The sequence below is a fragment of the Plectropomus leopardus genome, chromosome 18, assembly GCF_026936395.1.
Source record: "Plectropomus leopardus strain MGB_pleo_1.0 chromosome 18, ASM2693639v1, whole genome shotgun sequence".
NCBI lineage: Eukaryota > Metazoa > Chordata > Actinopteri > Perciformes > Serranidae > Plectropomus > Plectropomus leopardus.
This window is the reverse complement of record NC_142193.1, coordinates 1203745-1275833: the sequence shown is the minus strand read 5'-3', so window position 1 is coordinate 1275833 and position 72089 is coordinate 1203745. Positions and strand designations below refer to the sequence as shown.

General features: G+C 42.5%; 3 protein-coding genes across 4 annotated transcripts in view; all 3 read left to right on the top strand.

The window, feature by feature from the left end:
• Window positions 1-8604, top strand: part of scaf1 (SR-related CTD-associated factor 1) — a 12919-nt gene extending 4315 nt beyond the window's left edge. Inside the window, exons 2-6 of the mRNA XM_042504904.2 lie at window positions 1-1158; window positions 3443-3525; window positions 4706-5017; window positions 7460-7588; window positions 7784-8604. The exon at window positions 1-1158 is cut by the window's left edge and continues 2362 nt beyond it. Of these exons, the coding sequence (XP_042360838.2) occupies window positions 1-1158; window positions 3443-3525; window positions 4706-5017; window positions 7460-7588; window positions 7784-7942 (1841 nt within the window). The 3' untranslated portion in view covers window positions 7943-8604. The remainder of the gene's footprint in view (window positions 1159-3442; window positions 3526-4705; window positions 5018-7459; window positions 7589-7783) is intronic.
• A 4612-nt stretch (window positions 8605-13216) lies between these two features.
• On the top strand, window positions 13217-28124 carry snrnp70 (small nuclear ribonucleoprotein 70 (U1)). Its single transcript, XM_042504244.2, has 10 exons — window positions 13217-13423; window positions 13794-13947; window positions 14052-14114; window positions 16706-16760; window positions 16861-16925; window positions 17032-17094; window positions 18290-18371; window positions 23696-23797; window positions 26593-26692; window positions 26782-28124. The coding sequence occupies exons 2-10, from the start codon at window positions 13801-13803 to the stop codon at window positions 27518-27520; spliced, it is 1416 nt and encodes a 471-aa protein (XP_042360178.1). The 5' UTR covers window positions 13217-13423; window positions 13794-13800; the 3' UTR covers window positions 27521-28124.
• Window positions 28125-31074: 2950 nt separating this feature from the next.
• Window positions 31075-45360, top strand: lin7b (lin-7 homolog B (C. elegans)). Of its 2 annotated transcripts, none has more exons than XM_088069578.1 (6): window positions 31075-31392; window positions 34052-34170; window positions 35410-35481; window positions 36706-36915; window positions 37998-38173; window positions 44727-45360. In XM_088069578.1, exons 1-5 carry the CDS (start codon window positions 31317-31319, stop codon window positions 38163-38165), a joined length of 645 nt encoding a protein of 214 aa, XP_087925704.1. In that variant the 5' UTR covers window positions 31075-31316; the 3' UTR covers window positions 38166-38173; window positions 44727-45360. The 2 variants fall into 2 exon arrangements, with proteins under 2 accessions (XP_087925704.1, XP_042361075.1); XM_042505141.2 differs by having other exon boundaries at window positions 31079-31392; window positions 37998-38161.
• The last annotated feature ends 26729 nt before the right edge of the window (window positions 45361-72089 follow it).

Here is a 72089-nt window from a genome sequence, read left to right as displayed (position 1 = left end):
GGAAGGATTTGGGTCGCTCTGGTAAATCTAAGAAAGAGAGCGGCAGCAATCAGAAAGGCAAACTTCAGTCCAAAGTGTCTGTGCTGGTGCGTGAGGGCGTGAGCAGCACCACAGGGGCCTCTGTCGGCTCTGGAAAGCTGGGCATGGACCTCCTGGGGTCAGGAGGCACAGGGGGGGTTGCTGGAGGCTCCGTGGTGGGTGGCTCAATCGCAGTAGTCTTCTGCAGGGACAATGAGAGCAGGTCTCCGTTCCTCAAACCTTGCTCTGAGCCGCTGTCACTGGGCAGCCGCAGTAAAGATCTGGCCTCTATGGGAAAGCGAAGCAGCTTGGCTGCACCCCCATCCTCCTTAACCAGCCCTGCAGGACTGAAATCTAAGAAAACCAAACCAAGCTCTATCACATCCACCTCCTCCTCTGCCTCCTCCCCCTCATCAACTCTGGCAACCAAGCGTCGCCGTCGCCTGGCCAAGAAGACGAGAGAAAAGAGTGGAACTGGTGGGTTGACAGCTGGAGACAACAGCCAATCAAAAGCCCCGTCTGAGGGCTGGGGCGGAGCTTTACCAGAAGTTCAGTCAGCAATTGGAGACAGCAGCAAGTCAGTCAGTCCACATACAAGCCAAGCTGGCCCTGCGCCCTGCTCCTCCTCCTCTTCCTCCTCTTCTTCCTCCTCTACCAGTGTACTCCCGCCTTCTTCCTCACCGCCCCACACGCCTCCACCCTCCGTGGCTCCTCTGCGGGACACCAGGGAGTCCTCACCAGACTCTCAGACTGTGGACAGCAGCTGTAAGACTCCAGACCCTTCATTTCTAGCTGAGGACTGTCCAACTCAGACCAGCCCCACACTCCCAGCATCCAGTCCATCCAGCCTGTCCACCCCCCAGGGAGCTGGCCTCAGCATTGCCTTGTCTACACCCTCTGCCAAGCCCCCTACTCCAGATGATGCACCCAAATCCCTGGCCTCCCCTCCCTGCTCGTCCTCTTCAGCAGGCTGCGGTCTCACCTCCCTGTCTCTGCCCCTATCCTCATCAGACCCTTCCTCCTCCTCTGTGTCCTCCTCGTCTGCTAGTAAGCCTCCTCCTCCTCCCCCTCCAGCAGCGCCTGCCCTCCCCTGGAGTCTGCAGACCGGAGTGGACTGCACGACTGGAGGAGTTCTAGCATGTGAGTCCCCTCCACAGATGCACACAAATCTGCTAAGTTATTATGAAACAGTCACACCCTGAATGGGCAACCAGGATCAGATTTTTAAGTAGGGTTGTATGAGGTGCTTATCAATAGTCAATGTATTACATGCACTAAATATTTCTCTGCACACCCCCGTTTGGAGAAGCAGGCTGGAGTCTGACATTGAAGCTAAGCGATGTACTGCTGTGGAGAGGGCAACGACAAAATGTATTTTAGCCACCTAAAAAAGTTTGTGTACACTATATTGGGAGTATTTTCATTGCTTAACCTAATGCCTGAGACATCAACCTGACTGTGATTTCCAGTGGTAAAATAAAGCTTCTCCTCTCTTTATTCTCTTTTAAGCCAGACTCCACTGAGAAAAACTGAGCTGCTTGTCTGCGACTGCTTTGAACAGTTAGTTTGTTATCGTGTGACTTTAATATTTACAACGGTTTGTTCAGATTCACTGAACGTCACACAATAAATTAAATTATTGAGATTAAATTAACACATTGATTGAAGCAGCTGTTGTTCCTGTGTTCAGTGAGCTAAAAGTGATGTTTTTCTCAGTGGACTCTGGTGGCTTTAAGGAGAGCAAAGATGGGGAACTGAGGACATTAATGACTTCCCGATGCAACAGGCTGTCTGACAGAGAGATAAAGCAGTAAAAAAAAACTTAGTACAGTGAACACTTAAACTGACGTTTTTTTTAGGTGGGTTTTCATGTTGTTGCTGACCCTTGCTCAGCAGTGCATTGGTCAGCTTCCATGTTGGGCTCCAGCCTGCTTCTTTAAACAGGGGGTGTCCTGACTGACATCTACTGAATGTAATACACTGACTATGGATAAGTACCCTATACAATCCCATTTCACAAAACCTGAGATACTTTACCTGCAAAATGACCTTTAAAAATAGTCAATGACTCTTGCCATGTTACATTGAATTCTTATGCAAATCGATTGATTTATTGATTGACTGGGGACCTGTTTCACAACAGCCAAACTGTAAAACATCTGTTTACATACTCTTACACAACTCATGTGGTGTAATCCAAGTCTCATTTATCCAGCTGTATGTTCAGTGCTCCCCAGACACATGCATTTTCATTTAAAAAAACCTTAATATTGCAGTCAAAAGAGCATAGATAAGTCTCACTTTTCCTCTCAGCTCCCCAAGCTGCGTGCCATATATTTTCAATATACTGGAGAGAAGGCAGACATCTCTACGGCTGATGGTTCCAACACACACCAAAATCATGCTAAAACTATCTAGACCAATAAATAGAACTGCAGGTGAGAGGAAAAATATGAATTTTTAATTTCTGGCGTGAATTGTCCCTTAAAGTTGTTCTTAAACAAACTGCTCTATACTAAAGGAATAAGACCCAGAGCAACATGTTTAAAGAAGTATCTCACGGCTGGAAAGATGGCCTCTGAATAAAACTAGCCTCAGCACTAGAAAGATGCAAACACTTTTGAAATTGGCTGCTGGCTAGCAAGAAACAGTCTTGTATTTCAAGCTAAAAAATGTTTCTGAAAACATCTGAGGTGAGAAATATTCAACTCAGTAACAGAGTCTTGGTTTGTATTTGGTCAGTGCTGCTTGGTTTTTTTATCTCAGATGTCGGGCATCCATTTTCACTGTGCAGGAGGCAGTATGGCGCCCACTCCCTGTTCACAAACTCTCGCTATAACAACTAAACAGGGTGTTAACAAGTGTTACAGAAAACATTTTAGGTGAAAAATAGGAAGTGTGTAAACAGAATCTTGATTTATTTCCAATCTACACTGCCTAGTTTTACAGTTTGATCAGATTTCGGTCAGAGTTTTCAGTGAGAGGGGCGGGTAACCCTCTTGGTCCACTTCTATAACTCCGTTCCACTTCTATAAGTCCTCAGTGGGGACATGGGTGATGAGTAATAGGAAAATGTGGAAGTACAGCCTGTAGAAGGAGCAACAGCCCCGAGAGCAAGCGAAACTCAGCCCCCGAGTTTCACTGTGGAGGGGGGGGATACCTGGGCGCTAGTTCAATGGAGGAACGTTAGCCACAGGTTATTTACACATACTACCCACATTGTTTTGATGCCGACTTTACCAGTAATTGTGACAGAATTTTGGCAAAACAGTTAACATGACTGTTATCAACTCATTTCTAAACTGACTCATCGAATATGTCAGATATGACATGATGCATTGTCATGTGTATCAGTGAATGTATAACCCTATAGATGCAGATGCCTTTTTCCTGACATAATGGTTTTGTTGTTTCTTCCTCTCAGTGACTGCTCTGCTCTTCAAAATGGAGGAGGCCAACATCGCAAGCAGAACAAAAGCACAAGAATTCATTCAAGCAACCAGCCAGGTGAGGGAGTGAAGCTGTCTGTCTCTGTCTGCAGCAGGTACACAGTGAACTCCAGCCACCTGCCAAAAGCTGCTAAATGACACACATGGTGAACAGTGGATGCTGGAACATCCACAAGCTATGTGGCTGTGGACAGAAAAGTTAATATTTTACCTTGAGTCTTAAGCCATTATTTACTTCAGTCTTCTTCTTTTTCTGTAATTTAGCAGAAGCTCTAGAGCAGTATGAAAACAATATGTCTGTAATTTGTCTGTTTTCTATGGGTGAAAAAACAGCAAAGGCAAGTTTCAGAAACACTGGCTTTACTTTGATGCTGGGGTGTAATGGTGCATGCAGTGGTGCCACATTATGTTTGAGATTATCCGCAACTCACCCAAACAAGTAATCTTTCAGAGTAATTGCTGTGCTGTGCAGCTAATGGTATTTTCAAAATCCAAGTTCCATTTTTTGTTTACATTGTTTACTTTACTTTTGTCACTTTTTGTTTAACAACACTCAGTACGTCTTTGGGAACTGAGGAAACTACTAATCAAAGAGCTGAAAGTGAAATTCTTTTTTTCTTTACATACGACTGCAGTTGCACAAAACTCCGGGGTCAGTCTGTTGTGGTCTTTTGAGCTTTATAATGCTCTATATATTTTCAGAGCCTCACGATTTTTCACGTCTGAGTTCAGGGAGATTGAAGGGGGAAGGCCACTTTGTGAATTGGGGGTAAATGTGTCTCGCACATAGACTGGATATAAAGATGGACAACATGCCCCACTTACCCCTGCTATGCTGAAATGATTTGCGAGGTTTGGGTGATGCCATCTACCAAGGGTGATGTCATTGAAAGATGTCATTGAAAGTCTGCTTATATCCGCAGTGGGGGAGTTACCGCTAAAAACAAAACAAACAAAACAGGGTGATGAGAACCACCTTCAGTGACAGAAACCATCTTTGGGAAAAATACGTTTGGTGTTGACTTTGAGTTTTTAGTTTGACCTATGTCCCATTCACTGACATGGAGGGTGGGCTTTATGACCTACACTGCAGACAGAGACCAGGGGGCAATCAAGACTGAAAAGGTACATTTTGTGGGAGCTGTCATGTTGTCCATCTTTATATACAGTCTGCGGTCTCGATGTGGAGTGGAATCTGGTTTGACTGTGCCATTATTTTGTCTCATGCTTTCATGCAGATCCTCTCACAGGCCAATCAGAGCCAGTCCCAGCAGCTGGCCCCTCCCTCGTCAGCCTCCTCCTCCTCCTCCACTCAGATCCCACCCCCTCCCTCTCTCCCTCCGCCTCCTGGTCTGAGTCCGGCCCAGTTCATCCTCCACAGCTCCCTTCCATTGGTTGGCTGCACCAAAACTCCGCCCTCTCTCCTGCACCCCTCCATAGGTGGTGGATGTGCACAGACCCCGCCCTCTATCATGCCTGTGGGGCTGTCTGGAGTTACTGGGAGCTCTGGTGACACTGGCTGGGACAATGAGAGCAAAGACCCTGATAAGGTAAAGATGAGTTTGCTCTCCTTAATTATATCCCACTCTGTCCACATGGCTGCTTATCAGCGTCTTTCCAACAGGAATAACATGAACATAAATGTAAGGCACAATAACATTCAGTAAAGAAGCTGTAACTCTGTTTTCATTGTTCAGTGTTTGACTAACTTTATGTTTGGATCAGGGATGACTTGATCATGTATTGTTTTGTTTGCGATATCGTTTGACGGTTGTCTATGCCACATCAGCTGATACACACACATTACTGATGGTATTTTGCAGTTTTTATAGCAGCTGGTATAACAGTATTATATGTCAGCTAAACTGCTTTATAGTGAATTGGGATCCCAACCAGTTGGCAACATAACAACAGCTCTAAATACTGCGTGACTTAAAAGTATGAAATTAGTAAAGAAACACAAAAAGTCAATCTTGTTGTTTTTTTATCCTGTTGGCTTGTATTTCCTGAATCTGTTCAATCAGTAGAACAAAGAAGTCAGGAGCAATGCAGCCAGCAGCCTTACCTACCATCTAGAGGGACAACTGAAACTCTCTCCGCATCCTATTGCACTGTGTGCAGGTGCTCAGTAGCTCTTTTACTTAGAGATGGTGCTATAAAGCAGCTTTAAGTCCCTTCTTTACACTGACTTTACATTTTTATACTGGACCAAAGGACAGCATCATCATGTCGCTCCAGTGTGAGATTACTGAAAGCATGCTGGCATCACAGAAGCAAAAGAGGTTTTACATTTTAACACAACAGCGTCGGGCCCTGTTATATGGCAGCTGATCTCATCCTCTGCTTGGAGGGTAAGGAGCCCCTGGATCTCATGAATTTCCCAGTTTGCAGACATTTATGGCCACCTTCCTTCTTTGAGTTAACTGCCAATTGCTGATTCTTTAATCTGCTGCAATGGTTCGCACACATAACACAGCTGTCCTTTCACATAGCCACCATTTATAGGTTTTCCTGCCTCCGTTGCTAACTTAAAGGTGAGGCAACTCTGTCCACTCATTCAGTGATCATACTTTTAATATAGAAGGACGTGGTGCCATAACGGTGCAATATTCCCACCTTGTGTGGATATGCAGCATGTGCAGGCAGGGGCACGCTGCAGACTGCAGGTTTGGGTGCTCAGTTGTAGAGATGTATCGACAAAACTGAGTTCATAAAGAGTAGCTAGAATTTTACTTAACATACAAGGTGAGTAGTTCTCTCTGTTACCTCCCACCCTCCCTGATTGGTGACTAGAAAGCATTAATCCTGATATATGTACCTGATCAACGGAGCAAATGGAACAAACTCCTCCCTGTTACTTAGTGTTGTTAAGGTTTTGCTCTCCTACCGTTTTTGCCTCCACACCAGGACAGTCATGGCCAGAGGCATAATGTTTTCGGGATGTCTGTCCATGTGTCCATCAGCCGTCCCATTCTTTTAAAGGGTTCTAAATGTTTTCATTCAAGTGAATGCAACCTTGCATAAATGTGTGCAGGGTAGCTGTGCGGTTTTAAAAGTCTTAGATAGCTTTGAATTTAGTATTCTCAAAGATAGGCCTTAAAAGAGTAAGAAAGAAAGGCATGAAGAAAATCAATTTATTTCTCAAAATGTTGAACTACTTAATTAAATTAAGTAAGTTAATTAAGTAAATAAGTTACTGTATATGTTATTTAATGTTAATGGATTTCACATAAAATCACAATCATATCAGGTTCTGTTTAGGCCAACTTAATAATGGGCAGACGCTCAACTTCAGATGTGACATAATAGACTGTAAGTAAAGACACACATAATAGGGCTCCAAAAACTGTATTCTCTTTTATCTTACAACTAGAGTGGATCGCTGCACTTTCTGATCCTAATGCACTTTGTGCTGTCTGTTACTTTTATTGAGTCAGTTTCAGTTCAAATAGGAGCTTTTGTGATCAAAAGGCCCTATGTGGCCCTACACTAAATGCAACAAATACAAAGCTTTTCTTTTGATTTTATAAGAATACAGTCACATAATACATAAAGTCATTATTATTTCTGTCGTTAATATTTCTGTTATGTTTTTATTGACTTAATTAGGTTCAAAGAGGGGTTTTTGTTGTGACCAAAAGGCATTATGGGAGGCCATTGAAAAGGGCTGGGACTCTAATTGCAACAAATTAATGTCTGTCTTCATTTAACGCTCTTAGAGCACAGACACGTCTCACAAAGCTATATATGTTGTACATGAATCAGTTGTATTAAGAATTTGTTTAAATAAATTCAAGTATTTGGTAAATAATTATTTCTAGAGCTAAAAGTCAACACTGATTTTTTGCATTATATCCTATAGACATTTGCCAGTATGAACTTGAACTTTGCTATAATTTCACTCTAGTTTTAAAAAGTCTTAACTTTGAGAACCCTGCGGGTACCATGTGTGGGAAACCCTGGTTAACATGTCTTCCACCTGAATGTCCCAGTACCTGAAGAAGCTGCACACCCAGGAGCGGGCAGTGGAGGAGGTGAAGCTCGCCATCAAACCTTACTATCAACGCAAAGACATCAACAAGGACGAATACAAGGACATCCTCAGGAAAGCAGTGCATAAGGTCAGTCTCAGCACACACGCAGCAAAGCAAAACACTAATCAGTGTGTTTGCGTCAGTGCACATCTTAGTCATAAAGTGTAGTTCACCATAGGATTAATACATGCTTTTTGAGAAATAAAAATGAGTCATGCTGGCTGATTACAGCTGTGTTTGGATTGAAACTGGTTGTTTAATCACTCTGTGTCAATGTCTCAGATCTGTCACAGCCGCACTGGGGAAATCAACCCTGTCAAAGTCAGCAACCTGGTTAAGCTGTACGTCCAGCGCTACAAATACTTCCGGAAACATGGACGCAAAATGGACGAGGAAGAGAGGGATGAAAGGGAGCCAGGAGCGCTGCATTCCTCTGCCTGATGGAAGACTTTTTGAAATCTTCCCCCTCCCGCCTTGACGTGGAAGATCTGAGCAGTCCACCAATTGTCTCCGTCTGATATTTTTATTGTTTTATGGCCCACCTTGTCGATGCTTTTATGTGATCTTTTGGAAGCTTCTCCTCTTATCTCTATGAACTCACTGTAAATATGTCTTACATAGAAAATGTATCATGTATACAACGTTCAGGAAGTGGATACTATCCTGCACACCTATGTGATCTTATACAGTCCAGTCACCAACCCTGCAATAAATCCTGCCTTTGTGAAGCTTATAGTTTTTAAATTTTGTTGACTGTGTCCTTACGAAGCTTCACAATGGTGGCATGAATTGCAGGGCCATTTTTCAGTAGAATTGATTTAGGTGTTCATGCTGCTTTGTTCATCCCATCATGATGTGTATTTGAATCCAAGGCGAGGGGAGATGTAATGCCCAGTGACACCAACATGTGTTGTATAATAGTGTGAGGATGTCCCCCCTCCCCTTGTCTCTGCAGATAGTATGATGGTACAAATACATGGACACCTGTCAGTTCTTGGATTCAGCTGTCTGTTTTGTGTGCATGTGTTAGTTTGAGAAAGTTGCTAAATCTCTTTATAATATTAATTGACCAACAAATTATAAATGTTGCTTGAAAATCAGAATGCAATAGAATGACCTTATTCATTTAGTCATTTTTCTCTATTAGCATCACAGGTCCTCTAGAACTTAATTCAGTTCAATTTGCCTCAGGGTTTTATAGCATATGACATCCATCTGTAAGAAAAAGAAACTTAAAAGCAAATAAGGAAATAGCCTGGAAAAGGTGCTTAAAAAAATAATATTTACGTAACTTTAGATATTTAATCATGATCATTATGGATAAAATTTCTCCCAACCTTTTTTCTTTTTCCCTAGACATTTTCCCTAGCTTAAATACTTTTCTAAATCTTACTTTCTTGCAATTTGCGAAGTTACTCATTGCCTTTTTTTCCCATGTTTTTGAAAGAAATTGCACCAATTAAATGCTGTAATACATGTGACAGGCGTCTGAAAGCAGCACATAAAAAGTGATATTGCTCCAGGTCTCAAAGGGTTAATGAGGGAAAATGGTAGGAACCTCCAGAAGAGCAACCAAGGAGGGATCCCGCTTCGGGACGGACAGACGTGCGATAGATGTTGTGTTTACAGAACAGATCATCATGATAAAAAAACACTAACCCATATGAGAAAATGATAGGGGGGGGGTGAGGGAGAGAGAAAGGGAAAGATGCACAGTAATAACAATAGTAACAGTAAAGACTGTAACAATATTAATAGAGTGAAGTAGTTTATACGTTACTTGTGGTATATGTATATTAATAGGATGGTATATGACAATAATAATCATAGTAGGAGTAGCATGACTAATAATATAAGCAGTAATAGTAAGAGGCATTAGGCAGCACCAAGGCATCATTGAACCACTGCCTGTGATTCAGGCACAGCAATAATGGGAACAATAGCATTTCATATAGTGATGAAAAATGTAAAATGTAAAATTAAAGATGTAAAGATGTAAAATTACTAAATGCACTCTATGATAGCATGTGATGTTACATGCAAATATTAGAGGTATTGACAAGAGTCCCATGCATATATTTATAGTGGCTCATAATAATGGCAGCAGAATGTCAAATCAAGCAGGATCACGGCATCTGCGAAACCAAGACCCACGACACAGGCGCAGCTTCAGACAGGACCACAGCAACAGCACACCAAGACCATGATCAAGACGGAGGTACAGCATCAGTGCAGCCACAGCACGAGCACGGTCAAAGGCAGGGTCACAGCATCAGCACAGTTGTCACCACAATCCAGGCGCAGCCAAGATCCTGTAAACTACAAAACAATGGAGCACGAATGCTCCGGAGAGGTAACCCAGTTAGTGTAATGCAGTAAAAAGACGAGCGTTTGCAGATGGAGGGAGCAAGAGAAAGAAAAAGGAGCTCAGTGTATCATAGAAAGTCCCCCTGCAGACTAAACCTATGTCAGCCTAAGTAGGGGCTGGTCCAGGCAACCTGAGCCAGCCCTAATTATAGGCTTTATCAAAGAGGAAGGTCTTAAGTCTACCTTTAAAAGTGGAGATACTGTCTGACCGAAACTGGAAGATGGTTCCATAAAATAGGAGCATGGTAGCTGAGGGCTCTGGCTCCCATCCTACACTTAGCACTTTGAAAATCACAAGTAATCCTACGTTTTCAGAGTGCAGTGCTCTTGAGGGTTGGTAAGGAACTATGAGCTGCGACAGATAGGATGGAGCCTGACCATATACAAGATATACAAGGACAATAAACACATCAATAGCAGGATTTAGGATCAACTTCAATTTCATTTCTTCTTTAACCTAGTTAAAAAAAACCCTAGTTAGATTAAGACAATAAATCTACCTTGTACCTTGTACCTTGTGTATACACTATAGAGAAAATACTAGTAATACTAAAATTAAAAAATTTAAAAAAGTAATTTATACTACATAATGCCTTCAAGTTATTGTAGACACTTATCATGGAGTAAAACATAATATATAATACAGTACAGCAGTTTGTTTGTTGTTTTTTTTTAAAAATGATAATGTCTGAATACATCAATATGATTCCAACACATTAGCAAAGATGAATCAGAGGGCAAAGATGAATAATAATTTACAGGACACAACATAAATGATAGACGACTGATTACCCATGAATGCTAATCATATAACAATAAATCCCTGTGTGGCGCTTTAACATAATAGCAAGGTGAATGAGTAAGCTAACATTGTCTTACTATTGGCACATATTAGCCTATTAGCTGTGTCATTATTCCAAGTGTACAGACATTCTTATGAGCCACAATTCATTATTTTGTAACTTTTCGAGACTGACACATTGTCCATCTCAGAAACCAGCTGTGACAGTTCAGACAGTGAGGTTAGCACCCCTCACCATGCTACAGCTGCTGCTGACTCAGCAGCTACAGGAGAAGACCTGAAAATATTCAGAGAATTAACTCAAGTACGACTCAGTTTTATACAATATACTATATGTAGTAGGAGTTCCCTGATCCATCTGAAAGCTGACAGGTCCCCGGCCTGAAAAACATTAAAGACCCTTTGTATAGAATGTAGAATAGCCCATGATATAAACTGATATATAAATACGAGAGAATAACAAATATTATTTTGTATAATGTGTGTGCGTGTGTGTGTGTGTGTGTGTGTGTGTGTGTGTGTGTGTGTGTGTGTGTTTGTACATGTCTCTTTGTGATTTCAGGAGGGGCCAGCTACAAAGTCCGCTAGCCTCACCATCCATGATGCATGCCTCCACCCCAGTACACTACAATAGAACCAGTTTGTTTTAATTCATTTTTTTAACCTTTATTCAACCAGAAAAAGCACTTAAGATTAAAACTCTTGTTTTCAAGTTACAGACAGACAGCATAGCACAAAACTACAGAATCAAAATATAAAAACAAACAATAAAAAACACCAAAAGAACACAAAATCAACTTATCCCAAGGAAGGACTAAAAGGTATGTTAATGTATACTGTTTTTAACCCATAAAAACATGACAAATTAAAAGAACACCCAAGTTACTGACAGTGGCATGTAGAAGATGACATACAAACCCCTGCAACAGAGCTTTAAATCAGCCTCAAGGCCTCAATGAGAGCAGCTTTAAGTCTTCCTGCAGAAGATTCCACATGTATGGAGCTGCAGATATGAAGGCTCTTTTGCCAAACTCAGTACGAACCCTAGTTTAGTGAACAGAATAGCCATTTTCAATTTTTCACGTAATGTAGACACATAAACATGCCGGGAGGAGGCCGGTGCACTGGCTGTTACAGACCAGTAAAAGATGTGCAGCAGCCTGACAGACACACTGAAGAATCTGAATCTGCTCAGGAGGAGCAGTGTGCTCTGTTCCTTCCTGCAAGGGGTGAGTGTTGTGCACAGGTGTTGACTTGAGTCACATGACTTGGACTTGAGTCACAAATTTGAGGACTTTAGAGCTGACTTGACAAAATCCAAATCCAAATCCAAAAAGAGTTACAACAATGGAGTTACAGGTCTTTTTGGACACCGGTGACATGTGACGACACTTAGACTTGAGCCTTTTGGCTTGAAAATACTTGATACCTCTCCTTCTAAGTCCAAAGATAAAAGGAATGCTATTCTGAAATTGTGCCACAAATCAATTCATTTGCCTTCATCTGTTGAATCATCTCATTACTGCTGTTCATTCTCCGTAAAACAAGGCTGAGTCCCCCACATCCACTTCACTCATGAGGAACTAACTTTACACTGAGCACCAGTTGTTAAACACAAATACTGATGGTCATTTAGTTAGTCTACAAAAACTACATGGTGGTAAACAAACAAAATAAAAAATATAGCTGTGAACTGTGCTGCTCTATTGCAGATGGAGACGATGGGTGATTTTGAGTCCGTTCAGACCTGCCACTCTGGCTCTGCTTCCTCTCTCTTTCTTTCTTTTCTATTACTGCTCTCTGACATTCATATTTAAGTCGTAATTGCTGATCAGTGACTCTAGGATCCTCACTGAGTGCTTATCCTTTTTACTGGGTCCATTGTACTGCACTATGCTAATCCCGTAGCATTCCTGCTCCCTTGTTTCCTAGCTTTCCTGGATCCTGGCCACAACCCTGGCTGTGCCTGGTCATTTTGATATCTGTGCTGGTGCTGTGACTTGACATTTGAATGTTCCTTAAAACTTGAACTTTCCTGTTAAATAAAATGTAGTTGGCATAAATATTAGGACAATAACAAAAAAGAAGTGATTTTACCTGCCCATAACACCTTTTTGAAAATGAAAGAAAATTAATTGACTTTTTTAAAAAAATATATATGATTACGTTTTTTTTTCTGTGATATAATTTTAAATATGTTATTAGAATAATTACAAAAATCATTTTCTGGACGTGTTTTCTTTTACCATTATTATTATTATTATCCTCAGTCGCTCTTCCTGAGGTTTCTTACCCCCCCACCCACACACACACACACACACACACACACACACACACACACACACACACACACACATTTTTTTTTAATTCTAATTTTTAATTCTCACAATTTGTGGGACATTTCTGTGTGTTATGTCCACCCCTCTGGCTCTTACATTAGATAGATAGATATCTAATGGATACACGGATGGATATATCCGTGTATTAGAGGAAGTGATGGATGTATACATGCTGGGCCGCTTTACGTCAGGTGTAGTAGATTTCCGGCAGCCCGCCATTTTATTTCTTCTGAACACAAGCAAGTCGCACGCATTCAGCTACTCAGTCGCCACACGGCCTGGACGGCTCGAGCGGACGCTATAAGTTATTATTTCTCCAGTTTGGAAAGAGTGAGTCGGTCCGGGAGGCCCGCATATATCGAACGCTCCCTCCTCTGGTTCATGGTGTGACTGTAAGACTTCGGAGGAGACAAGGTGAGAGAGCTGCTCCAGGCTCCCTGTTAGCATTGTTAGCATGATAGCTAATGCAAAGCGCTCCACTAAAGTCTCAGCGCTTCACAGTAGAGATGATAGATGCAGTGACAACTATTATCGCATTCTGTCTATAATGTTCACACTGTTTGTATATACGTGAAACAATATTGTTTGGCCACGTAAAGAAACGCAAAAAAGGGACACACGATAGTAGAGAAGTGGTCTTATTGAAGACAACAGTCGGTCCATCATGCTAACTGTCCCAGCTTCCGTTCTCGGTGTTGGCCTGCTGTTTAACGGTGCTGGTGTATTTTTGCAACGCGGCAGATATGTGTTATTGTAATGAATGTACTCGTTGTTGGTAATTTAGGGGAAAGATGACGCAGTTTTTACCTCCGAATCTGCTGGCTCTGTTTGCACCGCGGGACCCCATACCGTTCCTGCCCCAGTTGGAGAAGCTGCCTCACGAGAAACATCACAACCAGCCCTACAGCGGCATCGCACCCTTCATCAGGCACTTCGAGGTGATTATTTCATCCTCTTTATCACCCGTTTGCACTAATTTACACACACTTCCTGCCTCAGCACCACATTTCCCACATTTCTTAATCTTTCCTAATGTGATCAGGATCCTAGAGATGCCCCTCCACCAACCAGAGCAGAGACCCGGGAGGAGCGGCTGGAGAGGAAGGTGAGGTGAAATCAAGGGCCTTGACATGACTTTAACCCCATTTGTGAAGATGCTAGCTCTGGCTTGGAATGTTGCAAGTCATTGGCAGGCTGTAGGTCAAAAACAGAACACAGCACAAGTCACATTATATATAAAACAAATCACAGACTGTTGTATTCTGTGTGTTGTAACACAGTCGAGTTCATTGCAGTTTCACTGACGGTGAAAGCATAGACTGTTGGGTTGATCATGGTCGGCAAATGCTTGGATGATTTTAATTCTGTGGGAAACACTGAATGCTATAATAATAGCAGTGTTTCCTCTAGGATTTTTTTCAGCAGCGGGGGCAGGCTCTCTGGGGAGCCGTGGCGGCGTAAACAAATGACGCTTTTTAAAGGCTGAATATAAAAATAAAAAATAATAACAAAAATTCAACAATAAAATGATAAAAACAATAAATAATAATTTCTCGATGGGGCTGTAATCAGTGGCAAAGTTTGCACCCAGGCTCAGAACAATGGATTTTTCTTGGTTTTTTGTAGAACAGCTCTAAGGCTCTGTTGTACGGAAATTCCCCAAGAGGTGGCCCGTTGATGCTCAGCAGCATACATGCTGCAAGGTGATCCCCCTGCAGCCTGTTTCTCAAGTCAGTCTTCACCTACAAATAGAAACAATTATTTATTTATTTTTTTTTTTTTCAACCCATTTAGGGTCCCAGCCTGATAGCCTGTGTTTCCCTTTATGTTTTTCTCCTCTCCTCTCATCTCTCTCTCCTGCACCATCACTTTGCTCTCCTGCTCCTTCACTCAGCACTCCCCCTCCTGTACTCTGCTCTCCTTCACTTTGTTGCACTGCTCCTCCCTGTCTGTTACTTGTCTTATATGATTACATAAAACATTAACGTCAGATAATTTACACTCACGTCACATTTGATTACAAGTGTGAACATAATTTTTTACCTAACCATCATAATTTGAGTCAGTAAAAAGGCTAATGATACCTGACTAGCGCCATCCTCATCAGGTGTCTTTCTCTTCTTTGAAAAATATTTGAACAAGCTCATCTGAAAATGCAGTCAGCAGTTACATCATGGCGTGTATATCGCTTAATGCTATCAATTAGTTTACTCACGTTAGCGACACTGAGTTGAGTTGGCACCGGGCCCAATTAACTTAAGCTACGTAACCTTAGCTGGCCATCAATATTTTACGAATGTTTATTTAACTAATAAAATCTATTATAAGTTTTCTTAAGCTAATAAGTCTACCTTTTCTCCGGTAAGTTGCACGCTATTTTCAAGCCGACACTCCTCTGACTCTCCGACCTGATGCCTGGATGCCAGTAGCTAATTAACGTCGGCACCAGTTAGTTCTGTTGGGGGGTGGGAGGGGGCGGTGGTATCTACCCCAAAGAGTAGATACGGAGCAAGATAGTTGTCTGCCTCAGCACTCGCGACACCCAACGCAGTGCAGGACTGTGCTGTGATGCGGCGGTGGTGTATTTGCAATTAAAAAAAAAAAACAACCAAAAAAAAACGACATTTGAAGGAGCAGCGGGTAGGATTTAGGAGTGGCGGCCGCCACTCCTAAATGAGTGTAGAGGAAACACTGAATAGTCCGAATCTGAAACTGCATCACAACTACTTCTGCAATTTTTCCCTTGCCCCTTTAATTTCATTGCAGAAAACACCAAAAAGTAGCTTGTCCTCCATTGCAATTTTTTTGATTTTTTTTAGAAAAGCTGCAGGGAAATTGGGTATTTCAGATTGTAACAAACACAAAATCAGCCTGCAAAGTCCAGAAGGGACTCAAGGACCACAGACAGGCAACTACATAAAGTCGCACATTTTTCAGTTAATTTACTTTCTCTTCTGACCAACTAAGAAAGTTGGCAGCACCAGCGCTACTTGTACAAGTGGAAAAGTTGTTGTGGAGCCCTAACCCTTCTGTGGGTGCTCCGTCAGGGGACAATAGTTCTAACAGACCTGTGAGATGAGTGACTCCATTGGAGCGGCTGTGGCTTAGAGGTAGAGCGGGTCTCCCTCTGATCACAAGGTCAGCAGTTCTATCCCTGGCTCCTCCAGTCAACATGTTGAAGTATCCTTGGGCAAGATACTAAACCCCAAATTGCTTATGATGCTGTGTCATTGGAGCATGTGTGTATGCATATGAATGGTTACTGAGTAGCATGTGGCACCTTGTACGGTAGCCTCGGCCACTAATCTGTGGATGTAGTGAATGTATGTGTGAATGGGTGACCGTGACAGTGTAGTATGAAAGCGCTTTGAGTGGTCAAAAAGACTAGAAAAGCGCTGCACAAATGCTAACATTTACCATTTTTAGCCTTTACAACTTGACGTGAATGGGTGCATGTCTGATGTCAGGTTCTAGAGAGGTATACCTAATAGTCCCAAGTGAGCTTTTGTGAAATAATGACCTCCGTGCATACTCTCTATTTTGCTATTAGTAAAAGGGGCTGCAGTTTACCAGCAGGACATGTAGCTGCACACAGACTGGGACAGTGTTTCTCAGCCAGCACTAGCATTTACAGACCATCCTCACTGAGTGCTAGGTGAAGACTGACCATTTCCTGCTAATGCTTTGCTTTTGCAGAGGCGAGAGAAGATCGAGAGGAGGCAAGCAGTGGTGGAGACAGAACTCAAGCTTTGTAAGTTTTCACAGTGACACACTGCACATCAAAAACTCTTTTTACCGTTTATGGTTTCCTGACTTCAACTGATCTTGCTTTTATGTTCACATTTTGTCAGGGGACCCCCATAATGACCCCAATGCTCAAGGGGATGCCTTCAAGACATTGTTTGTTGCACGAGTGGTATGAAAAAAAATCACATTAATTTGTTTCAAGTGTTTTTTTTTTTATCTGAATATAAAACAAATAGTATTTTCTGATGACTAATGGTGTTCTGTCTTTGTTGCAGAACTATGATACTACAGAGTCTAAGCTTCGCCGTGAGTTTGAGGTCTATGGCCCCATCAAACGGGTAAGTTAAGCTGCGGTTTCTTATTTGTCTAGACCAGTTCACAGGCTTACAGTTAGTGTACAAACTACCCTTTAATTACTTTCTCTTTGGTTCCATCTTCTAAAGTCCTAGTGGTTAAGATCATAGTACAGGTACTGTATCCCTGCCTGCCTGCTAAGGATGGGCTGGTGTAAACATTCTCAAACTGGTTTGATGTGAAGCCAAACACCAGACTGGACCAGTTTACAGATTTTTTACCAGGTGTTCCACTTGACTTATCTGCTCCCGTGTGGAACATAATGATGGCATATTCCAACAGCCAACAAGCATCAGACTTTCGTGTTGCATCAAGAAACAGAGAGGCTCTCACGCCACACTTAATCCTTTAAATATCCCTTAATATGTCATGTAAACAAAACTCACAGCTACTAGCTGTCCGTTCGATATCAGACTGGAAATGTAACCACATAGAAGATGGGAGGGTAGCCTTTTTGCTATCTTCCTATGTTTGTAATATTACTTTTTAAACAGGAAAATACACAGACATATATGGACATTTACTGGAAATTACATTCAATATAGCTAACAGCAAGTAGCCCAGCCTGTTATTAGCAATGGTCAGTAAAATAAGACGATATTGTGCAGATAGCCTGAAGAAGGCCCTGTGTTGGCTGAAACATATTGGCTTGATCTTATTCTTTTCATCACAAACTAGCCTTTATAACAAAGCTTTTTATCAGAAGAAGAAAGCCCCCATTTTTTTCAAATATTGTACAGATAACTCCTCATTTCAACTTAATGAATCAGCCATTCCTCGCCCCTTGCGATGCTCTCAAAAGTTCCTAGTTCTGCGTCTGTCATACACAAAAGTCAGCAAATTACACTCCAAACAATGAAGCAAATGGTCATGGATTGCCACACTGTAAACATTTTTTTTAAAAAAAGAGAGAAATATGCTTAGTCATTGGAAAAGTGAAATGCATGTACAGTGTAGAATAACTGACCAGTAGTTAATGGCACATTTAAGAAGCTTATATTTATTTTTTTGTTGAATGTATCAGATGGTTTGATTCCACAGCGTTTTTTTGGCTGTGGATTGCATGACACTGATTTATGTATACACACAGCTGATGTGGCCTGTTAATGTATTATGGTATGGCAGGTCTGTGTGTTTATGTGTTGAATGCCTCAATGTCTCCTTGCATGCTTGTTCCAGATTTACATAGTCTACAACAAGAGGACAGGGAAGCCTCGGGGCTATGCCTTCATTGAGTATGAACATGAACGGGACATGCACTGTGAGTACTAATACAGAACACTAAGCCTTAAATTATTCTATAAATGATCACATATTCATGAAGATTGATCTCTGTGACATGCAGGGTGGATCTTCAGTTGAAACCCTCTCCTTTATTCTGATTGGATATTTTTGTAGCGATACTGGGGCAGGAACATTCTCTAACACTTTAGGGGAGCAATTATTACCTAATGTGAAAAGTGATGTAATTCCATCAAAAGAATTAGAGTATTCCTAAAATATGTCTGTTCTACAGCATGTTGAAATCTGAATGTGGTGTTTGTGTGATGTGTGTCTGTGTTTGCTGCGTGTCATCAGTTGACATAGAGGAATAGTCCGGTTGAGGAGGGGAACCATTTCATTCAGTGGGGCGTCTGGGGACAAAGTGTGAGGGACAAGAAGTAGAAGTGTGTGTTTGACCTGTGATCCTGAACATTCTGCCTGTCAAAGGGCACGTTGTCTTTGAACTGTTAGGCATGTAGCTCTGTGGAAGAGCAGCTCTCCTGGTCGGACTGTAATGGTAAGCACAAGGTCACCACGCATTCAATGGGTTTTTTGTTTTTTTGCTAGAAATGTGTCGAGGACCATGGAACCCCATCTTTTGTATGACTTAGTTATTGAGCTTGTTTGTGTTTATTGGTGGTCTTCAACCCTGGTCATGCTGAGATTAGTTCAATTCACCACACTAGTGAGAGATTTTAAGCTGGTGGTGATGCCACAGTGAATAATGGAGTACTGTCTCATTTGACAAGGGAATGGTGCCATCTAACACAGTGACACCATTCTGGGATATTAGTGTGATCGGCTCTTCAAGACCAGAGTTGCTGAATCACAGCCAATATGTAGTGACAGTAGGGGGTGAACTGAGGGGGGATGTGGGGCTAAACAGTATATTAACTGTGTGTTGTTCTCATTGCCACTGCAGCCGCCAATCTGTGATGGCTATTGGCCAGAGCTGGCTGGCAGATGATGATGGTTATGATACATCTACACCCTACTACCACAGCTCAGTGTATGGTTGGTATAATGGGTTTGTATGATGGGTAAGATTTCTTTCCACCCTCCATCTCCTACATAGGGAAGAGGAGCTACGTTCAATGGGTAAAGCATGTTCATTTGCAAGCCCTGAAGAGCTTTCAGTGCAATTAATATTTCTTGGATCTTAGGCTTTGACCATTGAACGCACCCCTGACTACTAGCCTATTGAATATTTCCCGATGATTCTGCCCTTTATGTCAAAGCCACCTCAGGTTTCTAAGGGCTCATGTATGGCAATATCAGTCACTTAGCTGTATGGAGGGGCACAAGGTCATTGAGCAAGCGAGAGAAATCCAGTTGCGTTGTCCCTCAGCCGTCAGTCTTGACACCTTTTGTGGCAGCTTTTAAGAGTCCTTGTGATGCCATTTTCAGTCTGTCTGGTTGCATTTTAGTCATGTGTAAATATAGATCAGCAGGAAAAAAAAAAAAAAATATATATATATATATATATCATATTGCATAATTATTTTCAATACGACTTATAACGAAAAATGATGACAAGTTTCATTTGTCTGTAAATTAAGAAACAAATGGGCTGGTTTATTGGGCTACATTCACACCGGATCTGGCATTGCGACAATTAGCCACAGCGGTTGTACAGCAGCGTGGGGGTGTCACCCAAATGTCCTTTTAGTAGTGGAGTGGAGGGTGAAGAGGAAGCCAGTCTCCCCATCTCAGCAACTGATTCTGAATATGTCTGCTTAAAAAATCTTTAGAGTTCCTGTTGGTTTTCATTCCTGTCTGCATTGTTCCCGTGGATGGAGGGCATCTTTCTGGTCTGTTTGCTTGTTAAGTGATTGGCCACTGCAGCGTGACATCAGGTTACGTTTCTCATTGAACTGAATCTGTTTCAAATTGTCACTCCAAGCCACTTTTAATGCCCCCGGTGGCCCCACTGCCACAGCCTAGATGCACTATGCACATTCAGAGAATAAAGGGGATGGACACTTACTCTCCAATGCTGGATTTGGTGTAAATATAGCCCTAGTATTCTCTAACTGTATGCAGCCTGTAGTCTGTGTAGATAGGCAGCCTGTTGCTGTGCACGGTATTTTACGGAAGTTATTAATAACTTTCAGAAATGTGCAAAAGTCCACCTTCCACCTTCTCTTGCCCTTTCTTTCTCTGTGTCTCTCACATAGCAAAAAGCTTTATCATCAGTGCTGCTGCGCTCATGCTTTCTATTATTTTGCTGTTAATCAGGAAATTCTGTTGAAAGAAATATTCAAATCTCTGTGGTCATAATGCCTAGAAAAAAGTATTTCCTTCTGCAAAAATGTAGCCCTAACACAATGTACTAACAGCAAGCAAGTGCCTTTCCGCCCACAATGAATCCTTTAAATGTGCACTTTTTCAAACATTATATGAAGAAACCACGTTACCTGTCAGCTGTGCATTCAGGAACAATCCAAGCAGGATATTAGCTGAGCACTCGAGATCATACTTAAGATTCATCTACCTAAAAGATATGTAAGCACTTGCTATCGTCCTATGTTTGTAAAATACACATTTTATATTGCGGTATTGACTAGAAAAGGCAAAAAGTAAGTTGCTACTTGCAATGGTCATTACCAAAAATCTCAGGTCATTACCAGATTTCAGCTCTGGGTTGAGGGTCGGTTTAGGTCATTGATTAATGCATATGTTTATTGGTTGGACGGGGTGGGTTGGTTCTTATAATGGGAAATGTTATTCTGAGTAAAACTTTGTTAAGCTGGCACCTTGTAGAGCCTAATTCTCGTTTCACAGTTCACAATCACATTTAATGAAAAATGTTAAAATCTCAGGTGAGAGGTCCAAACTTAACAGGTCTGAGCTGGCTTTAATAAAAATGGCAGATGAGGGGAATTTTCTTTAATGCTGCTAAATGGGTTATTCATACATTATATATTCACTACATAATTAAAGGTAGATGTTAGTTATTGTAGCCTTACAGAATAATTAATATTAATAACAATAGTAAGGTCATGATTTTTAAAGAACGTTCCTACAGTTTCAGTGTATGACATGCAAGTTCATAAGTTTAGAAAGTGGACAACTGATATTTCAAGCTTCTTTAGATCAAAGATGTCAGCGTGTCAGTGAATTGAATTGAACATGAATTTATCAAATTATTAGTTTAAAAAAAATTATTAGTTGGTTGGAGTTGTGATTAGACAACTTATATAAGGAAGGAGGTCCCCTTTTTGTTTTTGTTTCTTCCTTCATTTTTCCCCAGTTTGTCAGTTTTGGTTGGACTGGTGGGGGTTTGGTAAGGCCCTATCATTTGGACGGGATGTTGTCATCCTAAGTGAACACAGGGAATGGAGGGGTTGTGGTAAGGCCCCTGATAGAGTTGTTGTGAAGGTACGTGTATTCTGGTGCTGGGGGACTTTGGTAAGGCCCAAAGACTGGTGCAGACGCTGACATAAGGCCCATGAGTGAGGGAGTTTGGTAAGGCCCCCAGAATGTGTATTTGAGGATTTGGTAAGGCCCTCAGAGTGTATGCTGAAACTGATGGGTTTTGGTAAGGCCCTCCTCTTGGATGTAAGAGTTTTGCCCTCAGGGATCATCACTACATCAGACCAGTGTAGCAGCCAGGATGAGCCACCTGGATGTCGCCAAGTCCACTCCCATTATACAAGAAGGATCAAAAGACTGTTGTGTGGTGGGATGAGGTGTGGGAAAAAGTCTGAATGTACATGAAGGTGGAAATATGCCACGTGCTGGACACCCCTGGTTGATGAAAGCTCCTTACTTTTGGCTGTTTCCAAAAGTACACAGCTTGTGATGGTTTCAGCAGGTTGAAGCAGCTCCAACAGAATATTCTACTGCCATACCATTATTTCTTTGAAAATCCTGTACTGTTATAATGCAAGATAAATTGGATCTACCTGACAAGTATAATACTGTTGTGGACACAGTCACAATTTTAAAACATTAACGGTCAAAATCCAGTGTCTGCACTTTGTACACATTTTAAAGATTTCAGTTATTCAGAACCTAGAATGGAAACATTAAAGAGCATGCTTCACTGCCATGACAGAACTTTGTGATTTTCATAGATGTTACATTTCAGCTGTCAGAAAATCAATTCTCACAGGTTAATTTTCTACATGCAGTGCTGATAACAGCAGGCCTTTTCATTGTAGATAACTACAATGTCAGCTGTCCTAGCATATTGGGTTATATATAGCTAATAAAAATTATACATGTTCAATAACTAGGTGATTTAATATGGTGATCAGTGGTTGGGGTATTTTAGTTATTCACAGTCAAACCTGTGTGAGAGACTCAGCATTTATTAAAGTATGACAGTCCCTCCATGATTTCGTAAGCCGTTTTTTGCGATTTTTGTAGCCTGAAATACTGATTTCGATGGTGATGCATGTTGCAAAGTTTTATGTGTTTTTATGCTCCCATACAGTAGCCGTGGTCTCAGGCAGTACATTTTCAGGTTGTGGTCCGTCCTTTTCTCTTGAACCTGATATGCCAAGAAGGCCTTGAGGGAAATTTGGCACAGAATGTCCACTTGGACTCAAGCATCAACAACAGCTGATCAACAGCAATCAGCTGTTTTTGATCTATTGAAGCAGTGCTGAAGGACTGTCTTTGTGTTCAACTCTCTTCCTGCTCTTTTGGCCCTTCAGATAATCTAAATCTCACACAGAGACGGAAACTACTGTGTTAAACCTGTCACTGTGTGTGTGACTCTGCTCACACTCCTGCAGCAGTAGTCTCATGATAAACAGAGTGGCAAAGTGAGGCAAGACGGGGATTAAAACTGCTGCACGCAACTCGTCAAATCAAATGGGATTTACCAGTTTTAAATCGTCAGAAGTTGCAGCGATTGGGGAAAAAAATTGCAAAGTTGCGCAAACTTCACATGGATTGTCTGAATTCATGTAATCACTGCAATGGCAACATCCTGGAGGGACTGATATGATGGATAACTGGCCTGTTCAGTTCAGTAACTTTATATAGGCGGAAGTTAAATCCTCATGATTATTCGTAAGACAATCTGGGCGACTTGAAATTGCTCCAGTATACTGCTATTTAATGTAGACCAAAAATGAAAGCTGGGTATTTAAGTGATGCAGTTAAAAGTGTAACATACTGTATCAATCGCTCATCGGGTGGAAGGAAGTCTGCTCCCATAATCCTTCGGCTTTTACCCAGAGAGCAGCCATCTCGGCCTCACCTGCTCCTGGTCAGTATAATAATGCACTGTTTGTTTCCTTGGCCACATTGATGCAGCTGTACCCCTAGCTCACCTCTGTCTTCCCTCTCCCCATTCGTCTTCTCCAGCCGCCTACAAGCATGCAGATGGGAAGAAGATTGACGGTAGAAGGGTGCTGGTGGACGTGGAACGAGGACGCACTGTTAAAGGATGGCATCCTCGCAGGCTAGGTAAGCTTCAAAGCTCCGTGCTAAGCAAGCTTTCATTTCAGCACAAAGACTGACAGACCCTCAACCAAAACAATAAACTGAACTCAGCCAAAACAAGAGAACAGGTGAAACAACCAGAGCTGTGTACTCACACAGTTATGAACAGAGCTTGAACCATGTGTCTGTGCTTCCTGCTTTGTCGTATCTGATGAGATTCATGGTTCCCCGAGGTTGACTTTTTTGGCGTGGTGGATTGGCCATCAGGGTATTAGCTGGGTAAAAAAATCAATTCATCAATGCATTGCAATATGTTTTTTGCCAATTCAATATCGATTCATAAAATCCTGAAATTGATTATTTCCATTGTAATGACGCCATGCTCCTGTGGGGGCAGTGTGAGTGCCGCCAGATTGACGTTGTTCAGAGGCCCCACTTGACCCCCAAACAGCTTCTGTTGTTTATTCATTAAAAAGGCAACAGTGGCTTGAGATAACCAGGTGTAAAAAAAATCAGCGCCGACAACATTAAAAACTGGCGTTTGGATACACGAAGTCGATAGTAGTTAAGTGGTGTGTGAGCCTCGTGAGTCAGTGTTAAAACACTGCAACAATACAACGAACTTATGTGACCATTTGAGCCGACACCACGCAGATGTTTTGCAACCTGTTGCTAACGCTAAAGCTGTGGATCACACACAGATGCAGGTTGATAAAATCCTGCATAAATGTTTACTTGGTAAGTTTGGCTCAGGCAAAATTGTGCACTTTTCTGTACTTTAAATTTATTTTAGTTTTAATTTTGTTTGATAAATAATAATGTAGTGGTAAAATAAGTTTTGGTGTCAGTTTGTTCTAAATCAGTACAGATATTGCACGCTTTATTTAACACATATCAGAAGGTATTCAAATGAATTATCCGGGTATTTCTGACAACACATATAACTAAATCGATATTGATGCAACTGAATCGATGTTGAATCAAATCGAAGTCCAATCTAATTGTGACCCACATAATTGAAATTTAATGGAATTGTGAGGGTCTCGACGATACCCAGCCCTAGTATTATATATTCTCATCGCTGCACCTGTGTTGTGGGTCCTGGTTGCGCCGATGCCATGATTGTGTTTGATGCGACCTTCTACTGCCATTATTGTGAGTCACGCCTCCACTATCAATATACGCATGGGACTCTTATCAACACCCACAAAATTTGCACGACATCACATGCTATCAAAGAGTGCGTTTAGTAATTTTACACTTAGGATTATTGGAATATGACATGCGTTTGTTTCCATTATTGCTGTGCATCTCTCCCCCTCTCTCCCTCTCTCTCCTTCTCTCCTCCCCTCTCTCTTACTCTTTCCTTTTTGTCATTATTGTAATTCAAATGTTATTTATGACATCTATTGCACATCTGTCTGTCCTGAAAGCGGGATCCTTCATCATCCTCTCCCACTCTTTCTGATATTTCTTCCATTTTTTCCCCCCCGTCACAGGGGTTCTTTTTCGGGAGAGGGGAGAGGGGTGTCGTACACTGTAAAGCCCCCTGAGGCAAACCGTGTTTTGTGATAATGAGCTCTATAAATAAAATTGACTTTACTTATTATTATAGATTAAATTCACTCCAATAATACATGGCTTAACAAGAAAAATGTTTACACATTTTTATTTACTTGACCTGATGTTACCCATATGGGTCTTATAGAGCCAGGAGGAGTATTTGCTCTCTGGCAGCCATGGTGAATCAAAGCCTGTCCCTGTGCCTGTCAAGAGCTGCTAATGAAAAGAAAAAAAACAGCTTTAACTTGATTTTGAGACATTTGGGGTGGTCGATGTCTGTTCATCGTTGGGTTTTTGGGGAACTTGCTTTTATTTCATGTAATGTAGCAAGTTGTTAGTCAAGTAAAGTTCACTTTGTCTGTCTCTCCTCTCCTGTACTCAGCTACTTGGAGTGTGTGTGTGGATGGGTGAAGCCTTGCCCTAAGTGAATGATGAAGAGGAGTGCTCAAATTAAAGCAAAACAAAACAAGTGCACAGAAATGACTTTTAGGGACAGTGCCGCACAGAGGTTCCCAAGAATGCACATCATTGATTTGCGAATGAATTTGGTGTTATATTATAAGAAGTACAAGTAGAAGTCTGGCGGGGGTAACTTCCATACTGAAGTATTCCCATTAAACTATTTGTCTTTGAAACTGTATTTGAGAACTCACAAAAAAATACAATGTGAGAATGCAAATTAGCCAACAAGAGAAAGCAAGTGCAATTTTAAATTGATTTATTGAACAACCAGGCTTGAAATAAGCCAACTAAAGCATCAGTTTGAAGTAAACAAAAGGAGAGTTGGCAAATTTATTTTGCTGCCGTTAACTTTTCATTGTTAAGCTGCAGCACCGAGGGGCTGTTTCTGAGCCGCTCTCCTCGCAGTCAGTTCATCGTCTGCCTGTTAAGCTCGAGCCAACTCAGCAGCAGCAGCTGACATCAGACACCGGGCTAATTAACTGTCTTTACACAACAACTTTACACTCACAACTACTCTGTTGCTGAACATGTTACAACCAAGTGTTTGTGCATGTGGACATACGCTGTTCTACTGTTCTCCAAACAAAGAGAGCATCAGCGGGGCAAAGAGGCCCTGAGTGAAGCAATACAATGCACGCAGTTCTACAATAAATAAGATTTATCATATTTATGATCTTATTAAGATTTTCTGTGCCAGTGCTCTTTCTGAACGCAGCCTGACATCAGCATCAGCTGTGATAGTTCAAACTAAACACATGCTTGACTTTATCTCATGTTTTGTTTTTCATGACCAGGTGGTGGATTGGGTGGCACAAGGAGAGGTGGAGCTGATGTCAACATCAAGCACTCTGGCCGAGATGATGCATCACGTTATGATGATCGCCCCCTGGGGGGGTGAGTCCTTTCAGGGCTGATCTGTAGTTTGGTATGTAACTAAGCACTGCTGGGTGTAACCTCCTTTACCTTGTTCTGATTGCTCACAGTGATCGGGACCGTGGAGAGCGGAGGGAGCGCAGCCGGGACCGCGACCGGGACAAGGACAGAGACCGCCGTAGGTCCAGATCTCGCGAACGGCGTCGACGCACCCGTTCCCGGGAGCGAGACAGGGAGAGAGAGAGAGCAGTTGGAGGAGGGGAGGACGGTACCGGCAGTAGCCGGCGTCGAGATCGAGAGAGGGACCGTGGGGGAGCAGCAGGAGGAGACAGCAGGAGTAGGGAGAGGAGTCGAGAACGGAAGAGGAGGAGCAGGAGCCGGGATCGCAAGAGAGACAGGGAGAGAGGAAAGGGGCTGGATGGGGAGGAGGTCGGCCAGGGAGAGGGAGCTCCTGAGGGTGGGGAGCGGATGCTGGAGGAACATGAAGGAGAGGTGGGTGAGGGCATGGAGGAGCGTAGAGACAGGGACAGAGAAAGGGACAGGGACCGCAGGCGAAGTCACAGGGACAGAGACAGACGCAGGGGAGACCGGGACAGAGACAGGGAGCACAAGAGGGAGCGGGGGGACAGAGACAGGGGGGACCGCAGAGAAGAGCGCCACAGCTCCTTGCGAGACGACATGGGCTCCCAAGATGACATGGGTAATGAGGATGAGGGTGGAGCGCCGCCAAACATGGAGGAGTACAGTCAGGACGGGATGATGATGGACCAGCAGTCAGTGCCATCGGCCGACGGCTATGTCTCCGGTGAGAACGGCTACAAGATGGAGGCACCAGGAGATGAGTACTGAGACAGCCCCCCTCCCAGCAGACTCCCACTCAAATAAGTTGTTTCATACTACCTTTAAATTTGGCCCTTCACCTAATGCCGTGGCACAGGAAGCCTGACTGATGTCGGGGCTCCAGACATCCACTTCGCTTCCCTCCTGTCTGGCAACAATCTGTTGAAATATTCCGCTCCATACTGTTGCACGCACAGTTGATGCATTTAACTGATTTGATCTCACTAAAGTTGCATCTTTCCTGCATTGCCCAACTAATCCGTTCCACTAAATTTTATCTGATTTTTTTTTTTTTTTAGTGAGACGAGCTAGGTATGTTTTTTTTTCCTTTTACTTGGCTTGGAATGAACTGTAAAAGCACAAGCTTCATTCTTTTTCAGATGAGTAGATTGTGTTGTATTTTACTTCCAGATGCATAAAGAAGTGAGATTGTATGCTCATTTGGAACCAAGTGACAAATTTCTCCTTTATGTATGTAAGTCGAAGAAAACGTAGTATTGTGTGACTATTGAGGGCTGTTCAGTTCTATTCATTCTGGAATATTTTTTTAATTGTCTGCAGTTGGTATGTTAGATTGGCAAGTTCATTTGAATAAAGATGTGACTTAAAGCTAGAGCTCCTCCATATTTGGATGCCCTTCACTGGATATTATGTGATGTCACTACAGCCATTCCATTCTTCACCATGCATTATCAGAGGATAGAGTGGGACATGGGTACTCTGTCATTAGGTTGACTTTTTTTTTTTTTTTACATTTATTTATGTCAGTTAAAGGGGACACCACCTCAGTGAAGAATTCCAGTATGTTATTTCCATGGTCTAGAGAAGGACAACCAATATTTATGAACATGAGCTACTCTGTCAAACTTAAACTTGTGATGTCAACAAGTATAAAGTCTGGAGCTGCTCCAGAGACAACAGAGGCTGATTTTGTTGACTCATAAAGTGATGGTTTTATTTTTTAATACATAAATGAGTTTTATTTTATTGTAGTGATCTTAGTCAAACATAAATTTTTCCATATAGTCAGAACATCCCCCTGGATGCCCTGAGTAAAATTAGGTACATGGCTGGCCAATTGTATATAAGCAGCCCCAGACATTACACCTATGACAGGGATACTCAGCTTGCTTTGCTTTGGGGCCAGTTTGGCATAATGACAGAAGGCCAGGTGCCGGTCGCAACAGCCCCACGCATGTTTCTGAGATTTTTGCATGTTTGTAGGATTTTAGCACATTTCTAGTATTTTTTGCTTGTTTTTAGGATTTTAGCATGTTTATAGGATTTTCTGATGTTACTCAGATTTTAGGACAGGAGCTTAGCCGGGTCCTGTGTCAGGAGATGTAGGGGATCCTCCACCAGCTCTATTTTTATGCTTTTTTATGTTCTCTGACACCTTAAAAGTGGAAAGAAAATCCAGTGTGGATCAATATATAATCACTGTGATATGGGCAATTTTTGGAAGGCCACCTGGCACCCTTTCGAGGGCCAGATTTTGCCCACGGCCCCTAAGTTGAATATCACTGTCTTATGATATTAGAAATTCAAGTTTTAGCACTAATGTAGATGTAGGTGAGAGTTGTTTTTTTTTTAAAATCATTTTTGACTGTATTACACCATGGGAATAATGTATGAATTTTAAATATGGGTGAAGTTCCTCTTTAATTCTGTTGTAATTTGAAATGGATTTACACCCTGCACTAGTAATGTGGCTCTGATGTGGTCACTGTGCTGGAGAACTTGATATGTCCAGTCTCCATAGTTTGATTTTCATGCTGCGTGAATGGAAACCTGTGACTGCTGTGTCACTAAAAATACTGCACTCTGTAATGAAAATAGTAAGCAGCATTTTAAAGTTACATGATATGCAGTATGGATATACTATAAATCTAGACACAGCCGTGGGGGCAGGGCCTCATTCATTCCTGTGAGAGCTGCTCAGTGGCGGATGATATGTAGTAATGGGACTTCAAAAAGTGAAAAAAAAACCCAAAACAAAACATGAACAAATTGACTTAATTTCGGTTAAAATGTGGAAAGAAAGCAACAAGCAATAAAAGGAGAAATTACCCCAAAGGGCCAAATAAAAATAGAGCATCATATTTTTAAAAATGTATAGCCAATCACAATAACCGATCTTGCACTGTTGCTATAACACTAGTTGACATTTATCAGTGGTTTTCATTGGTCTGAGTTTCTGAGGAGGGCGGGGGAATGAATGAAAGAAACTGTATCCAGTTTATAATAGAACCATGGTATCCAGATTTCACTATAATACATCCATGTGTGAGTGAGCCTGACACAGCACATTTCACTCAGCACTAATAAGGATGATAAAACAATTATATGTACGATTATCAACAAAGGAAAGTGATTAAAACAATGTTTTGACACATATTTTAAGTAGAAAAGCTAAATTTTGAGAAGAAACTTTGATTTTTTTGAGAAAAATCTACTTTAGGTACTGGCCCATTTTAGCTCCAACTAGCTAGCTGAAATGGGCCACGATTTTCAGCTAAAATGGGCCACATACACACACACTCTTACACAGAATTTACGCAGGAATTGAGGGCAAAAAACAGATTTAAAGTGTTGTTATGTTACCATGCAAAATTCTAACAATGTTTTTTTAAAATGATGTGGTGCAGACAGTATGGCAGGACAGGCAAGAAGGGAAAAAAGAGAGAAGAAGCGATGACAGAAAAAAACAGGGAAAGAAAGAATTTTTGAAAGTCAGTTTTCTCTTTTTTTTGGAAAGGTTGAAAGTTTGACAAGTGTTTGACAGAGGCATTCAAAGCGCTCTCTTACACACACACAACAAGCATGGATTACTGATTTTGTTTCTTGTAGCCTACGTTTGACTGCATTTTGAAATGAATTATTTTTTCAGCTTGTTACTGCATTTGTGTTAATAGTGTTACAAAAACACACAAAAGACCATCTTTAACATGAATTTACTGTTAAAATGAAAATTATTTTAGCTGAAATTACTGCGCTGTTCTCTTTTATATTGGCCCATTATAGCTGAACAGCTGGCCCATTTTGCCTGACTTATATATATATATATATATATAGGCACACACACACACACACACACACACACACAAACACAAGAAAAAGAAACAAAAACAAAAACAGGTAAATGACCTGGAAAAGCGTTTGAAAATAATTCCTATAACAGAATCTGAAACATACATTTATGATAGTCAGCTATGCATATGTTTCCGTAGCATTTTAAAAACAAATTTCTAAATCTACGTATTTCGTGCAATTTATGGAACATGTTTTTACCAAGTTGCTCGTTGCTTTTTTCCCTCTTGTTTTTTGAAAGAAGTCGCACCAATTTACTGAGGATGGTATAAATACACGTGAAAGGCGTCGGAAAGCAGCACAAGTAGAGATTACCCTGCAGGTTTCAAACGGTTGAAAAAATATCCGATTTATGTAGCAAAAGTGGTGTGAAGAATGACTCACTGGGGATAATTGTTGCATAAAAGTGGTTAGGAAATTGGAATGAAAACATGCGTAGTAATCTGGATGCGTGCTGTGACTGTGCGCAGTGGGAGCTCTTTAAGGAGGGGGAGAGGGTACTGAGGCTGCTCCTGGTGTGCTCGCGGAGCTGCGGAGGAGCTGCTGCGTCAGGTCGTCCTCCCCGCCGCTCGTCCAGCATCCAGCCCTTAGTGAGACACCTCCTCTGCTCCCTGTCACCGTGTCACCAGCAAACATGGAGCACGCCGCGCTGTAAACTGAGGTTTCTGCACGTGTACGCAGCGTTCGAGAGGTTAGCAGTCTGGAGGAGCTCATCATGATGTCCTCTTACTACCACCCTGCCAAGGAGGCAGACATGGCGGCCATGACGGAGCCGCTGTGCCTGGAGAGAGGTAACTGTAGCCATCACCCAGAGCGCTCCAGCACTCTACTGCTTCATACAAGTGATGATTTACAGTACATGCGTGTTCTACTGAAAGGCTGCCATTGATACTGACTTTGTCCCATGGATGTATTACAGTGAAATCGCGCTGTCCTTTGTCTCTCGTTCTCGTTCCAAATATGTGTAATATGTATTACAGTGTAACCATGTATATCGGGGTTATTTAAATGTATGAAGAGGCTCGCGCGACCAATTGCTCGGGCACGGGCACCTTTCTTTTTTGGTAAACGTCATTAACTGGACATTACTGTTTACATGATGTTGGATAGACATGTCTGCTTTGTCCAGGTATACTAGCTTCGGGCCTTGGCCACGTAAAATCGCACGTGCCTTCAAAAACACCACGAAGTGTTCTGGCTCTGAACCGTGGAGCTGTGCGCACTGGACCGTGCCGTGCAGCGCGAGCTCATGAGGCCGTGACGCGGACGCTCAGCGGGATGAGGTGCGGTCAGACCAGGGCGGAGAAACTCCTGCTCCTCAATGTTCACTGGAGTGATGGAGATGCATAATAAGGCTGCTGTGCTGGAAAGCAGCCGGTCCAGCCAGCAGGTCCTGATAGTGTCCTCAGTCATTAGTTCAAGGTCTAGTGAAGACAAATGAACACATATTCAAATGTATGCCACTACAAGTAAACAGCACATCGACACAGAATACAGTGAAATAAAACCTTTTGCAAGAATAAAGTGCAGGGACCTAAAATTTAGTAAATAAATAGCACTGCAATTTAAAAAAAAAGTTCATATTATTGCTTCAAGATCAGTGACATTAAAACGCTGCAAAGGCACAGCATGTTAACCCTTTGAAACCTGGAGCCACATCACTTTACTTATGCTGCATCCAGATGCTTTTCACAAGTATTTAACAATCTGAACCCTCAGCGAATTAGTGTGATTCCTAAAAAGGCAATGATTAACATGGCAAGAAATGCCCCTCAATATGCAAGAAAATAAGTTAGAAAATTATTTTTTAAAAGTAAGGGGAAATGTCCAGAGAACTACATTTATAATTCATATTTCTGTGTCTAAATTATTTTACAAAATAATTGTGAATTTTAAGTAGTTTTTTTCTAGGTCATTGTCTTGTTATTGTGTTGTTGTTTTCAGGTAATTATCTTGTACTTTTTACTGATTTCTTGCCCATTCCTTTTTAAGTTGCTCATTGTCTACTTTCCATCTTTTTGAAAGAAACAAGGCCAATATGCCCAGATTTTAAAGGGTTAATCAGCCAAATAATATCATCAAAATTGCAATAAAATAGTAGATGAACAGCTGGAAATGGCACTTCAAAGTAAAAGCCTTGTGCCAGAGCTTCACTTTACAAACTTGACATGTTTGGGAGTCACTTGTGGTCCATTTTGAATGGACCAGCAACCCAATTATGGACCACAACCCACTAGTTGAGAACCACTGCTGTAAAACATCTTTGATAACTCCTGTTATGCTGCCCTACAAGGGACGCTGCCAGGAGTTTAAGGGGACCTACGGCCATTTTCATAATCCATACATGTTCATCCTATGATCTAAGACAGCCCAAAATATTCGTAAGCAAGAACAACTCTCTCCCAAATCAACCAACTAGAGTGCTAAAACTCACATTTGTGACTGTGATAGAGTATAAAGTGTGGAGCTGCTCCATAGACAGTGAATAGTGAAAGATATTGTAGATGACGTAGGGAGTAGCCGGGGGGATAATTTTTGGGGGGGTCATTTCTCCTTTTGTTGTTCATTGCCCTCTTACCATGTTTTTGACAGAAATCAAGCCAATTTACTCAGGTTTCAAAGGGTTAACCAGTGTTTTATTCACTTTTTATAGTCACATTACTACATATCATGTAACTTCAAATTGCTGCTGACCATTTTAATTACAGAATCCAGTATTTTTAGTGACACAGCAGTCACTGATTTCCTTTCATGCAGTATGAAAATCAAACTATGGGGACTGGACATATCAAGTTCTCCAGCACAGTGACCACGTCAGAGCCACATTACTGATGCAGGGAATAAATCCATCTCCAGTTATGACAGAATTTTCATGCAACAACTTAACAGGGAACTTCACCCATTCTTAAAATACATGTTTTTCCTATTGTCTGAGAGTCCAGAAATATTAATAAAAAATAAACAACTCAAACCCAAATCCAAAATTAGAATGCTAAAACTCAAATTTGTGCTGTCACAGGGTTTAAAGTCTGGAGCTGCTTCATAGACTATGGATGGTGAAAGATGTTGTAGATGACGGTGAGAGCAGCCAGTATATCAGAATATGTTCCGTTTTAGAACTGAGAACACTATAATAGAAAAAAACTCATTTGGGTATAAAAATAAACTCTATAGGCCCTTCAAATCACTCTCCCATTCCAAAATGTGTTATTTGCAACATTTTAGATGAAGACAAAATAAAAAAAGAAGCAGCTGAGCTTCCTTGTGTGTGGTGAATCTACTTATTTACTATCCTATTGATATCAAAATAGGCAAAAAATCCAATATTGTGCGTCCCTACCTAGGGCCCTTGGAGCCCCCTGAGGATCTGGAGCCTTCAGCGGCAGTTGCCTGCATTGCCTTGTTGATAATCCAGACCTGTGTGTGTTTTGTGTGTTGTGTGTGTGTTAGATGTGTGCAGGGTGATCGAGCTGCTGGACCGTCTGCAGCGGAGTGGTGAGCTGCCTCCTCCCAAACTGCAAGCCCTGCAGAGAGTCCTCCAGAGCAAATTCTGTGCTGCCATCAGAGAGGTACACACCATCAGCAGGGTGTCAGGGCAAGTCTGGGGGCAAAAATATTTGAAGTGCTCAAGTCCATCTTTTTCCACGGCCTAACAGTTTTCCCTCCCTTATGAATGGAGGCTACGTCCATGGTGTCACCCTGCATTTCACATACACATGTAAAGATTAACTGCTACGCTTTGAGAGAATAATATTTGCACAATATCCACTTATTAGCTTTCCAAACTTCTCTTGATTGCGTCTTGTGGCTTTTATCAGCTGATGGATTTCTCTAAGATGTTATTACATGACCTCTGTGTTGATCGTTCATCATTGCAAGTGGTCATATATGAGGAGAGATAGTAAACCCTGTGGAAGGGCTGCAAGACTATGGACAAAGTGATCATCACAATTATTTTTGATCAATATTGAGATCACGATTATTTTTCAGGATCACTCATTGTTTTTAGATACAATATATTTGTATTTCATTGTCAGAACAGGGCACAGCTTTCACTTCCATGTTTTGCTACATTCCCGCTAACACACAAATCTTTGCATCTTAATAAGACTAGTCCTTATTCACAGTAGCGGAAGCAAAATATAAATAATGTCTAACCCAATTTTAAAGCAACAGAGAACTGCTCATTAACAAGTCTTTGCATAAAAATAAGACTTAAAAAAGTTTGTTACCTTAATGCAGTGCATCTCTTATGGATATGGATCTGCCACATTTATTTTCACAGTGGTGATGGTCCTATGATGCGCTGCCGCGTCGATGCAAATGTCTGAGTTGAGGCTGGACGAGCATTAGCGGTAACAGTAAAGTAAAGTTAGCGACGTTATTCTTCCTGGCCTTCATCAATTCATCATACTGCAGACTGTGTTTTTTTGAGGAAGTTTAACAAGTTGTGTTGCTTTGCAGTGCAGAGTCTTATCTCACTGATAGGAATGATTGGGTGTCGATAGATGTAGCCGCTAAAAACAATCAGCATTTACATATCCCATTCCAATATTTTGTCAGTTAGGAAGCCTTGCTCCGAGAGTTTACAATACTGAGAGATGTAATATGGTCAAGAAAAAAGTCAAAGAGAAAAGTCAGAAATCAAAAGAGAGACAAATATTTGGCTTTGTTACTTAATGGTTTAACTTGTCGTGGATGTTGGTTATGCTCTGGTGATAGCTGATGACCTGTGTATCCAGTTTATATCATTGTAGTACACTGTATGTTGCTGTGCCTCATGTGTGCTCTGCCCTATCGTCCCTCAGGTATATGAGCAGCTCTATGACACTCTAGACATTGTTGGAGGACCGGAGGTGCGAGCACAAGCAACTGCCAAGGTATTCCATGCAAACTAATAACTAAAGAGTACTTTGTCATCACACAAGAGGATGCGTTTTAGAGACATTGGGCCCTATTATAATTACACAAGTGCAGTAGCCAGCATAAAGTGGTAGGTCTTGGGCCTCTTAAAATCTCCCCTGCTATTTGGGTTTAGCAGCACAAAGTGAGACATTCTGGGTACAGTGGGAAAGTTTGAGGGTGTGGTGATTAATAAATATACTCTGACAGAGATGTGTGGTTGTCCTGTAGCAGCCTGTGATCATGTGCATTTGATTTAATCAAGGTAAACACAGTGTAATGGCACTGATATTAAGGAAACCCCCTGAAAATATCAATCTGTTGCAATTGGAGAGCCCCCATCCTGTGACCCTGAAATGAAGTGTGTGTGTGTGTGTGTGTGTGTGTGTGTGTGTGTGTGTGGTGTGGTGTTAGAGGGGTGAGGACCTGTAGTGGGCCTTTACACAGCTTATGGAAAGCTTCCACAGTGGAAAGCTTACAGAGACTGAGGGGAGTAAAAGAGAGAAATGTGGATTACAATGAGGTGTGCTGTTTCAGCACCGTGGACAGAGTCATGGATTTATCAATACAGAGTAACTAAACCTCCAGACCCCCTTTTTCAGCTGAAAAACAATGTTTACGTGTGTTTAGTAGTGTTGTTGATGGATTCAGGTCCAAATCTTGACATTTTAGTGTAATGTATTTGAATTCCACATACTGTGTTGCAACCCTGATTCCAAATAGCTAGGATGCTGTATAACCCATAATCACAAACTAAATGTAATGATTTAAAAATTCTTTTTGACCTATATTCAATTGAATACAATATAGATACAAAATATTTAATGTTCAGACTGATAAACGTTTTTTGTAAATATACTGTACACCTATTCTGAATTTGATGACTGCAACATGTTTCAAAAAAGTTTGTTTGGGAACTGAGAACACTTATTGTTAAAATGAATGAACCTCCCACCTGTGCACCATGCACTCTGTGCTGCACATCAAAATACCCCAAAAAATAATTTAAGGTCAGAAGAATGGCAAACTGTCAGAGTGCTGCTTTTGATGGCAGAAATATGGTTCATTATGTCTAACTACATTCCTTTATGTTCATTTAACAATCTTTGTATGATACATTCTGTGATGTAACTGGAGTTGAACCATGTTTATGTGAAACAGACGTGTTTTCATGCTGATCATACATTTACCTTTCTAACCAGGCCACAGTGGCAGCCTTTGCAGCCAGCGAGGGCCACGCCCACCCAAGGGTGGTGGAACTGCCCAAGACAGAAGAGGGTCTGGGCTTTAACATCATGGGGGGAAAAGAGCAGAACTCCCCCATCTACATCTCCAGAGTGATCCCTGGAGGGGTGGCTGACCGCCAGGGAGGGCTAAAGAGAGGAGACCAGCTGCTGTCTGTCAATGGAGTGGTAAGCTCAGCTACACACACTCATTTCCACATCAGTCTTTGTAAAGTAACGTATTCTCATGACAAACAAATTGACCACTGTACACTGAAGAACTTTACTGTGACTTCATTCAGAGCGAGTAACCTGTTTCTGTAGCTTTTTTCAGGTTCGCTCAGTGAAATGACATGAATGTTCACAGGTGTGATAAATACACAAGTCCCATAACTAATTATCGACATCTTTTTTTCCTTTCTTTTTCAGAGTGTATCAATATTTTCTAGAGTGAGCATTATTCAAAAAACATGACTGAATATTTACAAAACAAAGCAAAAAACAGCAAAAATGTAATGACTGATTATAATCAGTGTCACAATATTTATAAAATAACATGTATCAAAAACATTAAGAGGCCTAGAATAGTTAATTAAAGTTCGCATTGCAACACTTTAATGCAGTAAAGAAACTAACTACAATCCAGCAGACTCATTTTTTAAAAAAAAGATAAACTACCAGTCCTGCAGCTGTCCCTCTGTCTCACTAAGTGGGAAGGGTGAGTGCCAGGGGCCCTAGAGGCTGATCTGTCCCCACAGGTTCACATTACCTACCAGGAGAAACAGACAAATGATTAATACGCCAAAAAAGGCAACTCAAATCCTGTGATTCATTTAATCCAAACGGTTTAATAATATTCAGCTCATGAATCCAAAACGCCTCTTTTTTAAAGAGCTGTTTAACCAGATGGCCACCTGACTGCACACTTCCTATGCCAATAAATTTGAGAGAAGTAGCTGATCCATGATTTTTCCTCTTATAGTGCCTAGCAGTGGCATAATCCATATATTCATTTCAAATGGCAGCCTTATATAGATCAGATAGTGGCTGCACAGACATTTACTCTAATTCATTTCAAAGGTTTTTAACAAAAAAATGTAGAGGTATTCTGTCTAGAATCTGCTGTGGCTGACTTCACAGATGAATTCTTCACTGTGAAAACTGGTGCTCTAATCAGTGACAGGGACGGTGTTGTAACTGGTTGGTACCTTGCAGAGCTTTGGCCTCTCATAAGCATGTGGTCTGAGACTGGTGTGTTGGTGTCCATGCAGAGCGTTGAGGGGGAGCACCATGAAAAGGCTGTGGAGCTGCTGAAGGCCGCCCAGGGTTCAGTCAAGCTGGTAGTGCGCTACACCCCGAAGGTCCTGGAGGAGATGGAGGCTCGCTTTGAGAAGATGAGGAGCGCCCGGAGACGACAGCAGCACACCAGCTACTCGTGAGGCAGCTTGTTAGTCTGTGCTCAGTCACCACTGTTCAATTATTCCTGCTGGTATTAAACATCCTCCTGACTCTGCCTGCATTATGAGTGCATCTCAAATGTAAATAAGATGAGATGGAGCTGGCAGATTTGTTTTAGTTCAACTGAAGGCATATGTTAGAAAGTGCATGACCATTTCATACTGCAGCAGTCCCACAAGAGTGGCCTAAAGCCATGTATGGGCCCTACTTGTATATTTTTGATGGACAGTTTGAGATGGCAGGAAGAGGAGGAGTTAGATGATCTTCTCTTCTGAAGAGTGCGGCTAAACCACAGTCCCTTTCAAGTCAAGGTAGTTTTATTTATACGGGCTTATATTAGGACTGTGCAATTACCTGAATTTCAGTTTCAATTTCGGCTCCAAACAATTACAAAAACAATGTAATCGAAAAAAAACAATTACTTTTCCACATTCCGTTTTGCAAGTGTACCCTTATTTTGTCTCGTGCCCTGAATCCCACGTGCATACACATTTCCGACCCTCCTCCCCTCAGCCTAAACTCAACACTTGCAGCCGATACTACCAGCGAGGCGAGTTGTATCAGCGCGAGGAAAGATGACGGAAGAAGAGCAACAGCATTTGGTGAGCAAATTAGGCAGAACAAATTCCGTCGTGTGGGAACACTTTGGATATGAGGCATCTGACGTGGAACAAAACAATAAAATTTGCTACAAGGTGGTGTCTGTACCACATGGCAAAACATCAAATCCTTTTAATCATCTCAACTTTAAACACAAAGTGGCCTATGACTAACTAATAAAAAAACAAAAGGAGAGAAGGACAGCCCCGCAACGCAGCCATTAGTTAAAGACACATAATAAAAAGAATTAAATTAAGAAATTAAAGCTCAGTGGGAAAAGTATTAACAGAAATTCAAGTTCCACTGTTTACAGAGGGTTTTTTTATGTTCAATAAATGCAACATGTTTGCAAAGTCAATGAGTAATCGTGGTAAGTAATCGTGATTTCAGTAGTGACCAAAATTACGTTGATTATGCTTTTTGCCATAATCGAGCAGCCCTAGCTTATATATCATAAATCACACACTAGGCTCAGAGGTCTTTGCAATCTGTGCAGCATACAACAGCCAATGTCCTTTGATCCTAAGTTCTGATAAGTCTATAACCCTCCCGAAAACTTTAAGCCTTTGAAACCTGGATCAACATCAGTTTTCTTGTGCTGCATTCAGACACCTTTTACAAGTAGAAAGACGAGTAAATCGGTTTGATTTCCTCCAAAACACGGGCTAAAAAGCAATAAGCTGCTTGGGATGAAATGTCCTGCAAACTCCAAAAAATCAGTTAATGGTGACAAAAAATGACCGAAAAAATATTATTTTTTGTGTAATATAATTATTTTAATTTTCTTAAATTTTAGCACATTTATTCAGGTAATTTCCTTTTTTTGTTCATTTACTTTTCTTTCTTTTTTTGTTGTTAATGTCACATCGTTTCCTTTAAACTTTTTAATTAATTTCTTGCTTATTTTTGGGTCATTTGTTGTTAAGTTGCTTACTGCCTTCTTTCGATGTTGTGCAGTGTATGCTGCATGCGTTATAATCTGCATTTTTTCTGAGCCTAATAAGATGTAGATTACGTGTCAATACCAAACTGCTGAAAATAAAGCCAACACAGAAGTGCCAAAAACTGCTGTTCCTCTACTGGCCATTAATAAATGCATTGTGATATAGAAATATATAAAGTCAATATGGCCAGTAGAAAGTGCCCAACTTTAGCAGAAATTAACATGTTCATGCCCTGGTACCAAAAGAAAGGTTTCGATCTCTGTAGCTAACATTCCTTGCTAGGGCTGCACCTAACAATGATTTTTTAAATCAATTAATCTATCAATTTTTTTTCGATTAATTGATTAATCTATTGATTTAAAAAAAAAAAATTAATCTAACTATTATTTTTTTATTACTCGATTAATATAACAACAAATTTACCAAAAAATAACATTTTAAAAGTTGTCATACACTGCAGGGCATTATTCCTCAACAAAAAATAGCCCAGTCTTAATTGGTAATCTGTGTTTTACAGTCTGATATAAAGTCTCTCCAAAATAAAATTTATGCAAGAGCGTGTTCCACTCAAGTAAAAGGAATGCAGTGCAATCTACATTAAGCAAGTCACTTTTAGGAGGAGTAACAAAACAGTTTCTCTTTTATACAGTAACAAATCTCAAACCTAGCAGTCCAACAAAACATCGTACAGTAAAATTAGTGCAATTGGAATGATATGAGTGCTGTATTTTCATATTTGTAAGCACATATTCCACTCATTTATGAAGTTATACAAGCTCCTGCACAGCTGACAACCCCGTCCTGTAAATGTTTCAAAATAAAATGCATTGTATCAGCAACTGATGGCATTCTGTCCAAAAAGACTCAGTCAGATACCTTTTGTTTTGAGGAAGGAAGTTGAGGTAAAACAAACATCTTTGTATTTCCTCATCTCTGTGACAGAGAGAGACTTTAAACTGCAGTATAATGTGGTATGGAGTCAACGCGAGTCACCGTTTTCTAGGTGTGCTGCGGCTGACATGCAGCTCAGACGTGCCTGACAAGCGCTGCTCGTGCGAGCAGTGTTCCCGCTCTAACTTGATACACGAGCGCCGAAACAAAGCACAACATGCCTGGCGCTGCTCACACTCTCATTACGCACGCTGTGTAAAACTTTCTTATAATACATCCGTGGTGTAAAACAGTGCGACGTATTCACGTCAGCGATTACGTCGACGTGTCGCCCCAGCCCATGGATCTACTATAAATCTGGATACAGCCATGGGGGCGGGGCCTCATTCATTCCTACGAGAGCTGCTCAGTGGTGCATGAAGCATGGATCTATTATAAATCTGGATACAGCCATGGGAGGAGGGCCTCGCTCATTTCTATGAGAGCTGCTCAGTGGCGCTGGAAGCCATGGATGTATTATAAGGAAGTCATGAAGCAGAGAAAACTCTTTTTCCGGGTTTAGAAAAGTGTAAAATACCCGGATCTACTGGCCCATAGAGCATGCGTAGAAGTGATTAATGACAGCTGAACGCTGCCGAGTGTACCCGAGCACTGACTCCGACTCACTGGCTCGCTCACACAAATTACCCGAGTCGAGTGCTCGAAGCGAACAGCGCTCGTTCACGAGCATTCCCCTCGTAGTAGTTTAACTTGTTAGCAACAGCACCTAATCTGCGGTATAACCACAGCGGTGCTGTCGGTTTTAATATTTACGTGATAATCAGATAATGGTATATTTATCTTTCTCTCTATACACACACACACACACACACACACACACATACACACACAAATATACATACAACTTATCAGAGAATCATATCATAATCATGACCGGAGAAATGAAATTAACAGAATCAAAAAGTGTTGTGCCCACAAAAATATAATAAAAGGCAGTGCCTTGTAATATTGCTCTGTGTATTATTACACAGCTCAACTTTAAGGAAATAGTACGTTCAGTACAGGTTAGTAAATGTCACTAGTGCTCCGTACTGCTCACTGATAACCGGTTGTTTGAATACAGACCGCAGACTGTATATACGGTCTCTGATACAGACACGGTAAGACGTCCATATTACAAGCTTTACAGCCAACAGTGAATGGATGTGATGTAAAATGGTAAAAATGATGAATTATGATTCAAAAATATCCATTACTATGGCCGGCACAAAGGGACTCCTAGAGTTACATGCGCATGCACACGAGTCCCGTGGGTCCAATGCGCATTCATTTTATGTCTGAAGAAATACTGAATTCCACATCTATGTTCGGAAAATGGTGCATTTTACGTCATTTGGACTTGTGTTAATGTTTTAAGTAATGGCTATTTAAAAATGTATTCTGAAAAGTCAACATGTCTAAAAAAAATTATCCAGTGATTTAAGGAGGTCTCTTTCCCAATGTTAAGCAAATGGGGAAAAGTCTTTCTGGGCCAGTGTGCATCACATGATGCTGTAATTCCACTTTCGGCCACTATGTAAATTTTGCTTCAGAGCGTGGTGCACTTCCTGGGGGCCTGCCCCAGCCCTATTCCTGACGAGTCTGTGTGTGTGTGTGTGGGGTTACAAAATGTAAGAGATATTTTTGAAATGTCGATAAAAAAATTACGAGATGACTGTGTTTCCACCGAGTGATGTCTGACTTCTCCTCTGGTGATAATATTCCAAGAAACATGGTGATGGATGTTCATAACATTAGCAGCTTTATTTCTATTGCAGCCACCACTAGCCACCATTATTTCCAATCCAAGACCACATAGGCGTGTTATGGAGCCATAATGGAAAGGCGAGCCCCTTATACGTGGTAGCGGCTAGGTATGAGGGATTTCTGGGCGGTGATAGTCCACGATTTCACAGAAGAATTGTGGATTCAAAACTTCCAGATGATCCGCTCTACTTTTGAAGAATTATGTGATGCATTAACACCTCTTGCAATGCCTGCTGCATCATGCCCGAAGATCTTAGTGTCTTTCTCCATTCACACATACCATGCCATGTGTCATATGACTCTTTGATGTACATCATGTGACCTATAAAAATGAGAAAATGTTTCCATTGCAGTTTTGAGAATTTTTTTTTTCGCCTAAAATACCACCTCATGTAAATGTAAAACCTTTTTTTGAGATTAATGGGAGTTTTTTTAAATTGACGTGTTTCCATTACGTGTATTTCATATTTGCAATTTCAATTGCTGCAATTTGAGGGTTAATGGAAACTAGCCTACTGACGTTATGAGCACTGATGTGTGCAGAAACCATGTATATATATATTTGGGGAGAGATTATGTGCGTCATCGAGGAGGCTTTTAGGCCTACCTTAAAAAGTCCTGGACACAGAAAAAGGTAAAAACATTATCACTAACTCCTCGATGTGGAACTACATAGCTATAGAGTCTTTTCATGTGTTTTCAACATGTATTTGCTAACAATGCTCATGTAAAGTGTTTCAAAAGCAATCACTGATTTTACTTTACCTGCACTTTTAAGTTACGCATATTGAAGGGCAGGGCTTTGAGTTAGAGGCGGTCTGTCAATTGTGTCCTTGGCTTCCAGTCGGATCTACCACTCATTCGTCCTCAGTGCCAGCGTCTTGCCTAAATATGTTTACTTCTGGCTCCAAACAACCAAAATGGCAAAGGTCAAAATGCCGAACCTGATGCCTCAAAACATAACCAATGGGTGATGTCACAGAAGCTACGTCCATTATTTACACAGTCTGTGATTAATACCAGGTGGGGAGTGGGCGTAAATCATCAGTCACTGAGAATGTGTGTTAACCCTGTGAGAGCCTTCTGGGATAGGCTCCAGTTTCTATGATCCTTAATGGGACAGCAAATTACTTAATGGATGGATGGATGGATGGATGGACTTGTCCTAGCATCTGTGGGAAACTTCAACACATTCTCATCCCAACTCATCAGTGACCATCCACGTCTACCTACAACTTCTTAGGTCTCCTTCTGTGTCAGCCGTTTACTCTCAGGAATGCTGTTACCTTGATGTTAACAAGTACACATGGTGGAATGACTCAGCATGGTCCTTATGTTGACACAACACACGGCCATCACAATGGTTAGAAGTCATGGCTGGTTGATTTAGGCAAAAGAGACACATGGGAAGGTGAAGTAAAAACACCCTTCACCTCCACACTGGAAGTGAACTCTGGACTCCTGCATGACAGTCAGTTGTTTGTGGGACCCATCCCCCCCACCCTCTCCAGCCCAACCCAGAAGCGCTCCTTATATCATGTCATCACTGGCAGTGTTTCAGTCTGATGCTGTCCTTCTGTATTACATGTGCACACTCCCTGCTCTGTCCAGCCACATTCTCAAGTGATGCCACCCGTATCATATGGACATGCTTGGTGTTGTCTGGCTGGTCACCAGCATATAATACCAACGCCACTGGTCTGCCCAAGCGCCTTCTCAGCTGACGCCATCCAGCCTTGTTCCAGGTGGATGCGGAACGTGGCTTTTGGCATCACGCTTGCACACCGAAAGCACTGACAGATTGGGCGTATTTGAAGAGTTCCGAATGAGAACAGACTGGAAAGTTCCATAGATGGAAGGATGCACAAGTTGGCTCTTTAGCTCATGTTTAATGAGTGAACATGTCACCAAAGCCCCTTTCTACTGCACAAAAAACCTGCTAACATCTGGGTTTTTAATGTAATGGGAGAGGTTACATTTGGTTACAATTGGTAATGACTCCGCAGTGGTCACGGGTATTTATCACCTCTGGCTCCAGTCGGCATTGATGGAGCAAAACACTGATGTGAGCATCCTAAATTTAGCCCCTTACTGGCGAGATACAATGACAAAATATCATCTGTTTGCATTGAAGCAGTGCTTGATCCAAATTAGTCTGCCATAAGTAAGAGATATATAAAGAGAAGTAACCAAGATTTACTATCTGACACACAAATAATGTATGTTGTTGCTTTACATCTAGCAGTTTTTGTGGCGTAGTTTAGCAGCATGCAGCATCATTTTCTTTCTGTCTTCCTGCAGATCTTTAGAGTCCAGAGGCTAGTTATCCAACGCCTCCATCCACCTCATCGTCCAACCCTCCTGATTCCTCTGTTCCAGTGAGAGGCGAGACCGTAGATGAGAAGCAAAAAACCAAAGTAGCCTACCAACACCTGTTAACCTGAACTTCTTCATGAAGCCAACGCTGCAGTTTAGCATTTTCCTCCCTGCCTCTTTCCCTGTTTCTTAGAGAAATGCAAAGTAAGCTTGTTGTCAGACCATACCTGTAATTTCACCTCTTCAGTGTGAAATCATCTTCAGCATCCTGTTACATAAGGGCAAGACATTCTCTTTGGTGTGTGGCTTAACTAGAACCAAGTGTTCATGACTTGAGATTTAGAGTTGTTTTACTTTTGTATTCTCATGTAATGCACTGCAGTCCTCGGCAGTGTCCTCCGTCTGCAGTTAGAGGAAGTCTGTGCAAACTGACACTTCACAGCCATGTCTTCATCTCATGTCCAGCGAGAGGGCTAACCATTAGCACTACGAAGAACTACTCTGACATCAGTGGCTGGAAAGTGTCATCTTAGTTAAAAGTTTTGAGAATTTTTAAAGTTAATTTGTGTGTTTACTTATTTGCATAATTAGTCATGAAATAAAGTCTGTGTAAATTAAATGTTGTCATCTTTCCTGTTTGTGTTCCAAAATCCTATGCTGACATTGCTCAGAAATAAGAAGAGGTTGCATTTTTAATCCCATGAAGAAGACATAACACTAAGAGTCTGAGAACTTTTTTGAAATCATATTTCAAATTTGTAAAACACTGATTTGTACATTTGAAGCCTTGTTTTTTATTGCACAGTAGAATTGTCAGGCAGGGTTACTCACTATAGGGCCAAAGGGACAAGAATTCACTGTGTGCTCCTACTGTCGACACCTGCTGACCATCATGTTTTGACAACTCTGTGTTGTGAATGCATTAGTTTTTATTTATTTGAGTTTCTGCAAAATTATTCTTGAACATACATCCTGTAATCACATTAACTAAAATAATCCAATGTATGCCTTCTGTGACCCAACTCTCAGGTGGGCCCGGGCGAATTTCCCCCCAGGAGAAATCCTCAGAAACTTCACAGTGAAACTGGCCATTTTCAGTTTTTTTTTAACCTCACTTTGGCTCAACAAGCACCAGGAGATGGAGCCAGAGCAACAAACAACCCTGCAGGAACAGATGGCAGCTAGGGATCATAATCAGTAATCAGTAACTTCCCACCATACCACATTCATGAGGAGAACCAGCTGCAGCTCGTAGCCAATCAGCCCAGCACAGGCTTAAAGGGTCCTCTCCAGAAGCAGTTGACAGAGGAAGACATGAGGACTGTCTTGCTTTAGATCCTTAGTCCAGTAGAAGACAACTTCAACCAAGTATTGCAAATGTCTAAAAATCCCTGCCGCCCTTGCTCCTGCTGTGACCTGTGTGTTTCTCCGAACAGGGAAGACGGAGGAGCCTAGACCACATCTCACAGCCTGTATGAGGGATACACAACCAAAGAAAACTATGTCACAAGTTATTATTGTCAAGAGAAATCTTAGAAACTTGATGAGAAGGCCCTCTTACATGATCTTTATCATAGTAACTTTTCAGATAAATAAAAAATCCCAGACACTGATCAGCATTAGATCACTTTATATACTAAAATGCGTAGTTAACCAACACATCCTGTTTAAAAAGCAAACCATTAAAGCAAAAAAAAGGTGAAGTGAGAACACCCCTGATAACTCTTTTTGTACATTTCTTCTCTGTAAAATGTGGAATGATTCTATCATATGATAACATGCCCTTTACCATATTCACCATTGCTACAGGAATGCCCTTTATAACGGTGAAAAATAGCTTTTTTGTACATTCCATATTAAATTTCCGAATAAATTCATCATATCCGAGAAGATTTCCTTCTGAATCCCTTATATGTAAGATAGACCAGATACCTCTCTCCAACCACTCACAATAACATAAAGAAGAAGACACATCTGTTGTTCCGTATGGGGGAATTATGAGGGGTAAAATTATGTTTATAAGCCAGTTTCCAGTTTAAGAGGACTTGCTGATGAAACCTTGACAGCTTAATGGGTAATTTAGTAACGCAAAAGTCACATCTCAATAGAAAATTAATCCTGCCACATTTACCAATTTTTTTAAAAGGAATATCGAACCAGAATCCATTGTTATCATGCATGAATTGTTGTAACCACTTGAGTTTTATCATTCCATCCATTGCTTTATAGTCAATCACATTTAACCCCACTTCTTTTAATGACTTAACCATATCACCTTTTCTAACTTAGTGAAGTTTGTTTTTCCAGGTAGAACTGAAGATGATTTGATAAATTGATTTAATCAATCTGTTAGAGACAGCTGATGAAAAGGCAGGGTATAGTATTCTAGAGAGTGTTTCAATTTTAGTTAGTCTCAAAATTCAGTTCTTCTCTAGCTTTCATATCTTAAGTAATAACCACTCCAAAGTATTTGATCTCCTTTTTAACAGGGATTTCATATGTCTATTAAAGGGTGGTCATGTATAGAGATTAGTTCACACTTTTAAAAATTCAAATGCAGCCCAGATGCCTTTGAAAAACTCTTTATTTTCTTGATTACAAGAGGGATCTGTTCTGAACTTTTTAGAAAGATGGTGGTCTCAACAGCTAGCTGAGTATTAGACAAATGATTACCTAACACATTTAAGGGTTCTATATCTGGGCTCTTTAAATAATAAAGGAGAGCAACGACAGCCTTGCTGTACTCCTTGCTTAACCTCAAACCTTTTAGTTGTACCTCGTACCTTTGTACAAAGTTGATCATTTTTGGACAAACTAGCCAAAGGTCAATTCTAGATTTTGATCTTCCATTAGGTTTTATCCAAGAAAAATGTCTTTTATGCAAGTTTTTTCTCTCCAAACATCAATGAAGGAATTAGCATCAATGATATCCTTCATTACACTGCTATGATGGCAATCATTATGAGCAGGCGGATATCTATTCAACCACTCATCAAGTACCATATTAAAATCTATGCCTGCTACAGTAAATTCTATAACATAAGTTTTCTTATATTCAGTAATAATTTCTGACAGAGTTTCTAATAATAATTTGATTTGGGCAATATTATTATAACCATAAATGTTAGTCAAAATTGCTAATGTCCCTTCTAAATTCACAAGTGCTAGGATCCAGTGACCATTGTTGTCACATTTAAATGTTACTACCTTTCCAGAGAACCTGTAAAAACAGATAGCGACACCTCCAGACCGATTACTGCCATGAGAAAAATGATTTCATCTCCCCACTGATTCTTCCAAAATGTCCTCCTCAAAAGAATGAGTCTCTTGAAGAAATATGCAATGCGTTTTAAGTCCTTTACAAAATAAAAAATTGCCTTGCGTTTCACATTGTCCTTAAGACCTCTGGCATTTAATGAAGAAAAATAAATCTCTGACTTTAAAGAACACATAAAGAATAGTATAAAGTTCAATATTAGAAATGTTAGTTTTGAACAGATATAATAACCAACCTCTGTAGAAGTACACTGAACTTAGAGGTTCCTCTGGAACAAAAACTGAATCTCTCCTATCATTCTTTCAGTTCAAATTCAGAATTACTTTTCAATGTTTGAGTTTACAGTTAGGTCCGTTGCCCATTGATGAAGGCCAAAGGACCCCGAAAGTATACTTTCTAACCAGCTCTTCTGACTTTCTGGATCGGTGGCCAAAGAGCCTCTCTCGCCTGTCTCAGCCGTAGTTAAATCCTAAGCAAAGCAAAGTCCTCCAGCTCTGCATACGTCGACTCCTTCGTCATTCTCCAGATTCCATCTCGGTGTTGACGTTTGGTAAATTGGATGATTACCTCGTGCGTTCTCTTCTCCTCCCTTCTCCCCACCCAATGAACCGTGTCTACTATCTTGTCCATCTTTTGTGCCCACACTGGTGCTATCTTTTTGAGCAGGTTAATCATTTCCTCCCAAGTGTTTTCATTCATCTTTTCTTTCATGCCTTTAACTCTCAGATTCCACCGCCTACTGTACCTCTCATGGTCACCTGTTCTCTCTTTCAGGATACCATTTTCTTTTTCCAGCGTTGCCAACTTTCCCTCTAACTCCTTACTCCTAGACACCTTACTCTTGCATTCTTTAAATTCTACTGCATTAAATTCAAGTGCTTTAGCCAGGCTGCAGATCATTATCAATTACAGCGTCACGTGATGCACACTAGCCCAGAAAGACTTTTCCCCATTTGCTTAATATTGGCAAAGAGGCGTCCTTAAATCCCTGAAAATTTTTTTTGACTTGACTTGTTGACTTTTCAGAACGCATTTTTAAATAGCCATTTTTTAAAACATTAAGTCCGAAAGACGTAAAATGCGCCATTTTCCGAATATAGAGATATTTCTCCAGACATAAAATGAACATGCATCGAACCCACAGGACTCCACCGTGTGCATGCGCTGGTAACTCCGGAAGTCCCTGACACAACACAGTCTTTGTGCCGGCCTTAGAAATGGATATTTTTGAATCATAATTCATCATTTTTACCATCTTACAACACATCCATATGCTGTTGGCTGTAAAGCCTGTGATATGGACGTCTTACCGTGTCTGTATCATAGACTGTATATACAGTCTATGGTCTATATTCAAACTAGCGGTTATCAGTAAGCAGCGCAGAGCATTAGTGACCGTTATTAAATGGTACTGAATGTATTATTTACTTAAAGTTGAGCTGTTTAATAATACAATGTTACAAGGCACCAATGTTTTTGTAGGCACAACACTTTTTGATTCTGTTAATTTAATTTCTTCAGTTGTGATTAGGATATGATTCATTTATAAGCTGTATGTATATTTGTGTGTGTATGTGTGTGTATAGAGAGATATATACGAATATCTGATATATACCAATATCTGATTATCACGTAAATATTAAAACCGCCCCTCCCTGAGCTACCACCTTATCGTGGTGGAGGGGTTTGCATGTCCCAGTGATCCTAGGAGCTGAGTTGTTGGGAGCTTTATGCCCCTGGTAGGGTCACCCATGGCAAACAGGTCCTGGGGGAGGGACCAGACAAAGTGTAGCTCACCAGACCCTTAAGAAGACTAAGATGAATGGTCCAGAGTTTCCCTCGCCCGGACGCAGATTATCGGGGCCCCCCCCTGGAGCCAGGCCTGGGGGTGGGGCTCGATGGTGAGCACCTGGTGACCAGGCCTTTACCCATGCGGTCCGGCCGGGCACAGCCCGAAGAGGTGACATGGGACCTCCTGCCCATGGGCTCTCCACCCATGGGAGGGGCCATAGGGGTCGGGTACAGTGCGAGTTGGGCGGCAGCCGAAGGCGGGGACCTTGGCTAGCTGCAGAAACAGTTCTGGGGACGTGGAATGTCACCTCTCTGGTGGGGAAGGAGCTTGAGCTGGTGTGCGAGGTTGAGAAGTTCCGACTAGATATAGTCGGCCTCACCTCGACACACAGCGTGGGCTCTGGAACCAGTCTTCTCAAGAGGGGTTGGACTCTCTTCCACTCTGGAGTTTTCACTGGTGAGAGGCGCTGGGCAGGGGTGGCAATACTTATTGCCCCCCGGCTCGGTGCCTGTACGTTGGAGTTTACCCCGGTGAATGAGAGGGTAGCCTCCCTCCACCTTCGGGTTGGGGGACGGATCCTGACTGTTGTTTGTGCCTATGGTCCAAACAGCAGTTCAGAGTATCCACCCTTTTTGGAGTCCTTAGAGGGGGTGCTGGACAGTGCTCCTTCTGGAGACTCCCTCGTTCTGCTGGGGGACTTCAATGCTCATGTTGGCAACGACAGTGAGACCTGGAGGGGTGTGATCGGGAGGAATGGCCCCCCCAATCTGAACCCGAGTGGTGTTTTGTCATTGGACTTCTGTGCTCGCCACAGATTGTCCATAATGAACACCATGTTCAAGCATATGCGCACTTGGCATCAGGACACCCTAGGCCGCAGTTCGATGATCAAATTTGTAGTCGTATCGTTGGACTTACGGCCATATGTCTTGGACACTTGGGTGAAGAGAGGGGTGGAGCTGTCAACTGATCACCACCTGGTGGTGAGCTGGCTCTGATGGTGGGGGAGGATGCCGGTCAGATCTGGCAGACCCAAATGCATTGTGAGGGTCTGCTGGGAACGTCTGGCAGAGTCTCCCGTCAGAAGGAGCTTAAACTCCCACCTCCGGGAGAACTTCAACCATGTCCCGGGGGAGGCGGGGGACATTGAGTCCGAGTGGGCCACGTTCCATACCTCCATTGCTGAGGCGGCCGACTGGTGCTGTGGCCGTAAGGTGGTCGGTGCCCCTTGGGGCAGCAACACCCGAACCCGCTGGTGGACACTGACGGTAAGGGGTGCCATCCAGCTGAAGAAGGAGTCCTATTGGGCCTTCTTGGCCTGTGGGACTCCGGAGCAGCAGACAGGTACCGACAGGCCAAGCGGAATGCAGCAGCGGTGGTCACCGAGGCGAAAATCCGGGCGTGGGAGGAGTTCGGTGAGGCCATGGAAAACAACTTCTGGACGGCTTCGAAGAGGTTCTGGACCACCATCCGATGTCTCAGGAGGGGGAAGCAGTGCTCTGTCAACACTGTGTATGGTGGGGATGGGGCGCTGCTGACCTCGACTCAGGACGTTGTGGATCGGTGGAAGGAATACTTCGAAGATCTCCTCAATCCCACCGACACGCCTTCCGCTGAGGAAGCGGGGCCTGGGAACTCGTGGGTGGGCTCCTCTATCTCTGGGGCTGAGGTTGCCGAGGTGGTTAAAAGCTCCTTGGTGGCAGGGCCCCGTGGGATGGACGAGGTCCGCCCGGAATTCCTCAAGGCCCTGGATGTTGTGGGGCTGTCGTGACTGACACAACTCTGCAACATTGCGTGGACATCGGGGGCAGTGCCCTTGGACTAGCAGACTGGGGTGGCGGTCCCTCTTTTTAAGAAGGGGGACTGGAGGGTGTGTTCCAACTACAGGGGGATCACACTCCTCAGCCTCCCTGGTAAGGTCTATTCAGGGGTACTATAGAGGAGGGTCCGCCGGATAGTCGAACCCCGGATTCAGGAGGAGCAATGCGGCCCCGGTCGTGGAACTGTGGACCAGCTCTTGACCCTTGGCAGGGTCCTTGAGGGTGCATTGGAGTTTGCCCAACCAGTCCACATGTGCTTTGTGGACTTGGAGAAGGCATTTGACCGTGTCCCTCGCGGAGTCCTGTGAGGGGTTCTCTGGGAATATGGGGTTTCGGACCCCCTAATATGGGCTGTCCATTCCCTGTATGACCGGTTCCAGAGCTTGGTCCGCATTGCCGTCGAACTTGTTTCCGGTGAGGGTTGGACTCCGCCAGGGCTGCCCTTTGTCACCGATTTTGTCCATAACTTTTATGGACAGAATTTCTAGGTGCAGCCAGGTGTCGAGGGAGTCCGGTTTGATGACCTCAGGATTGGGTCTCTGCTCTTTGCAGATGATTTTGTCCTGTTGGCTTCATCACGCCGTGACCTTCAGCTCTCACTGGATCAGTTCGTAGCCGAGTGTGAAGCGGCTGGGTTGAGAATCAGCACCTCCAAATCCGAGGCCATGGTTCTCAGCCGGAAAAGGGTGGAGTGCCCCCTCCGGATCGGGGACAAAGTCCTGCCCCAAATGGAGGAGTTTAAGTACCTCAGGGTCTTGTTCACGAGTGAGGGAAGGATGGAGCAGGAGAACGACAGGTGGATCGGTGCAGCGTCTGCATTAATGCGGACTCTGCACCAATCTGTGGTGGTGAGAGGGGCCAGATAAGGTGGCTCGGGCATCTAATTAGGATGCCTCCAGGACGCCTACCTGGTGAGGTGTTCAGGGCATGTCCCACCGGTAGGAGGCCCCAGGGAAGACCCAGGACACGCTGGAGAGACTATGTCTCACAGCTGGCCTGGGAGCGCCTCGGGGTCCCCCGGGAAGAGCTAGACAAAGTGGACCGGGAGAGGGAAGTCTGGGCTTCCCTGCTTAGGCTGCTGCCCCCGCGACCCGACCCCGGATAAGCGGAAGAAAATGGATGGATGGATGGATATTAAAACCAACAGCACCGCTGTTGTTATACTGTTGATTAGGTGCTGTTGCTAATAAGTTACTACGAGAGGAATGCTTGTGAACGAGCGCTGTTTGCTTCGAGCACCTGAGTCATCTGTGTGAGCGAGCCAGTGAGTCGGAGTCAGTGCTTGGGTACACTCGACTGCATTCAGCTGTTGTTAATCACTACTATGCATGCTCTATGGGCCAGTAGATCTGGATATTTTACACTTTTTTAAAACCCGGAAAAAAAGTTTTTCTCTGATTCATGCGCCACTGAGCAGCTCTCATAGGAATAAACAAGGCCCTGCTCCCATGGCTGTATCCAGATTTATAATAGATCCATGTTCATGCCTGCCACTGAGCAGCTCTCATAGGAATGAACAAGGCCCTGCCCCTATGGTTGTTTCCAGATCAGGTCCCCAGATAGTACGCCACCCTCTGAAGCAAAATTTCCATAGTGGCCGAAAGTGGAACTACAACTTCACGCACACCAAGAAAGACTTTTCCCCATTTGCTTAACATTGGGAAAGAGACCTCCTTAAATCACTTGATAATTTTTTTTTTAGACATGTTGACTTTTCAGAATGTATTTTTTAACAACCATTATTCAATATTTATTTAATAACATTAAGTCCTAAAGACGTAAAATGCGCCATTTTCTGAATAAAGATTTGGAATTCGGTATTTCTCCAGACATAAAATGAATGCGCATTGGACCCATGGGACTCCACCGTGTGCATGCACATGTAACTCTAGGAGTCCCTTCGTGCCGGCCATAGTAATGGATATTTTTGAATCATAATTAATCATTTTTACCATTTTACCACACATCCATATGCTGTTGGCTGTAAAGCTTGTAATATGGACGTCTGACCATGTCTGTATCAGAGACCGTATATACAGTCTACGGTCTGTATTCAAACAGCCGGTTATCAGTGAGCAGCTCGGAGCACTAGTGACAGTTACTAAACAGTACTGAAAGTACTATTTACTTAAAGTTGAGCTGTGTAATAATACACAGAGCAATATTACAAGGCATCGCCTTTTCATAATTTTTTTTAGGCACAATACATTTTGATTCTGTTAATTTAATTTCTCCAGTCCTGATTACTAGACTTTTTTAAACCAAGGAAAAAGTATGGACACATGGAGGAGCAAACCTAACCTGGTTTAAATCTTACTTATCAGATTGTCCGCGCATACTAAGGTCTGCTTCAGAGTGCCACAAGGCTCTGTGCTTGGACCAGTCCTTTTTGCTTTATATATGTGTGGCAGGACAGCGCTACACTCCCCACCGTGAGGGGCAGTGTGGCAGACAATTGGCGAGCGATCCCCTCTAAATAGACCCAGTCGGACCCTTCACCTTCCAGAGCCGGCAGCCGTGTGTGGTAGCGTCTTGCTGGGTAGAAGATTGGGTTTCAAAACAAAGGTATGCATGCTCTGTTCCGCTCGATTTATCCAGTGTTATGGGCCTTGTGTTTACTCCAGTTTCGCTCCGTCCAGCAGTGTGGTGTTACCGGGAGCCGGGCTGTCTCCCTCGGGTCTGTGTGTGTGCAGTGCACTTTCTGTGGGTAGGACGCCTGGTTGTCTGCCTTTTTATGTTAAGCTATTATATTAAGGAAATGTTTATTTGCAGCTTTTGTTATTTTTTTGTAATGTTTTATGCCCAGATTCTAATTAGGTTAATTTGTTTTTTTTGCAGTGCGCAGCCGTCACTTGCTGCTGTGGGCCTCGCTGCTGTTTTGGCTCCTCCCCATCTGTGTGCTGAGGGCCTAGAGCGCAGCGGTTCCCTTGGTGGTGGTTCCTTTTTCACTTTTTGGTTTGCTGTCTCACGGGTGTGGTGTAGTTTTGGATCCCTCCCCTTTTTGTTACCGCTGTCGTGGTAAGCCCCCAGCCCTGTCCCCTTTTCCTTTTGGTAGCTCCTCATATCACTCCTTATCTTTATTATTATTACTATTATTATTATGATTTATTTAATCTGTTACTCATTTTAAAATAATTGTTTCATAAAAATATTTTTGTAATTGGAAATCACGTTCCTGTCCTGTGGGATTTTTCGAACTGTGTGCCTTTGTTTCAAATTGAAAACTGGTAATTGTTAAATCCTGTTTATATCTTGGGGTGAAAGCCCCCCCAGGTGGCGTTGTCTGCAACTTCTCTACTCTGCTCGCTTTGCCACATATGCTTCCTCTAGGCAACATTATTAGAAAACGCTCTATAAATTTTCCTTGTTATGCTGACGATACACAAATGTATCTATCTGTGAAACCAGATGAAACTGATCAGCTGTCTAGACTTCAAACATGTCTTAAGGATGTAAAAGCCTGGATGAGCCATAATTTCTTGATGTTGAATTCAGACAAAACTGAAGTTATTGTTCTTGGCCCCAAGCACCTCAGAAATTCCCTTTCTAACAATGCAATTACTCTAGATGGCATTACCTTGGCCTCTAGCACATCAGTAAGGAACCTCTGAGTTTTATTTAATCAAGATTTATCTTTTGCCTCCCATATAAAACAAACATCAAGGACGGCTTTCTTTCACTTGTGTAACATCGCAAAAATTAGGCATATCCTATCTCAGACAGATGCTGAAAAATTAGTACATGCATTTGTCACCTCTAGGCTGGATTACTGTAACTCCCTATTATTTGGTTGCCCCAACAAATCTCTTAGGTCTCTCCAACTGGTGCAGAACGCTGCTGCACCTGTTCAAGCGGGAACCAAGAAAAGGGACCATATATCTCCTGTTCTAGCTTCATTGCACTGGCTCCCTGTAAAATCTGGAATTTAAAATCCTCCTCCTTACTTACAAAGCTCTAAATGGTCAGGCTCCATCCTATCTGTTGCAGCTCATAGCTCCTTACCAACCCTCACGATCACTGCGCTCTGAAAATGCAGGATTAATTGTGGTTCCCAAAGTTTCCAAATGCAGGACAGGAACCAGAACCTTCAGCTACCATGCTCCTCTCCTATGGAACCATCTTCCAGTTTCAGTCAGGGAAGCAGACACCGTTTCAACTTTTAAGGGTAGACTTAAGACCTTCCTCTTTGATAAGGTTTATCATAAGGGCTGGCTAAGGTTGCCTGGACCTGCCCATAGTTAGGCTGACATAGGTTTAACTTGCCGGGGGACTTTCTATAGGGTTCAGAGAGCAGTGGGACTAACACTGCTCTCTGACCTTAAATTTAAGCCATAATAGCTGATTAGTGACTCTAGTTTCATTAGTGTGTATATTCTTGGTGCACAAGTTTCTTGTGCTCAGTTGAAATCCCTGTCCGTGTGATGGGGAGGAGGGGGACGTGGCAGAGCTTTCGTCCAGATCGGGGGGAGTTTGAGTCCGTTCAGACCTGCCACTCTGGCTCTGCTTCCTCTCTCTTTCTTTCTGGCCCTGCTTCCGGTCTCTTTCTTTCTTTTCTATTACTGCTCTCTGGCATTTATATTTAAGTCGTAATTGCTGATCAATGACTCTAGGATCCTCATTGAGTGCTTATCCTTTTTACTGTTCACCACCTTGGTTCCTTTGAACTGCACTATGCTAATGTGATACGCTTTGTGATAATGGGCTCTATCAATAAAATTGACTTGACTTGTATAGGCACAAATAACTATAATAATATTAACCAAAAAATGGAGCTGGTGCTGCAGCTGCTGTGTTTACTGAACCAGCAGCCGCATTTTGAGAGGGCCTATACTGAGAGACTTGATGCAATACTTAAGATTAAGATGGATGATGATGATATTGGGCTGTTATGGTGCGCCATCAGCTGTCAGTCGCCTTTAACAGCTTTGGAGACTTTTGATAGAGTTGATGTTACATCTACACTAAGATAAATAATAGCCTAATAATATAGGTAGAGTTCGGCCTGTCAGTGGCACAGCAACAGAGTTTCTCTGTTTAAGAAATACCCGCACATAACCTGCACTCTGTATTCATACTGTACTGTTTCCCATTTAGAATTGCAGAATGCTGTTCACTATTTGCATCTGCAGGCTTTTTATTATTTACTGATTGTAAATTCTTTATTTATATCCCAGAATGTTGATCCCGATGATCGGGGATGATCAGCCTCACGTGTGACTGAATAAATGAGAGTAAAAAGGGTTTTATGCTGACAGACAGACTGTCTCGGACTTTAACTGCCTTCATTATAAAAATAGATGGAGCAAATTGATCATGAAAACATAAATGTTTGTTGTTCTGTGTTTTGGATAGTGAATTGTGAGATAAATGAAATATCAAACTCTGGAGTGATAAAATTGAGTGCAATCCTTAATCTGTCTTCACTCTGGTGTGAAACTGTCAATCAATAACTGACGGGGGCATGTCGGCCGATAAAAGACTTCTGTAAAGACTGCTCTGGAGTGTCCCGCCTTGATTCTTGGTGCTTAGCACAAATAAGTGCTTTGGTACATCCTTCGAGATGGTGCACCAAGACCGACGTCCGGTCCAAGCGAGGATCAAGGAGCGAGGAAATGAAAAATAAGAGACCTTGGATCCGGCCTTCGTCAGGGCCCAGCCAATCAGAGGAGCACAGGTGTAATCAATGAAGTCAGAGTGCAAACACTCAGGTCAAGGCCAACAAAGCGCCAGTGTGCTCAAGACCAATAATTATAATGGAGATTTATGAAAGCTACAAAAGCATCATAAGTAACAATGTTGCTGCCAATAAAGCAAGTGAGAAAAGCTGGCAAAAAAGAACCAAGAGTGTAAATTCATAAGTTCATACATTCATTTCATAACTCAGTGCATCCTCCATTCATTTGTAATGTGACTGCTGCACATTCCACAGCTCTTATACTGAAACAGGATACAGCTGATCTGAATGTTCAAGTCAGCATAAACATTTATACTCTGTCCTGTAAAAGTCACTTCAGTTTTTGGCCAACTCAAAGCGAAATTGATTTTATTGATTGAATATTATCTGTCTGCAAAGCTGGGGGTCGGCATGACCGGGACCCCTCCCCTGGCCTCAATTCATGCTCCTGCAGGTGGTGAGCCCACAGGGTAGTGGCTGCATGTTGCTCATTCGGGCTGAACCTGGCTGGGCCCCATGGCCAAAGGCCTGGCTACTAGACGCTCGCCTTTGAGCTCCCCCCTCAGGTCTGGCCATATCATCACGGTCTTCATAAGTTGCTCTTTGTCTGGCCCCTGCCACGGGACCACTTTGCCTTGGGTAAGCCTACCAGGACCTAATGCCCCTGTTAATACAGCTCCCAGGAATTAAGGGGACACGCAAACCCTCCACCGTGTTAAGATAAGATGGCTATTCTTGGGGGGACCGTTGTAGTGAAGAGGGAGCTAAAGAAAGAAGCTTTTGATTTACTGGTCCATCTACGTCCCAAACCTGGACGAGCTTTGGGTGGTGACCAACAGAATGAGATGGTGGATACAAGCAGCCAAATGAGTTTCCTCTTTAGGGGCTCAGCCTTCAGCCTCCTGCAGACTTTGAGATTTTTCGCAATCTTAAGGGTTTAGTGCATAACAATTTCTGGTGCCACCAGCGGCACCTGAGGGGCCCCCTCTTTCCTTATGGTTGCAACACTGTGGAAAACCACACGCTACTGTGATTTCACACGGGCACTTGAGACACATTTGAGCCAAGAAAATAGTTAAAGCGGGACTTGATGACCCCATAGGTCATTTCAATTATGCACTTTGTGAGGGCTACATTGACCCGCCTCTGTGGTGGTGGCTCTGGTTCTGGGTAGAGGATCAACCAGAATCGGGAGCAAGCGTATCATCTGCAAAAGGAGTTTGATTTCACACAGAAAGCACTGAAACAACGTTACCAGTGAAGGCTTTTTAAAGGGAACTGATTGTGGTTTTTAATGCTGGCAAAGTCCTATGACAGAATGTGTCATTTGTGAATATTTCTGACAAATGTAGAAAGTCTCCTGTGCAGCACTTTTGTAAAATTTTAGTTGTATGTATGCATGAAATGTGCCCATGTGCCACCAATCTCCCAACATTAGTACACTGATGCAGTGATATGACTTTCTACTCAAAAAATCACTTTCATGTTCCCTGGTATATGTGTGCAGTCAACTGCACTAGTGTCCCTAAGGAATGTGCAAGTAAATGCCACATTCATTAAGAGGGCAATTAATGTAAGTTACCTGTGATTTTATAAAAGGCTTATACCCAGGGTACGCAAACGGCCAGCAAACACTACAAACACTCAGTGAGAGCAACAACAACCTTGTGACTGGCACGGTATACAATGTTTTTACCCAGATTTCCATCATCACCAACTGAATGCAAGTAGGTTGCCATGGCATACAGTTTGTGGTACAAATTGTATGCGTCATGTTGCAGGTTTTTGTAAGTGCACAAAAATAGTGCAGATTGGATGTTATGATATAGATATCATATAATCACTCTATGCAGATGATACAGTTGTAAAGCTGCATTTTTCAATTAATATTCTTCAAGAGGCACTCCTTGATCTCAAAACTTGGTGAATATCAGGACTGGTGGACCAATAGATGGCTGTCACTTTATGCAAAAAAAAAACACTCTATACTACAGCTAACAGTAGAAGCAAAGCAATCAAAATACATCTCCACTCTTATGCTGGCTAGCTCCTTTGCTCCTTTTTCAAGTCATCTCTGACACGGTCTCGGAAGGTGCCCAGCTCGCACTTCATCTCCGTGGCCATTGACTTAATATCCGCACGAATAGGGGCTTTGAGAAAAGGGGCTAAAGTTCCAAACACCGCCTCCAGCCAAGCTGCAAGTCTTTTTCGACAATGATCTGATAACCTACGGGAGTGCGGAAGAGGCAGCAGAGGATTTGATGAAGAGGGGCTTTTCTGTTACCTGTGAGAAGCCGACGGAGACTGGGATACCGTAGAAAGTATGGAGAGGCACCTGGCAACGCACGGTGAGTGCAGCTGGCGGCAGCCAACAGGCACGGGCCGCCAGGACTGGATTAAAGAGAAGCTGCAGAGCTTCCAACGGCCGTCAAACACTTAAGAGACTAAGGTACCAGGAGGTAACAGACTGCCCTTGTCTTAAAAACGTGAAGAATTGGGTAGGCGAGATAATCATCTAGTTTAAGGACACTTTACTCTTGTTATTTATTATGTTTTCGAACTGAGCTGTATGCCCTTACTGTGGGAGTAAAGACTGTATGCTGTTTGCTCGACAAAGTTTATTATTGTTGTTATACTTGAATATACAACTACTTGCCCTCTTATCTGAATGGGGCTAAATCTTTGTTTTATATTTTTACATGATTACCCCTAGAATTGATGAGTATAGTTGACCGACATGGGTTGGAGATTTGTTTTCGAAACTGAGTGCACAAAATACATACTTGAAGTGGGAGTACTACAAGCTACACTGAGGGGGGTCTGGTAGCCTGGTAGAGACTGGTAGTCTATTTGAGTTTCTTAATCTGTTGGTTTGTTTTTCTATTTGACGTTTGGTGTTTGTTCTATAGTTCAAGAAGAGTCCAGGTTTGGTCACCAATAAGTGATAATTTACTGATTTTTTTTTTAACTGTGGGTTTAAATGCAATGTCAGGAATATAGGGTAATTACCCTTCATGTAAATGGCTTACACAATCCAATTAAGAGGGGTGAAGTAATTGCAAAGATGAAAAGGGAGAAACCACATGTGATATTTTTGCAGGAGGCATCTCAATCGCACTGAACATGAAAAATTAAAGAAGTTTGGTTTTAAAAATACATTTTATTCATCTTATAAGAAGGGGAAAAAAGAGGGGTGGTAATGTTAAATCCTGATACAGTGTGTACCTACCTGCCTTCTGTCCCCGACCACGTGTTCCGATTCGGCGTTCCGGAAATCTGATGGCTCCTCTGGCAAAGACCTCACTGCTCGACCACGACGATCCTCCTGCCTGCTCCTCAACGGTACCGTTATTCTTTCGGACTGTTTCCCCGGCTACGGATCCTCTGCCTGTCCCCGACCACGACTCAGCGTTATCCCCGACAACATTCCCACACGTGTTGTCGGCTCGTCGAGCTACGGGGTTTCCTGCTCTCCAGCCACAGTAGGTTCCAGCTTCGTGTCTTCGCTTCGTGGGATCCCCAGAGACATTGTTTGGGTTTATCACCAGAAGAACGAACTGAATATCTGTGAGCTGATCTTTGTTTGTGTTGGTTTAAATAAAAGTTATTACCAACTCACCTTGAGTTTTGGCGTGCTGCATCTGGGTTCATACACACCCCGTTTCAGCATGTAGGAAATACATACAGGGGAAATTTAAGGATTATATGGATAACAAAAATCTCTCTTCAAAATATATGAAAGCAATTATGGCCCCATAAGCAAAAACATTAAGTCTGATATTGACAGGTGGTCCCAACTGCCCCTAGATATGCATAATAGAATGGAAACAATAAAAATGAATCTACTCCCGCGCCTCTTATATCTCTTCCAGTAGTAAAAGGGAGGGAGGGGGTACATGCTGGAGGAACTGCAGAGAACAGCTGGCAGGGCATTTCCATATATTTTTTGGGGGGTGCCCAGTCATTCAGTCATACTGGCAGGGGGTGACACGGGTGATACAGAAGATTTTTGGTGTTGGAATTGACTTCTCCTTTCCTGCAATCTATCTGGGAAATATCGCAGCTTATCCATTAGGGCAAGACAGGTATCTGTTAAAGATACTACTAGCGGCCAGCAAGAAATCTGTAACATGAAAGTGGCTGCAGGCAGTTCCTCCAGCAGTGACTGACTGGATAGATATTGTGAAAGGAAGTGTGCCCTGAGCTCCAGCACCTCGCCACGCGCAACCCCTGCAACACAGAAGAACAAAGAAAAGCACACCAAGCATGCACACAAACAGTCACAAGCACTCCACAAAACAACACAAGGCACTACAGAATGTCCACGACTGAAACAAAAAGAGGCCTCAATGCACACGGCTTATCCCACAGTGTGGTGGCCCATATCCCAGGTCTTCATCTCCCCAAAGTCTACAGATAATCGTGATTGTGCAGCTCCACAGGGTGCACACTTTGAGTGGAGAGCAGCCCTGCCAGTCGGTCCCGCAGGCCATGTCCACAGCTATCCCCTCTCTCAGAACGTGGTGGCTCAAGGACGTCCCCCGCTATGAGGCTGATGTTATGTAGCACTGCACAGGTGGTGATGACAGAGGGGACAAAGGTGTAGTCAACCTCCAAAGTCTTGCAGAACAGCAAGCCCTCATCATGCTATATAATAGAATGGGCCATGACATGATGCTGGTTGAAGCAGCTCTTCACCCTCCCTTGAAGTGGTCCTCTGGAAGGAGTGATGATGGCTACAGGTCTTTCAGTGCAGGGGGATCCACCAACAACCTGCAGGGAAACCACTGATTAATATATTTATGATTATGTGATAGATGTTGATGTAAAGAGGTTACCTTAGTCACAGCTGGGGTAGGGTACATAGCCTTTTTGTAAATCCTGCTGTTCTTCAACACTGGTGTCATGGACAAAGATGCTGATAAACAAGCCCCGCCCATCACACACTTTATGCAGACTGTGCAAATGTTTGGCGAACCTCATCCAGTGCTCTGGCGATGGGCAGCCTGATGACCTCGAAGTGAAGGGCTGCAATTTTCTCCACTCCAGTGTGCAGCAGTCTGCAGTCTGCAATACAATTCAATGACAACAGCCAACTGAGCAATCCCGACAGTTTAATTTAAGCAACAACAAACTCAACAGTAACAACAGTTACTTTGTCCATCGTATCTTTCAACAAAAGACCAAAAGTTTACATGTCTGGACTTCCTTGCAGCAAAGGCATCTATGGTGTCATCAAATGACACCTGCCTAGACATCTCTCAAGAAAACCCACTGTCTCTGTAGGCTACAAGGGAGGCTTCAGTTCTTCTCAGAAGGTCAACTGCAACATCCATTTGCATTGTGACTGACTGCAATAATTTGCTGACATGTTGAATCTTAGTCAGGATGCTATTATTGAGCATGCTTCGGCATGATGCTTGTTGAACCTGCTGTGTCCCTTCCCCTGTGGTGGCTCACGATAGGAGGTGATAATGGCTACTGGATGACTGATGCAGGGGTAGCCACCATCACCCACTATGAAATGATCTTAGGGAGAGAAGCTGCTGATCTTAAAGACCCTGGTGTCGTGGACCGACTCCAGATACCCCACGACTGTGTTCAGGAACTTGCCTTTCCCATCACAGCTGGCCTGGAAGTGGATGGAGGGAAACAGTTTCTGGTTGATATAGTCCTGTCCATCCGGTCCAGGTGGTGTTTTAATTTTTAATTTTTAAATTTTTTTATTGTGAATTTCAGTGACAACAAAAGAAGCAAAAAAACCGTCAAGGGAGACAAACAATGACACATACAGATAGTGAAGAAGGTACCTTACAAATAAAAATGGATGCAGCGCATGTTTTAGCAATTATGTATCAGAAATGTGGTAAAACCAAGAGAAAAAAAAGAAAAAGAAACAACTAAACAAAAAACAACAAAAAATAAACAAACAAACATACAAAAGAAAATAAGCATAGATAGAGCAAATGTGTGTGTGTGTGTGCATGTGTGTGAGTGTGTTTGTGTATGTGTGTGTGTTGCTGCTGTCTTTAAAACCATTCAGCTGCTGAGAGACGAGAGCCCTTTGTGACCCGTTCCATCCAAAGACTCCACAGTTCCAATGTGTTTTGAAGGTTTATTGTAACAAAAGTCAAAAGGGCAAACAAGCAGTCCAAGCAAAAAAAAATAGTAATGATGGTAAACTGAAATAGATAACAACCGAACATGGATAAACAAACGTAAGTACGGTCAACAAAAAATATGAGGCGCTCTCTCCCTCTGTGTCTTTCTTTCCTTCTTTCTCTCTTTTGTTTAAACTCCCGCCACCACACACACTAAGAAAAATAACCACACCCCTGGCTGTGCCCAACACAAATGACGTAATCAATGCAAATAACGTAAAACCTAAAGCAAAATGGCAAGAAATATATTTTAACTGCTACAATACCGGCCCCTAATTATTATAATTCAAACAATAATAATTACACAATAAATGATAACCACACATACCAGTACATTTCAACATAAAGTTCATTAGGAAAATCTTCTTTCTTCATAAGAATGCTAGACGTGCATGAGAAAGAGTGATCCTTATTGTCACTCTGGATCAGTCCATAGTTCATAGTGTATGTGTGTATGTACTGTAGTGCGCAAGGGGCAAAGGTCAAAGTTCAAAACAAAAGACGAAGTCAGTCTGGGTTTCAAAGTTCTTCTGACTCCAATAGAAGGCAGATTTTGTTGATTGGTCTGTTCAGAAATCCAGTCTTGGTCTTGATTCGGACATGACGAACGAGACCTCTTTTATCCAGGATAGTCTCTGTGATTTTTCCAGTCAGCCAGGTGTTTCGAGGTGCTGAATCGTCCATGATGATTACAGTGTCTCCTGTTGTGAAGTTGCGTTTGATTTTAAACCATTTCTGTCTTTCTTGAAGTTGTGGAAGATATTCTTTAATCCATCTTTTCCAGAACAGGTCTGACATGTACTGGATTTGTCTCCATCTGCGTCGAGCATATAAGTCGTCCTGTTTAAACTGTCCTGGTGGTAATGAAGGCATGGTTTTGAGGAGAAGAAGGTGGTTTGGGGTGAGTGCTTCAAGGTCGTTTGGGTCTGTCGAAGCCTTGGTGACTGGACGGCTGTTGAGGATTGCCTCAGCTTCACATAAAACTGTGTGAAGGCCCTCTTCATCAAGATTTTGTACATTTAAAGTTGAGTTCAGAACCTTTCGCACTGATTTAATCAGTCTTTCCCAAACGCCGCCATGATGTGAACCAGCAGGGGGGTTGAAAATCCAGCTGATTCCCTTGTTAAGCAGAGCGTTGTGAATCTGACTCTGATTCCAGCTTTCAATTGCTTCTTTCAACTCCCGCTGAGCTCCTACAAAATTGGTGCCATTATCAGATCGAAGTTCTTTAAGCTGACCACGTCTGGCAATAAAGCGCCGAAGGGCATTGATGAAAGAGTCTGTGTCAAGTGACGATGCCACTTCAATGTGAACTGCTCTTATAGCCAAACATGTGAAAATAACACCATAGCGCTTCACAACTTTCCTTCCTTGTTTCACTCCGAAGGGTCCAAAGTAGTCCACTCCAACGTAGGTGAATGGGGGTTCATCTGGAGTGACTCTGTCCAATGGCAAGTCTGCCATCTGCTGTTGACCAGGGGTAGCGTTTACCCGCCGACAGGTAACACATCTTGACAGTATCTTTCTGATCAACACAGTAGCACCAGGAATCCAGTATTTTTGACGCAGGATAGATAACATATGGTTGCGACCACCATGACCCACCTTTTCATGAATGTGTCGCAGAATCAGATCAGAAATGTGGAAATCTTTAGCCAATATCATTGGATGTTTCACCTCTTCTGACATTGCTGCTCTGCTTAAGCGGCCTCCAACACGTAACACGTCTTTGTCCAATATAAGATTGAGTTTATGAATGTGGCTGGTCCGCTTGACGTTCATTCCTTTCCTTAGATTTGCGATTTCATCTGCAAACCTCCTCTTCTGACAGAAGCAGATTATCTCCAATTCAGCAGCAGCCAGCTCCTCCACAGTGAGATGAGGGTTTTTCATAGTCTGAAGATTTCTTGTGTTGTTTTGTGGTAGGTTTCTGTGATGCACGTTGTCTGAGTGAATACCAACATGAGTTGCTTGTTTTCTTTTTCTGCTGAGATACAAAAGCAGTTTCCTAAATCTGAGCATCCATGCTACTGCTCTTTTCAGGTGCGTCCAGGCAGAGAAGTGATGGATGAAGTGTGTCACTGGATCCATGTTTTCAGTTGTTACCTGTGTAGCATTTACAGTTATGCTTTTGACTTCAGAGTCTTTTGATGAGATTTTTCCAAACCATCTGGGTTTTGAGGCCACTTTTCCTGAGACTGAAGAAGAAATTCAGGTCCAGACAGCCATATGTCTTTCTGAAGAAAGGTTTCAACTCTCAAACCTCGAGATGCCATGTCTGCTGGGTTGGTAGCTGTGTTAACAAATCTCCACTGTTGTGCACGTGAGACTTTGTGAATTTCAGTGACTCTGTTGGCCACAAAAGTACGGAATCTGGTGGTTTTGTTGTTGATGTATTTGAGCACAGAGGTGCTATCGGTCCAGAATATGGAATCTGCTAATTCCATTTGTAGCTCTTTTCTCCATACTGTGTCCATCCTGCTTGCCATTGTAGCTGCGGTCAACTCCATTCGAGGGATAGTGGCTGGCTTTAATGGAGCCACTCTTGCTTTTCCCATCACAAAACCACAGTGTGCTTGGCCATGAGTGTTATGTAGCAACAGATAGCTGACAGTTCCATAACCATCTTCGCATGCATCTGAAAAGTGATGTAACTGAGCAGATGCAACAGTTCCAAAGTCAGTGGGTTTCAAACATCTATCAACACTGAAGTTTTCTAACTTATGAAGCTCCTGTATCCATCGCATCCATTCCTGCACAGTGGAATCGGTTAAAGCGTCATCCCAACCAACCTTTTTTCTGCACAGATCTTGCAGGATTTTCTTGGCAGTCAAGACGACAGGTGACAATATTCCAAGGGGGTCATATATTGAGCTCACTGTGGAAAGAATTCCTCTTCTGGTGAGTGGTCTGTCTTTGATGATGATTTTAAACTTGAAGACGTCAGACTGTACACACCATTGTACACCAAGCACTCTCTCCACAGGTAAGTTGTCATAAGCCATATCCAAATTCTTCATCTCTTCTGCCTTTTCTGTTTCAGGTATGGATACCAACACACAACGACTGTTACTTATCCACTTGTTGAGCAGGAAACCTCCTTTGGAACAAATAGCTCGCAGTTCATGATAGAGAGCTATTGCATCCTCTTCTGAAGCCACTGCCGCAAGGCAGTCATCCACATAAAAATTATTCATAATGGTGTTCACAGCTTGAGGGCTGAACTCTTCCATGTTGTCCTCAGCGCATCTCCTCAGTGCAAAGTTTGCACAACTGGGTGTGAAAGTCGCTCCAAACAGATGCACTGTCATCCTGTATTCCACCATGTTCTGACTGTAGTCTCCGGCTGGGCCACCAGAGGAAGCGCAACAAGTCCCGGTCTTCACTTGGCACCTTGACTTGATGAAACATGGCTTCAATATCTGCAGCGATGACAACAGGTTCTTTGCGGAATCTAGTCAAGACTCCTAGTAGTGTACTGGTCAGGTCAGGTCCCTGTAAGAGCTGAGAGTTCAGTGAAACTCCCTGAAACGTTGCTCCACAGTCAAACACCACTCTCAGTTTCTTCTTTTGTGGATGTAGGACCCCATGATGTGGCAGATACCATTTTCTGCCGTCACTGCGTCCCAGAACACAATCCGGTACCTGTTCAGCGTAGCCTTTGGCTAACATGTCAGACATGAAGCTGGTGTAGTCAGAGTGGAAAGATGAGTCTCTTTTAAATCTTTTCTTTAGGTTAAGTGTGCGTTGTTCAGCGATGCTTCTGTTGTCAGGCATACATATTTCCTTTTCTTTTACAGGTAAGTGAATGCAATAATGGCCGTCAACTAGTGTGGTAGATTGTGAGACCAAATCCAAAAACATCTTGTCTTCTTTTGACGGTTCTTTATCTTCTCTCACACACTCAGGGAAGTCGTTCCTGAACTGTTGCTCCCACAGCTCGTCAAGTTTCACAACAGAGATCCTGTTCACATTGACTGTTGACTTTTCCTGAGCATCCTCGTCCCCTTTTCCAAGCGGTCCATTAACTGTCCATCCAAGCATGGTTTTTACAGCGTAAGGTCTGTCTCCAACACTCCGTATAACATCAAGCGGCTCCAGAGCCCTTGGCACATCCAAGCCAATCAGCAGTTCGATCTCAGATTCAATTTCAGGCAGATAAACATTATCCAAATGAGACCACTGTTCAATATCTTTCTGATGTGGAATGTTTCCTTGATGCACAGGCATAGTCTTCTGGGTGTATATACCTGGAAGATCACAAAAAAACGCTGCTATCCAGACCAGCAACTTCAAGACCTGAAACAATGTTGGTTTCAACGATCTTTCTTTGACCCATCGTTCTCAAAAGAATACTTGTCCTTCTTCCCTGGAGCTTAAGCTTGGTCATCAGGCCCACTGTACAGAACGATGCCGTGCTCCCTGGGTCAAGAAATGCGTACGTGTGTACTATTGTACTCCCCTTCTTGGCTTTCACTTGCACAGGCACGATTGAAAGTTTGCAGTTGTCTTCACCGGCCCCAGTGAGATCACCGGTTTGGACTGAAGCTACAGAAGTCCTTTTAGCTGTGTCCTTTATTTCTGTTTGCTGTGTGTCCATCTCTTTTTTCTTTTGGTGAATATGCAACATCGTTGGGTGCTTTAAACCACATATGTCACAGGTGAGTCGCTTTCTGCAGTCTTTACTGAGGTGCCCTTTACACAAACAGCCAAAACATATTCCATTTTTCCTCATATAAGCGATTTTCTCATCATGTGTCCTCCTTTCCAATTTTGTACACACATCCAAAACATGTCCACCATCACAAAACAAACAGCTTTTCAAGTCCAGCGAACTTTCTCTTCCCTTCGTGCCTTTTCCATTTGGTTCTTTAAGTGTCACAGTGGTGGCAAAGGTACTTCCTTTTATCCTAGGTTGAGTTTGTGACTTGAACCTCCTTACATCTTTGCTCACTGCTGGAGTGTCTTTGATATCTCCGAACACTGGGTCTGTCAAAATCCTTACTTGTCTTTCCAGGAAATCCACTACATCTTTGAAGGTAGCTCTTTGTTTGTGTTTTACCTGGAAATCACAAGCCACAGTTCTCCATTGATCCCTCAGCCGATAGGGCAATTTCTTTATGATGTTGAACATATTTGAAGGCATGTCCAGCTCCTTCATGTAGTCAACATCTTCCATGGCGTTGCAACATCCTTGAAGAAAAAGGGTGTATGCTTGCAGGGATTTTGTGTCATCAGGTTTTATAGATGGCCATGCAAGAGCCTTGTCCATGTAAGCTCTAGCGATTTTGTGCTCGTTGCCAAAATGCTCCCGCAGTAAAGATTTAGCCTTCCTGTAACCTCTTTCCGAGTCCATGTGTAGGCAGCTCCTCACCATTTCCCTTGGCTGTCCTCTTGTGTATTGCTCTAAGTAATATAAACAGTCTCTATAGTTTTCATTCTTGTTTTCAATACTGTGTTCAAAGGATTTAATGAATGTTTGGTACTGAAGGGGGTCACCATCAAAAACTTGAATTTCTCTTTTTGGCATAGAAGAAAGGCATTGTTGTTGAATTAACAGTGCAGTTATTTCATTTTGTTTCTCCATGACACTGTATATGTTGTTCTGGTCACCATTGTTTGAGGTAGGTAAAATGGCTGGTGTTGTCACACGTGCATGCTCGTCTGCATTCCTGTTGCTTGTGTTGGGTGTTCTGGGGTCTGTACTAGAAGGTTGTGTGTGAGTTGCAGCTCTGTGTGCAGTTACAGGTGCTATAATGGTTTGTGGATTGGTGCTGTTTTGATCTGGGAGACTTTGTCCATGTGGCTGCATGTTTTGTACACTTGGCACAAGAGGTTTTGCGTTAACATGAAGTGCTTTCTTTTCTTGGTGCCTTTCAAAATATGACATCATACCATCCGACTTTTTTGTAGGATGACTTTGTGTACTGGATCCTCTTGATGCTCCAAGTACGTGCATCTTGTCATAGCAGCAATATCCGCTTCCAGCTGCAGCTGCTCCTTCTTTCTCTTTATCAGCTGCTCCTGTTCCTCCAGAGCATGTTTATCTTTTAGCATTTTCTGACGAACAACAAGTGCGGCAACATCGGCCTCAGCTTTAAGGCGTGCAGATGAAGTACTTGATACTTTGGAGCTTGCCTTGGAAGCACTGTGTTTGCTTTTCTTGCTGCTTGCAACATTAGACACACTGTCACCAGGTTGAATTAGTTCCTGCACATCAGATGTTGCTTTTGGGTTTAAGTGAGGGGGGGGATTGTCCTGTGGAGTAATTTCCTCCTTTGATTCAACAGGTGCTGTCTCAGGTAAGACTGGAGGAGTGTCTGAATCTGCAGCAGTTGGTAAAACATGGCTTGGCGTGGTTTGCAAATGGCGTCTTTCATTCTCAAAAAGCCATTGTTTCACATCCTCCACAAAGTCTGTGTTGTATTTAGTTACACGTGCAAACCAGTCAGCTTGAATTTCTTGATCCTCCTTGGGAAGCAATACAAAAGCAGATTCATGCACAGCCTTTGCACTTTCAAACAGTTGAATCAATCTATCCAAGTTCCATTGCACATCCTTTACATTTTCATCACTTTTCATGAGCTCTTTAATTTCACGTGTGAGTCCTTTAAGTTTCTTCACCGCGACATTACACTCATGTCGAAAGGTTTCTATTTTATAAGCCAGCGCTCTGGCTGTCAGCTTCACTGCCCTTTTCTCCATTCCATCTCCATCCACATCCTTTGTTTCACTCATTTTTATTTATATTTTCGGCATACACAGTTTATCAAGGGTACACAGCAAAAGATAAACACGTGAGTCTCCCTCAGCTCCAATTTATAATCCGTGCGCTCTTTTGCTCCAACGAGCAGCACAGTGTCAAACAATCCAAACGGGTTCCAAACTTCGCCGATGGCCCGGCACATCCAGCGCGCACAATCACACAGGCCAAACAACAGTCCCCTCTGGACAAGCGGCGTCAAGTCCAAGTCCACATTGTGTTCCAATTTCATTCAATACACACAAGGAATCTCAACATACCGCTTCTGATGGCTGTGGCTGTGATGCGCCGCCGCTGTCACTCTCCTTTCACTCCGTTTCGGTTTTGCGCAGCGCTCCACTGTGATCTCTTTTTTCCATGCCGGTGTGGCTTAATCCTTTCCAACGAAATTCCAATTCCAAAAGTCCGATCCAAAGGTCCGAGGTCCAAAAATCCAACACAATCCGCGTCTCTGCGATCCAAAGTCTTTTGATCAACGTTGGTCTATTTTTTGTTGACTAAATGTTGCTGCTGTCTTTAAAACCATTCAGCTGCTGAGAGACGAGAGCCCTTTGTGACCCGTTCCATCCAAGGACTCCACAGTTCCAATGTGTTTTGAAGGTTTAAAAGTCAAAAGGGCAAACAAGCAGTCCAAGCAAAAAATGGAAAAATAGTAATGATGGTAAACTGAAATAGATAACAACCGAACGTGGATAAACAAACGTAAGTACGGTCAACAAAAAATATGAGGCGCTCTCTCCCTCTGTGTCTTTCTTTCCTTCTTTCTCTCTTTTGTTTAAACTCCCGCCACCACACACACTAAGAAAAATAACCACACCCCTGGCTGTGCCCAACACAAATGACGTAATCAATGCAAATAACGTAAAACCTAAAGCAAAATGGCAAGAAATATATTTTAACTGCTACAGTGTGCATGTGTGGTGGGGAGTGAGGTGAGAAGGTTGCTGTAGCGGGCTGGTACCAGAGCCTGCCATCGAGGGAGTAAGCCCAGGCTGCACATGGGACAGCTGATCAACCAACACACAGGTAGGTATGTTGGCCCCAGATCACATTAAATTAACAGGAAAAAAAACAAAAAAAACCAAAAAAACAAAATCACCAAGTTCATCTTGGTCATATACTGATACCGGAAGTGAACAACGTCCAGATCCTTGGGAGGGGGTTTGCCCACTCTGGTGTACAGTTTTTTGTTAATACTGGTTGAGTTATGTATGCAGATCATTTGTTTATGATTGAGGAGATGGAAGAAGTCGATGACGTGTTAAGCAACCACCAGACCCTTCAGGAGGGGCTGCTCACCCTTATCATAAGCTTAGCTGCCCCCCCTCCCTTTTCCCTTTTTTTTTTCTTTATATGTGCATGTATATAATAATAAGGGTTGCAGATCTGGGGAGAAGGCCTGTTTTCTCTGTTGAGCTACACCAAGCCTGCTTCAGGGCAGCTCCCATGCTGGCCATCAAAGCCAGATAACCCAGGACAAGCGTTCGAATAATAATAATAATAATAATAATAATAAAGAAAATAAATAAATAAACGTTATGGATGAATTTATGGACATATACGTGGCTTGGTTTTAATTGTGACTGAGGTTTAGGTAAGAAATAAATGTATTCTGTAAGTGAGTTTATCCATTGTGTAATATTGCAAGATTGATAAGATTTTCAGTTTTGGGAAATCTAAATTTAAGGTGGGATTCTGCAGTACAAGACAGTGGAGAGTTTTTCAGTATATATATCCAGAGTGAGTGAATAGGTTGACAGGCCCAAGTAGCATGAAAGTAGTCATCCTGCAACCCAGAGTGCATTGTGAGCAATGTCCGTGTTAGCCAATACCATTTTAAACAATTTCCCTTGGGTATTAT

Bases quoted from the DNA above. Each gene is read 5' to 3' on its own strand.
- snrnp70 (XM_042504244.2), top strand. From the start codon at position 13,801: ATGACGCAGTTTTTACCTCCGAATCTGCTGGCTCTGTTTGCACCGCGG. The intron at 14,115-16,705 runs GTGAGGTGAAAT...TTGCTTTTGCAG, and splicing joins AGGAGCGGCTGGAGAGGAAG to AGGCGAGAGAAGATCGAGAG. The intron at 16,761-16,860 runs GTAAGTTTTCAC...ACATTTTGTCAG, and splicing joins GGAGACAGAACTCAAGCTTT to GGGACCCCCATAATGACCCC.
- lin7b (XM_042505141.2), top strand. From the start codon at position 31,317: ATGATGTCCTCTTACTACCACCCTGCCAAGGAGGCAGACATGGCGGCC. The intron at 31,393-34,051 runs GTAACTGTAGCC...TGTGTGTGTTAG, and splicing joins GCCGCTGTGCCTGGAGAGAG to ATGTGTGCAGGGTGATCGAG. The intron at 38,162-44,726 runs GTGAGGCAGCTT...GTCTTCCTGCAG, and splicing joins CAGCAGCACACCAGCTACTC to ATCTTTAGAGTCCAGAGGCT.